Raw genomic sequence first — 55,711 nt, 5'->3', positions numbered from 1 at the left:
CTCCTGGGTCGTCAGGTTGTAGGCTGGGGCGAGGGTCCGACACAGTGACCGAAGTCGAGTATTGCTATTTTATCAAGATCGAAACTCGAAGTGGAAATAGCCGAGCTGTTTTACAATTTGAAAGGGGTGTGAGACTACGTTTCAGGCCGCGTTAAATAGGCGCACACATGATGTTTATTCATTTACCGGTGTCGACAGCTGTGGAGCGTAGGTAACCTATGCAGACTTGTAACAAGCGTTATCTATCATAATGAATTCTGCAGCTGAGTCCATTGGTGAGTCCAAGGGAAGACTAGAAAAGCGAAGGAAAAGGGTACTAAATTGAGTAGGATGGATATGTTTTCCATTGAGTTTTTATGCTTGAACCACAGAATGAAAGTATACTGTGAACCAACTACGGACCAGGAATAGTCTACCAGGATTGGAAATTGGCGCAAGGGAAAGCTGGTTCCAATAAAGTGACATGATTGCCTTGACATGGCCATTCGGACTTGCTATTGACGCTGCCAATGCCAGTATCTACAGTCTAGCTGCATTTGGTAGTGCGGCATAGATCTTATAGGGCTATCTGTGGCTGTACAATTGTTAAACTGGAAAACTATTAGATGTCTAGAATTTTCTGCGTCGTCATATGAAGCAGATAGCTTCTCTCACTTTCTTCTGATAACATTCCAAATCGATCATGCCATGATGCTACCTACCGTATGCTAGTCTGGTAGAGCCGAGACCAGAAAGCGTAGGCCGCTGTATGATGATTGCTACAGAAGGGTGGGGGTCATGGATCGATTGAAGACTCTTTGTAGTTCGTGAAGGAGGCTCAGGCGTCAAGATAACGATTGCTGTCGATTGGAGTCTGACGAAGAATAAAGGGGTCGTCTGGTTGGAAAGACATGGTTTTTTATAGAATCGTACATGCCGCTGGTTCAAGTCTGATACAAGGTGCCAGCTACTCTAACCCAATAGAGCTGGAATGAAAATAATCCCTCTGTTATATGAACGCAGAGCCGAAGAGGATTTCTGCAGACTTTAATTTGCGTCTCACGTAGAGAAAATCTGGCTGCTCTGTCGAGCGAACTTAAAGCTTCAGATGCAATACGGAAGCTGTCTTTTGACGAGCTTTATCTTCTAGTGGGTTGGTCATAGAAGTTCTCAAAACACCTCTTGTACCGTGCTGAGCTGTGGGGTCGAGTATGGTCAGCACTGGCATTTGAGATTTGAGAAACGAGGGAAAGCTTCCGAGACGCATCTTTGAAGACGCAAGGCGTGCAGGTATTTCTCAAGCTCGAGGGATGATGCGTGTTATCAATACCCTCCAATTTGAACCGAAAAGCTAGAGTCATCTTCATAGAAAGGCATGAGTAGGCTGAGTGATAGCAGGGTAGTGAAGGTAATCTTGAAAACGCTTCATTTTCTTCCCGAAAGTTTGAGAGCATGAGGATGGAGTATACTAAAGAGCTTGAAATGAGGCAGCCTATTATTCTTGAAGTGAGATTGGTCATATTAATCAACACCTTGATATATGTATACAGTATACAGGATCGCGTTTAGTTTTTTTCTGCCTTGGAAGCACGTAGGTAATTATAGGGTTCCTATTCGAAGCATAACGATTGACACTTGACGCTTGATGCTTAATGCTTGAAAATGAACCTGTTTGCTATTTGGTAAAACTAGATAGCGCGATTTACAACATACTAACCGCTGCTAGATAGATCGAAAGCAACATGAAAGAAAGCTTAATTAACGACTGATATAGCAGTCCTACAAACGTGAGTTCCTTAAAGAACCCCCAAAACACCCACATTAACCCAGCCTTACAGATGACCCCAAAGCCGTGCTCAAAAGTCGAAATCTATAATGAATTTGAGAGGCCGCGAATGTTCGAGGAGGATGTCCCCTGCGCGAATTTATGGGTAGGAGCGGGAATTTTGAATAAGGATTTGCCGATCAAAAGCAAGGGTAGATCAAGCGCCCCTCTTTGAAAGTAAACAAACACCAAGCCAACGGAAGAACGTGAGTTGGTAAGAAGAAGAAAGCAGCACACAACATGAAGAAGTACGCAAGAACTACAGATAAATATGCAATTCAGTGTATGTGAACTCTTACATTTCGGTATCTCCCCCAGCTCAATCCCATGTCGCTGACCTCCGTCCTAAACGCCAGCGCCCTATGCCACTCGCGCCTCCTCTATCATTCAAGAAAAAAACTTCAACGACTGAACCTAAATCACTTATTGCTCAAACTCCAGCACCTTCGAGGCGGTGCTCACGGTGCTTACACTCCTTGATCGCCCGGCATCGCCACCAGCTGGACTCAAAGAAGCTTTCTTAACCTCGCTCACGCCTTCCTGGCCACGAATACTCGCTGCTTCGGCATCTGCTCCTTCGAGCAAATCACGGTCTTCGGAGCGAACGCTGCGGCGTTCAGCATCACCGCTGTAGGCGCCGGAAGTACGTGCATCGTAGCCCTCATCTTCATCCTCGTCTTCTTCGTGAGGTCTATGCACAGCGTTTTTCTCCATTTCCTTTTGTGCCTCGTCCATGCGTCTGCGGACTTCTGCTGCCACGCGCATACCATCTGTGACGATGTTGTCTAGGACCCCACGCAGCCCCTTACCAGGTGGTACAGCGCCAGCTGAGCTGTTACCTCCAACTCCGCCAAGAGCACTTTGACCTGCTGTGGCAGATCGGCCGAAACCAATGTTGGAAAATGTCGTGAGGCTTGACGAAGAAGACGCCGAGCCAGTAGCGACGTGTTTGTCTGAGATGCGAAAGGAAGCTGGGAACGAAGACTCAAAGAACTGCTCGAGCAGCTCGTCCGCTAAGACTACCATGCGGAAGGTAGGTAAAGTTATATGCAAGGGCTTCGAGGGGTTGAGTGCTGCGTTTGCTGCCTCTGCGTTGGCTCTGGAGGCGCGACGTTGGTCTTGAGATGAGTTAGCAGCAGAGGTGGGTTGTCTAGGAGGCCCTGGTGAGTTCTTGGTCGGTTTGAGGGCCTTCTCAGTGCCAAGGTCAAGGAGATCTTCCTCTTCGTCGCTGTCATCCCCTATCTCGAAGCTGTCTGGGTCATCTACCTTTGAGTCATCATTTTCCTTGTCCTCCATATTTTGGGGATGATCGGGATCAGCATATTCAAAGCAGCGTCTGATGAATGCACTGACGCTGCTCAAGAAACGCTCTTGTGTTGTTCCATGCGGGACTTCAAGGCTGTTGCTACTAGCTTCATATTCGCTGAGACCAACCATCGATCTGGAAGGCGTCAAAGATCCGGCTAGGCCACGCCGTGAGAGGAACAACAATGCTTCAGATATTCGGAGAATTCCTTCCCTGTCAACCTTTCCGTCTCCATCATCATCGTAGAGCTCGAAGAAGTATGTAATGCTACCCATGATGTCTCCTTTGCCCTTGATGTGCGCAATACCAGTCACAACATCCTGCAGCGTCAACGCCGAGTTCATGCCAACATCCCATCGTTGGAATAAGCGTCTCATGAACTCGTGGTCAGCTGGTTCCGGGTTTCCAACACCCCACGGCGAAAGAGAAATATCCCGCCGGCGGGCGCTGTGACCAAAGTATGAATGCTTCTCTTGGCCAGATGCAGGATCATTTTCCGGGGGCGAAGGAGAATCCGTGACGGCCCATTTCGCGATACCAGCAAGAAATTCTCGGAAGCCATCATAATCCATCAGAGTAGGACTGGGTCCCATGCCCACTCGTCCCTTTTCAATGCTTTGGGTCTCGGCCAATCCGGTCACGACTTCCGGAGCTCTAGCTTTGCTAGCCTTCTCTCGCCTGTCGAGTTCGTCCTGAATCATCTGGCTTCGTTGTTGCCGCTCATACAATATCCCATAAAATCTATCATACAAGGCTCCCAGATCTTCAACGCTGAGTCGTTTACTATCTGGTCCCAGATTGCGTATCGAGGTTCGTTTCGCAAAGCTCTCAATATTGTTTAACACAGCGTTCTTGTGCTTCATACGTTGTTCCGAGATGCTATTTTGGGTAATCCCCGAGAACTCTTTGAAAGCAACGACCATCAGCTCTTGAAAGCGGGTTACAGCTCGTAATTTGGCGTTTTCTGACTTTGGATGCGCGGACTCGTCCAATTTCGAGAAGTAACTCTTCAAGACCGAAATGAAGGCACCGTCATCCGTGGCATCTAAAAGTTCTTCCCCGTTGATTCGCAAGATAGCGAGTCCGACCTGGAAAAGCACCTTTGGACCCTCCAAAAAGAAAACGTCGAGAACGCGGAATGCGAACACAAGCGGCATGGAATTGATGTACAAGGAAAGAAACCAAGGAAGAGACACGACAGAAAGCTGTACGTCCGACTTGACAAGATGGTCCCAGAGGATGGGCATGGTCTTTTCTACCAGAGATTCAAAAACCCGCTGATCCAATAGAGTGCCATACATCGTCGTTGAGTAATAACCGGGTAGCAAGCGGTCGCAAAGGGTGCGAAGCAAGAAAAATGCCTGGGTTTCAGACATGTAAATGAGGAGGGCAGCTACAACAATGTTCATAGCTTGGCAGTACCCAACTTCCTCGTCAATCCAACTGTATGCTGTGAGGACCCTCCTAAGACGCACAATTCCCTCTTCGCTTTGAAAACCAGGGTATTCCGGCAGACTTCGATTTAGATCCTTCTCGATTTCGTCAATCGCAAGAGATTCTCGTCCTTCGTTCTTTGCCAATGTGTCCACAAATAGTGTAGGTTCCTCTAGACGCAGGAACAGGGCCCCTGATGTCTGTTCCCATATTTCTCCACGCAGACGATTCGGCAATCCCACTCGGATGAGCTTGTGGAAAGTAGGCTGTCGTATGAGGGTAACATTCCGTCCGTTTTCTCGAAGGTATTCCCCCCATAACCTCATCTTGCTCCTATCGCGCAGCTTCCTCGCGTCGCCTGGGTATCGAAATATCATGCCAAGTCCGGCGTCTGGAAGATCCGCAGTCTTCTTTTCGCCCGAGAGGAGATGCTCTGAGTAGCATTGTGAGACTACGCTCTTCAGCTTTCCCACATCTGCCACGCCATTCTTTAGGCCCCTCTTCAGCCCGTCGCAGAACCTCTCGCAAGCCTGCCGGGTACCCGCAAGCTGTATAGTGATCCTCTGCTGATTGACGGGGGGTTTCGGTCCTTCGGTCGCGCTGGAGCTGCCCACGCCATTCCATGTTGTGATGGCTAGAGCAAACTGGACACATTGTCAGTTTCTGCGGGCAGATGCAGGGCTGAGACAAGTACTTGGAAGCTTTGGCTATGCAGCCGCTCTACACGCCGGATGGCACATAATGGAAGGGTAAAACCATTCCCTCCGGGCCCAGCCCCATGTGTCTGGCCCGTAAAGCCCGAGGATGTGCTAGTGCTGGCGGTCTGCAGGAAGCTGGTGGGTTGCGTTGAAAAACAAAGGTAACTCTCGCTCAAGTGCAGCTTTCCTGCATAGTGATAGCCTCGGTCCCTGTCCCTGTCCTTCTCCCCTTGTGTAGCATTCGGAGAATAGGTCGCCGGTGGAGAAATGGTGAGCTCTGCGGTGATCTCTTGCAGTGGTGTCTGGGAATCGGGCAAGCGGAACTGATGGCGGAAGAGGGTGGATTTCGCTGGGTTCCGGTCGGATGCAGAGATATTAAGGGCTTGGGTTGGGTCAATGAGGGATTGAGCCTTCTGCACAAGGCTGCTGAGGTTGAACATTGTTCATGATTCTGCTGTGAGCATAGGCAGAAGTCTGGTTGTGATGTTAATGTTGGAGATTCGACGTTCAACTCTCGGCTGCTTGTCGATACGGTAATCCTGCCCTGGATGCCCGCACGAGCGCTAGCCAGCCACGGCAATACAGATACGGTACCTTAATTGATATCGACCAAGTTCATTTATTCAAGTACGGTACCGATTGCTATCTTTACACAGATCTGTTCAAAATGCCATTGTTTATTCGAGACTCTCAGAGTTTTTTTTCTACCCAACGATCAATGACAGGAACCGAGTTCTGAGGTTCTTTCGCTATTATTGAAACGGCATCAGTCAGTGCCCAGCCATCAATCTACTCCGCACTCTACCCCAGACACTTCTACTGCAACAAGTAAAAGTTTGATGGACGCGGAAAGACAGGAATTTTCGATGCATTGCAAATTTCCTCATCTATAAGCAATGCCGATATCAAGAAGTGAACTTTTCAGGTGGATACATAAATCACCAAGTGAACCCCTTTGAACAAGCCTCGCTGCCAACCAATTCGTACTGCTTAAGTGCAACCAGACACACATACCGGTACCCATTCCCTCATTCAAGCCGAGATCCCAAGCCGACCCAGAGCCATTTCCAATCATGGATATCTTCAGGATCAGGTACTGTAAAGCGCATTCGCCTCGGCTAACAGATCATCACAGTCGGCTTTGTCCTGCTCTCCTTTGGCCTTGTACCAATCTGAAGTCGCCTTGATCAACGAGTCCGGGTAGTTGTCTTGGATGGCAGTCAACGAAGAGATGGTGGACTGGGCCACCCCGAGTGCTGCAATGCTCGTGACATACTGCTTCTTGGCTTTTATCGCTCCGAGTAATGTGAACGAATCTGCCCTTAGAATCCTGACAAAGGCCTCGAGATTCTCAGACTCCTGGTCGGTGATCTAGGCCGAGTCACGCAGTCGCAGAGTTTAGGCCGGAGGTAAGGCTTTGTTCAGACGAGAGGACGAGAGGATGGTATAGCCCTTAACATTCCTAGACCATCGGAAGAAGTCACCGTATCAAGATTAGCAATGTGTTTGGTCACATCCCAGAATTTGGGCTAGCGTCCAAGAATCTTCGGCTGAGCTGGTATGGCTTCTCAATATTGGCCATATCATTTTCGATGGTGACGGAGTCTCGTCTAGATATGAAAAGAGCGGTCTTAACTGGGATGAAGAAAAGCAGTGTCTTGATGACTGGTATTCGTTATGTGTTGAGCTGCCGAGAAGAGAAGAGCCACTCGAGGGAAGGAAGATCGCTTACATACCTACAACACTACACTCGTCGCTATTGTAGACGCTGGTCTTGGGAGTTGCGAGTGTGAAGTAATACAACTGCAATGCCATGATCGGCGTCAGCATTTTCGCATACACCGAACGTGTAGCTATCAGCTTCACCGCGAAACCATCGACTGAAGGCTTGGTTGAAGCTTTCCTTACCGGCAGAATAACGTGGAGCAGCAGTAGCAGTTACCAAGATGATAGATCAGCGAGAAGTCTCACAGCTCAAGGTCACCAGAAGCGCCTCGGTACATCGAAAGTACGCCTAGCATCACTTGTTTGGTTCTTTCAATTCATAACCCTCGCTACCCCACTAGTATCTCATACTCAAATCTCGCGCTCGTATGTTTCTGATGGATCTTCGTAGGACATGATATATTCTCTTAATATTGGAGCTAATTGTTAGCAGCCTGTAAGCGCTTGTTATGACAATTCTTGTATCTTAGAAGTCCTTGCGACGTCTATTCGGTTGTGTATCTAAATAACAAATTGAACACTCGATCGATCGATAACTTCGGCATACTTGAGCTCAGTAGCAGTTCCCCTGAGCTTGCCCTTGCAATAAGTAACATGAGTAAACAAATGAGCACGTGCAAACGCGGGGTTTGGACGACGCATGAAGTAGGTACAGTACCTAGGTCGTCTTGTAGCACTCACCTACCAAATTTAGGCATGGCAAGGAGGCATGTCCCAAACCTCTTTACAATCCCTTTATTGAAAAATATACTGATAATATACAGATCTTCTACCTGTTCAAGAGCCAGCCTCGGTCAAAAAGTATCCCCAGCGACAACCTTCACCTCCTTGGGGTCCAAAGGAGGATATGGACTTAGGGCTGCAACGAATATGCAATCAGTCACGCACCAGCTCACAAAGTCTCCAAAGATCGCAGACCGAAAGTACCGGACTCGAAGCCACCGTCTAAACCCGCAGAGCTTCGGATTGTTGCCCTACCAAGGCGTCCTGTTCCCCTTTTTTTGAGAAACCAGGCATCCAGAGGTATTGCTTTGGAACATTGGACATTGTGGCCCTGTGCCGACATGAGCCGTCCGTACAAGAAAGATGGAACATATATATTTGTGAGTAAAGACCACGACACCAACTACTTCGCCGACGGACTTATCGACGACTTCCTGTTAGTGCGCTGTATCTCCCGAGCGGCACTACCAGAATCGGGGCTTCCTAGGACCGATTTTAACGATGCACATGATGGGTTCTGCATGTTGCTAAAAGGCGCAAGACACTTCGCCTTAGACCTCTGGACCTGGCTGGCGGAGACTGTCAAAGGCGACTGTTCATGGATGTCGCTACTATGCGTTGCGTCTAATGAAGACCTGACGATCGTTATCAGCCCTCTCTTTCCTAATGGCGAGCCAAATCCACTGGCCAAGCATACACCGAGGATGAAGCAGATCACACCCGGGACAAATCGGGTCGAGACAGTTGACCTGATGTTACGCTATATTAAAGACAACCCAGACTACGCGGAGGATGCAAAGGCCCCAGATTCTTCGGATACGCAGATATTCAGTAATGGCTAGCAGGCGAGTGAGGAGCCTATAGGGAATATATGCCTAATCTCAAAGCTCAGCAGTCATTCATGGACCCGATGATCAGGAGGACGATGGGAATGGAGACAAGGACGAAGTTTATCTAGAGATAGTCCGAAGTCAGTGCCGGTATCATAGACTCAGAGCGACCTTAGAGAGTATGAGTTTCGAGCAGCATACTCTGCGGAAACAGACGAAAGGCCATGGGATCGCTTTCCCGGACTTCACAATCTTCTTGAAGGGATGGACTCGCTTCGAGTAGGCGGACTTTTCTTGGTCTATCACTGTGCTACCATGAGCCGAGGACTGGATATAATTTTGTTCAAGGCGCTGGAATTACCGATATATACATTATAGAGTGTTGAAAACACCTCCCCCTCTTCCTCTTGCATCCCTTCCTCCCTCTTCTTGCTTCCTTTGCTGCCTCCTCGGCCTGTTTTGCCTTTTCTGCTCCTTTTCTGCCTTCTTTGCTTCCTTCCTCCCCCCCTTCTCTCCCTCTTCTCCCTCTTCTCCCTTTTCTTTTCCTTCTTTTCTCTTCTCTCTCCTTTTCCCCTCTTCTTTTTCCTCCTCTTCGTTCGGGATCTCTCTTTAGACCTCTTGTACGCTCAGCTTAGGAGCTCGGTGAGGAATCAGGATGGTAAGGTCGGTGATGTCAACAAGGTTGGTAATATCGGTGATATCGACAAGGTTTAAAAAAATTCGAGAAAGAACGAAGGTCGAAAAGTAACGAGTTCTACAGCACTCTCCTCCATGAATACATGTCGAAAGTATAATTTTGCAAGGGACCTTACCAGGTCTTAAACCGATCAACTTACGTCGTATAAGGATTTATTCAGCCCTGAAGAGTATCTTCGAGCCAGTATTGAGTCTGTGCAATGGAGTTGACAGGGCTTGAAGCCATTTAGAAATCACCGCTGTACGATTTATAGAGCTGAACTGGGTCCGACAATTATTCATGGGGGGATAGTAATAGTTACGTCGTAGCAGTTGTGTACAGTAGTAGATTGAGTCTCAAATCGCTGAGCTGCAGCAAGGTCCGCCGCGCCAAGGTTGAACTTCTGACGGCTCTTTCCGAATAAAAAGTAATCAGTACTCCAGCCGAGCCGTGTACGGAGTATGGTAAGCACTCTACAGTTTTCACTCACCCAACGAAAAGTCTCATCCTGTGTTTCTGATGGCTAAAGCTTAGAAGGCAGAGCCGACCAAGAGACCTCGGACAGCCGTTCGTGCCGGTACACCGCGTACTCGTAAGCATCTCCGTGATCGATACTGGCGCACTGGACAACATCTCATAAGCGACCATGTGAGCACTCTTCTCTGGATCACGATTCAGGCACTGGTGTTCTGGTCTGGTCCACGAAAGGAGCATTCGGGCAAAACCGAGGGCACAAGTTCCCCCACACTCCCCGCGTTTTATTTCTTACGTATTTTCACGGCATGTCCATCTCAAGGAGCGCAGCGATCCGGTCTAGCCGGAGCCAAAACACGGAGCCCTTCTGATGACGTGCTCGAAGCCAGAAACCCTTTCTCACATCCCATCAGGCTTCGAGACTTTATTCTCGAATCCTGTATGGCAAGCGCGACGTTCAGTCCGTGATTGAAGCGGCCAGACTGTAACTTCAGATTCATTCTGTGCGTGTTTTCTTTAGCACTTTACATAACTTGCATTGCTTGTTTTGGAGTGGCGACCTCTGAATTTGAGGACATATCTTCTGTATGCTAGTATACGATGTGTCGATGATCCTGATCGGCTCTCGCCGAACAAAATAAATTTGATGTTCCCGTCGTGTCAACTTCCCGTAGACAATCTCCGCAAGACCCTTAGCCCTTGCAGATCCCCCGCATTCCCCCCCCTTTTGAGTCTCGATGGCATATCCAAACTCTATATCGCCTTGTAGAGTCGCTTTTCTCGAAGAGGAAGTCGACCTAAACTCCACCCTTCGCTTTTCCCCGGCAGATTGCACACCTTTGCAAGTTTTGTTCCAGGCACCGGATAATGATCGGGGTCCAGCGATTCGACAGGTCAGTTCAATATCCTGAAACTTTTCCACCATGTCAATTTCAATCACCTTGGGCTTGTCGGCTCTTGCGGGCCTAGCCTCAGCACAAACTGAAGTGCCACAATGGGTAAAGGGGCCAAAACAGCTCCTTCCGGATTGCGTTAAGGGACCGGAGTTTCAAACTCTACCAGCTGCTGTCTACAGTATCACTGATGTGCCTCTATAGCTTGCCAGGAATTCGGTTTGTGATGCAACGTTTACTCCCTAGGAGAGAGCAGTGGCTGTAAATACTTGCTACCTTCATTGTTGACACGTTTTCCGCTAGCTCCCGTTCGAATGAGTATGTGTCCTTGGGAGGTACATATACGTTACCAATCTGACGGGCTGGGCAGCCTGTCAATGGTCGCAACTTGCAACCAGAGGGGTCCCGTCTATCAGATTCCACCACATTTACGAACCTGGGGAAGCTTCGAAGCTAGAAGCTGATGGCATTCCTCGAGGACGCAGTAGGGCCGAAGGGCCACGGCAAGCGCACCAATTGACGTATGGAAATTAGGAGTGGCGATGGTCTCGTGTTCGTCCTTCCTGGGACGTACAAGAAGACAAGCTTCCGGCGGGTAGAGGCTTGGAAGGCTTACCAAGGCCTGGAAGAAGCCAGCTCCGATCGCCTCGTCTCGTGGTCCACTGTGTACGACGTATTCCTGTGTATAACAGAGTTGAAAAAGGTAAGGAAAGAGATATACAATCCACGGGTTGATTTGTCGATCTTTCCTGCTCGTTGTTTACTGTTTATATTTTCAAGGGCAGCAAAACAATCAAGCGATGCGCGGCTCGGGGCCAAAGAGCCCGCTAGCTGTATACAGAAATGACCGACCCCGACCCCGACCCCAACCCCGACCCCGAGCTGCTCTACCCCGCATTACCCCATTCCCCCCATTCCCCCCATTCCCCCCATGCCATCCCATCCCATCCCATCCCATGCGACTCTACCCCCTGCTTACACTCCTTATGGGGACAAAGACGCGGAATGACCTGCATCCTGAAAGAGAGCTAACAAGCTCTCGCGCACCAATCACGACCGACTGACCCGACTTGACTGACCCTATGCAGCAGCAGCCGCAGGTCAGATTCTCCAATGGAAGGTGGGACAAGCAGAGCCAGGCTGCCCTACGTGTAAACATCGAATCTCATATAAGGTCGGGCCCGTCCTCTTGACTGTCGATCCCCCATCTCATCCGCTTGTTCAAGCCTCAAGCCTCAAGCCTCAAGCCTCAAGCCTCAAGCCTCAAGCCTCAAGCCTTACTTAAGCCATAAGCCATAAGCTATAAGCTATCAGCTATAAGCCTCCTCCTCCTGCTCCCCTACGCTGTCCAGCCAGGAATCACAACACCGCCAGCATGAGCTCCAGTCCGCCAAAACCTGTGGTCGATTCCAAGAACGAGTCGTATGTCGGTGGCCCAGAGGTCGAGATGGCCATCTCCCAGGTCGAGCACGCCGACGATCTGGACGAGAAGGCACGCATCGCCGACTACAAGGCGGAGGCCGTCGAGGCGGAGAATGCGGAGCACAATATGGGAGTGCTCGAGGCCGTTCGGGAATATCCGATGGCTTCCTTCTGGGCATTCGTCATGTCCTTCACTATCGTAGGTTGCCCGACCCTCCTCTCATGACATTTGTTTATGGCATGCTTCGCTTCGCTTCACTTCGCTAAGCGACAGCGACGGCGAACCTCTTTCTCATCACTTGCCAAACGCGCCGCAACGCAATGCCATGGGCGTCTCTAGCTAATACCTTCCAAGATCATGGAGTCCTACGACGTGTTTCTCATGGGCAATTTCGTGGCTCTTCCACGGTTTAGGAAAGAATACGGCATCCAACACTTGAACTCCGACGGAATGCTCGACTGGGTCATCGAGACGAAGTGGCAGCAGGCCCTGCAGGTTTCGGGGCAGCTGGGCGCGCTGATCGGGGTGTTCGTAGCTGGTCCGCTCACCAGCCGCATCGGCTACCGCTACTCCACCCTGACCGGCCTCATGCTCCTGAACGCTTTCATCTTCGTCTTCTACTTTGCCAAGTCGCTCCCCGTCATGTTCGCAGCTCAGATCCTCGAGGGCATTCCGTGGGGTATCTTCATTGCCAACGCACCCGCGTACTGCTCGGAGGTCGTACCCATCAAGCTCAGAGCACCTGCTACGCAGATGCTTCAGATGTTCTGGGCCATAGGCAGTATCATCGTCGGAGGAGTCACTTACCGCTACAACGGGATCGACCACGACGACGCATACAGGTATACCGGACCTCGGTTGCGCGACTGTGAGTACCTACCTCGCTAACGAAGTCAACACAGGATCCCCATTGCGCTCCAGTGGATATTCCCCACCCCACTCGCCATCCTCATCTTCTTCGCGCCGGAATCTCCCTGGTGGCTCGTGCGGAAAGGCCGCCTCGAAGACGCCGCGCACGCAGTCGAACGTCTCGGCAGACGCTCCACGACAAAGGCCAGCGAGACGGTAGCAATGATGAGGCGAGTCATCCAGATGGAGCTGTCCGAAAAGACACCCGGCTACCTGGAGCTCTTCAAGGGCGTCGACCTCTACCGAACGGCCATCGTCTGCGGCGTCTACGCCGCACAGAACCTGACCGGGAACCTGATTGCCAACCAGGCCGTCTACTTCTTTGAGCGTAAGTGCCCCTCCCCCCCCACCCCCTATCTTCCCTGAACGTACAAGTATCGCTACTCGTGTCCCTCGATAATACATGTGGCACAACGAAAAGAAAAAAAAGTGCTCATTCGCATACAGAGGCCGGCGTCTCGACCAACACCGCTTTCGCCCTCGGCCTGATCACCTCCGCCCTGCAGATGATCTTCGTGATGCTCTCCTGGATCCTGACCACCTACTTCGGCCGGCGCAGCATCTACCTCTGGGGCTCCGCCGGCAACACCATCCTCCTGATCGCGCTCGGCGTCGCGGCCTCGGTCGGCGGGAACCGCGACGCCGCGTCCCTCGCGCAAGCCTCCCTCGGCCTCATCGTCTCCGTGCTCTTCACCCTCGGCCCGGCGCCCGCCTCGTGGGTCATCATCGGCGAGACGTCCGCCATCCGGCTCCGGCCCCTCACCACGGGCGTCGGGCGGGCGGCCTACTACATCGTCGAGATCCCCTGCATCTTCCTGGCCAGCTACATGCTGAACCCGACCGGCGGCAACCTCGGCGGCAAGTGCGGCTACGTGTGGGGCGCCACGGGCTTCCTCTGCCTGGTCACGGCCTACTTCTTCCTGCCCGAGATGAAGGGCCGCTCGTACCGCGAGATCGACATCCTGTTCCGGCGCAAGGTTTCCGCCCGCAAGTGGACCGAGGCCGTCGTCCACGAGCAGGACGACGAGTAGAATGGAGGCTCGGCAGATGCGTGGTTTCGCCATGCGTTGGCTGGCTTGAGCAATGCAGCATGTATATAAGATCGGGTATTCCCCGACTGGCGCACCACGAGTACTACAGCTACTACAGCTACTATAACTACTACAGCTACTGCAGGTAGTAAGTAGTAAGTAAGTAGTAAGCAGTATCCTCAACCCAGCCAAAAAATCAACCCAACCCAATGCAAATAAATAAATTCCTCACTTCGCTACGCTACGCTACGCTTCACACCTCACACCTCACACACGCTCCTCTCCTTCCTCTCCTCTCAGATCAGACAGCGCACATGAGAGGCGAAGAAGAAAATATCGTATCGTATCGACTCTGAACACTTTTATTTTTATTTTGGCCTGTGGGGGGGTTGGCGGGGAGGGGAGGGGGGTTGAGAGGAGGGTGAGGGGGGCTGAGAGGAGGGTGAGAAGGGGGTGAGAAGGGGGTGAGAAGGGGTTGAGAGGAGGGGGGGGTGAGGGGGGTGAGAAGGGCAGGGCATGATATATACTAGCAAGTCATTCATTCATTCATTCATTCTTTCATAGATACAGTAGATACGGTAGATACTAAGTAGATAATATATAAAAAAAAAAAAGAATAGGTATCTAAATTTTTTTTAAAAAAGGGAGAGTGGGGGAGAAGGCCACACTCAGAAGATGCTAAAATCAATCAACAACAAAACAAGCCAAGAGAAGAGAATCACGAGGCACGTTATTTTTTTTTTTTTTTTTTTTTTTTAATTTTCTTCTTCCTTTTTTTCTTCTTCTTTTTTCTTTTCCCGCCAAAAAAGATAAGGACACGCTTTTCTTTCCACTATGTATGTAGCTCGCTCGCTCGCTCGCTCGCTCTATCCATCCCGTTCCTCTGCCAAACTTTTTTTTTTCTTTTTTCTTCTCTCTCGCGCTGATTTGCTAAGGAGTGGCATTCATTCATCCATCCACCCTTTTTTCCTTGCCCTGCCCTGCCTTTGGGGAAAAAAAAGAAAAAAAAAAGAAAATAGGGCTCGTACCACCCAAGATCTTTGTCCGCCCGTTTTCTGATGAAACCTTCTTCAGCCATGCGCCACTCATTGATTCCTTTCTCGCAGCACACGATAGCTAGAAGAAGACTCCGACTCGGACTCGGACTCGGACTCAGGCTCAGGCTCAGCAGTAAGCGAGTGCCAACGAATGTAATGTAAGGTAAGGTAATGTAACGTAGCAAGACCGACGACATAGCTAGTTAACCACCCGGTCGCTCACAAAAGTGAAAGACACACACAACACGATTATCCCTCCGCCCCCTGTTGTCTGGGTCAGGGTCTCCACACATGCCTCGCTTCCTTCAAAGGCTGGTCGAAGACGCCGCAGTCGCAGACGAGAACGCGCTCGCCGATTCGGATAATGATGATGGCTCATCCTCTCGATCTGGAGGCGTCCAGCTCGCGAAGAGGAACGACGCACTGGCGAGGAAAGCCCACGTGATGAAACAAAACAAGCCGATGGCAAAATCCCCGCAGGCCGAGACGGACTCCGTCAGTCGGGCAAGGTGGGGTTTCAGGTAGAAATAGATTTTGATGTGAGGCCAGAAGAGAACTCGGTAGACTCGGAACCAGAGGGGATCCTGGGCGCTCCAATCCATGTATTGCATGAGTGGTTGGGGGGCTGGGTCGTTCGCAGGACCGTCGTCCGCGGTACCATCGCCCTGCCCAGCGCCACCACCCCCCGCCGAGCCGTCGTTGTTTCCCTCATCCTCCGCCCTATCTTGCCGCCTCTCCGCCATCTCATAATCGTTGGGGCCTCCCCCAAGACGAGGGTCAGCGGGGTTGACAGCCGCTGGTGTCGACGCTTGCATCGAAGAGGACATGGTGATTCCGGGTCGCGGATATGTATTCGATACAGCGAGCGGTTGGCGATTGAGGATTTGGTGAGAGGAATATTGATACGATGGATGATGTGATTGATATGAGTTGAGAAGAAGCTTGCAGGAAAGACGTCGAATTTTAGTAACCTGGCCGCGCAAGCACGTACGATCCCTCAATTTCTGCAGAAGCAGGAGCGGACACATGGTGGTCGAGGAAGTCGCCATGGGCTGCGGCAGGCGAGAAGGCAAGTATCGCGAAAATGCTGTTCTTTTGCTGCGACATTTGCGAGGCGAGATGCTTCATGATCACTGTAATTTTTATCAGTATCTTAATATCATTTATCTTGATTGCGTCTTTGCACTAGAAAACACCCCGAATAGTAAGAATAGAAGGTCTGACGAAGGGGTATTCCCATGATATATTCTACAAGATACAAAATTATGCAGTCATCCATCTGCCATTGATCTGCTTCTTCCGTACCTGGTACACGATTAGCATTGTCGGACAGAACCAGGCATGGACAGACTTACCATGGGCGCCACCACGAAAACGCCTACCCACAAAGCAAGAACCGTGCCCACCAGGCTCAGCTTATTGAAGCCTCTCCCCAGGATATCAAACGCCATACTGGGTGCCACTCTCGTACCGAAAACATCGATACCATACGCAAAGACTAAGCTAGTACTCTCCAGGATTGCTGGAGATGTAATCACATCCTTGACCCCAATGACCTCCCGCTGATGGCTGAGCACGATCTTAGGATCGAAATCAATGACGGGGGTGTATCTGAATAGACCCTCTTCTGCTTCCAAGGGAGTAGGATCCCGACCAACCGGTCTGCGCGGGTCGAGGACGGCTCGCGGGATGCCGACTATAGCATTCGAACCAGCAACAGTGCATAGAAGCTGGCGAGTGGTGATTCCCTGGCCAGTTTGAGTGACTGCCATGTGACTGATCGCTTCCGGAATGAGGAAAGATTGAGTGATGACGTGAGGCAGTGCTGGCTCTGCGTTGGGGATTCCGGAAGGTTCCAAGCTCGAGGAATTGCCCTCGGCGCCCATTGGCCCACGGTCGTTTGCAACCGCGGACTCGTAGAGGTCCGAAACAACAATCTGATACCCCTTCGAGGCGGGGAGTTCCGTAGTAGATGAGGCGAGATCGCTCCAGAGGGAGTAGGCGAACCAGTTCTCGGTGAGAGCAGATGCGATCGGCTGCTTGGTATCGACCCCCTCGTGGCTTGCTGAGTAAAGGACATCGCCAGAAACAGAATCTAGCAAGTAGAATGAGGCTGTAGAAGACTCGTCTGAAACGGCAGTGACAAGAACAATGTTTGGGTTCAGGTACTTGTATAGAACAGTTCGGTCGCCAAGGACTCGTCCGATAGAGGCTACCGGGTCATGAGCAGGTCTCGAAACGACCTTGACAACCTTTTGTCCAGATCCAGGCTGGAATGTCCACGCCACGACGGGAACTCCGTTACTTCCATTTTCTTCAAATCTGAGGCCCTTGACCTCACCGTTGTTTCCTTGCACCACAAGGTTCGCAGTGGGTACCCAGGCAATTGGAATATCGCCTGGGTTACCATCCACACCGATTGGTAGCAGCCAAGGGCCAGAGGGGCTATCAACCACGGCAGTACTCTGCACTGGAGGCCAAGATCCAGGCATCATTGCTTCTATATTCTTGCCAGAGGTTGTCTCCAAAACGACATACTCACCATCAGCACCCCGGATGGTAACGTAACCTCGTGTTTGCTCGACCCAGATACCCTTTACATCCCACTTACTGCCTGTGGGAATGTCAAACGCTTTCGAGTTCCATGCTATAGCTCCTTGGTTCCCGGCATCAATACCATACACACGACCACGTCTAGTGGCAACGAGAATAAGCTTGTTGAAGCCAAAACTGTCCCGAGTCAAGACCCCAGATTTAGGAGCAGCTGCGTCACCAGAAAAAATACTGCTGAGTAGCCGGGTTGGTAGTTTTTGCAGGTAGTCTGGTAGATATTGTAGGTCGTTCACATGGCGCTTGACGCGATGGATGTATGCAGACAGTGGATTGCTATGAGCTTCTGCTTCCAACGTCTTTGCCAAACTCTCGGACTGTGGGATCTCAGCCCATTGAGCGGCGACACCACCCGAAAGACCTTCAGGTCTGCTCCAGTCGATTACTCCATTGCGGATAAGGACCCAGTCTTCGTTACTCGATAGCACTGCGCAACGGACCGAGTAAGTGTCCGGGGTGCGCTGAACGACTTCTGAGGCACCATGGACGTAAGTTCTGGAGTCTGAAGAGGCTTTCATCGGCCAGCTTCCAAGAATTCCATGAGAAACCGACGATACAATGATCACTTCATCTTCCGTAACTCGTGTGAAGTAGACATTTCCTTCCTGCGAACTGACAGAGATTGCCCCTTTCCCACGAAGCTTTGGCAGCTCGTACTCCTTTTTGATGGCCCAGGTCTTGAGGTCAATGTGATAGACGTCGGCTCGGTTGGAGGTTGCAGAATGGCTATGCACCAGGAAATGCGGGAGTGACTGAACCAGATTTGGAGCATGAATGGAGACCTTGATAATCTCTCCGTCAGACTCCTTCAACGGGAGACTCTGAAGACTGGATGCTTTGCCCAATACATTGACCTTGAGGTTCTTGAACGCCTTATCGGTCCAAGCAATTATCGGCAAGGCAGAATTTGCGCCAACAATAAGGACATCCTCAGCGGTGTGAACATCTCCCTTGGTATTAAGGATGTAGTCGGTGATCTTTTTCCCAGTTACTGGATCCAACGTCGTAACCTTCAGATTGTATGCCCCTACCGATCCATGGAGAGAAATCACAAAGACATTCAGCACATCCGTGCTCACTTGCAGCGGGATGCCATCGCTATGGTCTTGATACTCCCATGCCACATCCCCATTCCGCCCCTTCAATTTCCGTAGCAGTCCTTTGCCGTCCTCCTCAAATAGAGCCAGGATGTCCTTGGGCTTGTTATCGCGGGCAGCGGATTCCATAACCTCCAAGTCCTTTACTGTTCCAGGAAAGATATTTCCCCAGCTTTCTCTGCCACTCATCGCATCCCAGGCATCAACTCTCTGCCCTGTTGCAGAAACCACGAGATTCTCGCCCTCCACCGGCCTCAAGAGTCCATTGTCTCCGCCCACGACCTGCCTCCATACCACCTTCCCCGTCCCAGGATGTACCGCTCCAAGAACTCCCAGATCGCTCAAAGTGTATAAAAGTGTCGCTTTCTCGTCTATTCTCGGGCGATGGAAGAACGTGTTGTGAGCTTGGGGGAGACCGATTAATTCGTAGTGGTAATCAACGACGTACGCTTCGTCAGCGAACACAGCGAACGTGCCAGGCAGGATTGATAGCGTCAAGCTCAGTAGATTAAGTGGAAGCCGCATATTTTCAGGATGAATCGAGGCTGAACACCTCGCTGACGGCCTCGAACTTGCTATCTGGAGCTTTGGCGGTTGATAGTCCGGTTGATAGTCGCGAGTACGGTGCGCTGCGGCAACCAGACACGTCATATTGATCACGTGCTGCAAGTTTTATCTCATCTTTTTTTCTTTCTCTTTTTTCTTTCTCTTTCTTTTCTTCTTCAATGGATACAATTTCAGATACTCTGAACTGACTAGTCCTCGTCCCCAGAATCTCAATTGGAGCCACCTAGAGGAGCTGTGGTGCATGATGCATCTATCACAGAAAGGTATTCAAGCTCCATCGTGGCTTCTAAGTCGACTCATTGCCACTAGTTTAGAGCCAGATAATTAATGCATAGCTCATTTGCATGTTAGAAAAGACTTATCGTAACATAATGGAAGTCTAGAGCGAATCACATTTCCTGATAGGTACTCTCCAAACAGGTTCTCACCACACAGTATTGTCGTTAGTAAGCGAGTCCCTGCATGACGGGCCTTGAGTGTTAGGACCCGTAGACAAATTTGAGTGAAAGTAGGAGTATAGATGTTACTGAGCTCACTTCTCATGTATTGGAATTGGGAGGGACATACTGGGCTAGGCGTACGTGAGAACATGGGGCAATCGATTCGGGAGAAGATGTGTTTTGCAGAAAAGGATGTACTTGTACGGCACTAGCTAAATAAATGGTCTTTGCATCGACCAGCCACGAGCTGTATAGGTTTCGCAACTTGCATAGTATCATCAACCATCTCTACACAGCTGCTAGACTTACTGGCCCGTTGTGTAGCAACGCCACGCTGTTGATCTCCACCCAGAAAGCACTCTTCATCCACCAGCCAAAATCATCGTACAAGTTAAAAGAGCAAGTAAGACCATGTGACCCAATTTGGGATTCGGTTATTGTCCACACAGGTATGGTAAAGGTAAAATAGGACGCCAAATTCCGTGCTCTGCTGATTACCTCTTCACGAAAAGGCACCGGCAGCATTCTGCAAAGTCGTACGAGGTACTGCTTTGGAAGGATCTGAACATCTAGGTCTTTTTAGAGGTCGTGCGGCTACGGGTACGTCGGCCTTTGGAAGTGGAAGATCTGAGATTTGAGATTATCCCGTTAGCATTTCCTGTATTCAAATCTGACATTGCAGGTTGTCTTACGGATCTTTGACCTTATCGGCGGCATCACTAGAACTCGTCAGCAGGCGCTCTCAGAAGATTGGTGTATCCATTACCCAGATCTTTCACCATTCCTAGCGATGGCGACTGCAGAGAGATCCTCCTCGGTAGCTTCGGCTTCACCTTGCTCCGGGATGTGAGTCTTCATAGAAGAACCTTCAGTCATACCAGGCTTTGATTCGTGAGCCAAAGCTGGTTCTTCCATAGGCTCATTCTTGACCGCCTTATTTCCACTCTTTTTTGACGCTGGCTTGACTTTTGCAGATTTCACAACAGGATCGATACCGGCGTTCTGGTCGGCTGGCTCGGCCTTCACAGCCTTCTTTGAAGACGCGCCTTTCTTGGGGGCGGATACGACAGCAGGAGCGTCGGCATCCTCTTCGTCCTTGATCCGTTGATCAACGGCTCCGGAGATTTCTGTATCCTCTCCCTTCTTCGCACCCTTCTTAGCCCGGGGTTTCTTTGCTGGCGGTGGCTTGACCTCAGCAGCCTCATCGCTGTCCTCTTCCTTCTTGACTCCCTTCTTGGCTCGAGGCTTCGATGCTACCTTCGCCGGCTTCACATCTTCATCGTCTTCCGGGTCCGCCTTCAAGTTCTTCTTTGTTGCTCGCTTTTTCTTCGCTGGAGTGGCCTCATCTTCATCGTCTTCCGGGTCCGCCTTCAAGTTCTTCTTTGTTGCTCGCTTTTTCTTCGCTGGAGTGGCCTCATCTTCATCGGCTTCATCCTTGACCCGCTTCTTGCCAGTCGATGAGCCCCCAGCCAACTGTTCATTGAGGTCAGCTCTCGCAGTCGTACTAGCAGCTTCTCGCTTCGGGACGGTTGCTCCGTTGGCGCGTAGCATGGCTACCTCATCTTGCAGAGCGGCTATTTGAGCTCTCATTTCTTCGAACTCGTGGGTACGTGCCTTTTGATCATCTTTGATTTTCTTCTTACCCTCCTTCGTGCGAAGCCCAACGGCACCCAGGACGTTCATCTCAGGGTCCTACATTCCATAGTTGTTAGTTGAAGAGTGCTGAGGCTCCGGGCGACGACCATTAGCAAATAAATGACTTACTCCATTGAAGTCCTCTGCATCAATGAAACCCTGGGTGATGCATCTTCGGACTTTTTCTTGGAGATCGGGATGCTTTTCCAGGCTGTTCTTCTCGACACCCTCGCTGTCGTAGCCGTCAAGCGCGTCCCATCGGTATGTTCCAGGTGCATCTGGATCGGCAAGAAAGGTGCGTATTCCCTCGAGAACTTTGCCAGTCACGCATCCCCAGTGACGCCACTTCCACGATTCATGATCTTTAAATGACACCCACTATAGCAACTAGATCAGCGCTCGTCCTATATCAGATTTTAGCGTCCAACTTGCCACGCCCAGACGGAGCTCATCCTTGTCAATCTTGATGTTAGCAGCCTTACACTCAGTAGAGGTACAGCCGGCGCGACCGGTCGAAGCCGTTTCTGGTGGAAACAATTAGTCGTGGACATTCCATTCTTTAGAATTTAGAGTATTCCAAGATCACAATACTCAGGAGTCGTTTTACGACGCGTATGATAATCACGTGCCATCATAACAGGTGGTGGAATCCAGCATAGCAGAAGGAAGTCAGTCGGACGTGAGGGTATCAACTCACCAACTCTGTACGACATCTTGCTTCCTGGAAGCCGTGGCTGGTTCTTGCGTCAAACGCGGTTGATAGAGGACAGGGTAATTTAACCTGCGCGCGCGCGACTGGGAGTTTGCTCCGTAGTATGTTGTTACGTACACGTACCGGTAGTACCGGGCGATCTGTGGATACCAGATAAATGTCAGGTCACGTGAGAAGCTAGCAGGGTGAGAAAATGAACAGCGCTGATTGAGTGCAGCCGTCAGAGCTTAGGCCGTGGAGGAATAGCAAAATCTTGACGAATAGCTTACGGTAATCATCTCATGGAAGTCATAATAAATTCTTAATAAATAATAGAAAGGGAGAGTCTGGTTGCAACACAATGCTGAGCTTCGTACGGCCCCGGTTTCCTCGGCTGACTTTCATAACGAGGTCAAAGTCTAAGGCTTAGAGTGGCTATTGGCCGGTCTTTGCTGTCCGGCTCTAAGCCGTTTGCAATATCGTCTTGTACAACGAAGCTACGATCGTAGGAAGCGTGATTACCGTGTTTGATTGACCCAGAGAGATATGCTCGACGCCGATGATGCTCCTGTCTGGATAACTTTGAATCTAGGGAGGGCGCGAAAACAAACGACAGGGCCATTAGCAGCCTCTTTGGTCCAGAAACTGCCGTCTCTGTTGAGGAAGCATGTGTTGTCTTTGGCACCCGTGGAAGCGAAGCAGAAGCAGCCTCGAACGAGTCGACTTGGTATTCTTTAACCTGGTATGCTTAGCCGACTTCACGCTTGATAATTTCGGATTCCTCTTGCATCTTGAACTTGCAGAAGTGGTTTCATACTCGTCCTTGTCATCCTCCTAATACAACACGGCTGTCTTAGCGGCTTTCGATCTGGCGTCTGGACTTCTTGGGCCTGGAGGACATCACTGGGTTTGGATTCACAGTCTGAACACTAAAAAGAAATAACGAAATCGGTAACAAGATCTGTTACGACTTTTGCCTCCATGGTGATCGCTAGTACATACAGCTTGCATCTCCTTGATCTTGTTCTTGCCCTGATTGTGTTTACGGGCAAATATGCTGCTAAAAAGCCACCCGCCACTCCAAATCCACCGGCCATACCAATGGCACCAGCCAGAACTTTCCATGGACCAGATGAAGGTGTCAGCTGTGACGGCTGAAAATGTCTTCCTTGCGATAGCATCAGCAGCAACGCCTCTGGTTGCAACCTTTTGTACAGCCATGAAAGCCACGTCGTCTATCATAGACGCTTCAACAGTTAATCCGGCAATTTTAAGTGCTCCTATTGCAACTCCTATTCCTGCGAGAATTTTCAGAAGTCCTGCCACTGCAGCGATTTCGAGCCAATTATGGTACTTCAGCCCTCGGTTACTGGGCAATCGAACAATCAACAATCGCGGTCTTCGAGTGTCGAACACAAGGTGGTATCTCTCTATAAACTTGAAACATGAGGGAGAGGAAACGACAACGAGCTCAAAAGCCTGCTAGTCCTTATTTTGCATCGAGCAACACCGCGTCTCACGTCCGGGATTCCTTCCTGTAGCACTCCCACCACCACCACCAAGCAGATTCCCGAAGAAGCGATAGACCCACTATGGATCTGCTATGCAGGCATGCAGCCACTATGACACAACTACAACGTACTTCTCTACGAGTCTACAAATTCAAAAATAGTCACTTAATCAATCAAACAAAATCTCAGATAAATCGCTGTTTCGCCTCCTCCGCATCCTAATCAATTATCTAATATCCTCGTCTTCTTATCCTCCATTTTCCATTCTACAAAAGCCTCCATGACCGCTCTTTACTCCGCACTCAAAAAGTGAAACCTCGTCTTTCAGAGCTCCGATGAGTCCTGAGCAACATCTGCCTCTCGGTGTCCGAAAACATTCTCGTGCAAGTATTTCCAAAAGATCATATCAAACGCCTAGCTGTGCCTCGCAGCATATCGAGCCAGAAGCGGCCCGTCCGTTTCCCAGCTCTTACGCATGCACGTGGACAAGACTAAAGGCACAGTTTCAGAGCCAATTTCGTTCTTTTCTTTTCGGCGGTCTCTAGCGCCGACAGCCAGATCTGCAACCACAGGTCGTAGACCTGGGTCCAGTCGTCGATGTCCGGTTTCCACATCTCTGGAACTTCAATGACTAGCCACCAAGGACAATCAAGGATGAACTGCGTAGGTCCTGCCTAGGCAAGTTCTCAGTCTATCACTGCGGCTATGTCGTCAGAGTCGTTAACGAGGATGTTGCCAGTACGAGGATCTCGGTGTGTTTCCTTCTCGTAGAGTCTTCTCGCATGACAACTGAGCCCAATCGGGGCACGGAAGCCGAACATACACATCTGGAGTCAGTCCCTCAACCTGGATCCGGTACAAGATGTTGTATCCGCTGATGAGCAAAGGGGGCTCGAATCTTGCTTTCCTCCCGAACTTCTGCGCCGCAAGGGACGCTGCAAGTTCGCTGGTGCCCGTCCTTCGAAGGCGTTTCTGGGATATTTCCGATGCCTCGTCGCTCTTGTCCCAGGCCAGATTGTCTTCTGAGCTGTGCTCTCGCATCGCGGTTCACTGTGTATAAATCCAAGACTCGATTGAGTAAGCCGATCCTTCTTTATCGATATATCAGTTGCGGATCGCTCGATTATCAAAGTTCGCTTAGAGACAACAAGGAAAACTGGATGTCCCATCTAAAAATAGCCACACCGGTGAAGACGAACTTACCTGACTACGGACTTTAAAACTTTGGGCTCAAGAACTCCAGTCCGTCAGATTACTTCTCTCCTTCTTCTTTTTTTCCCGTAGAGCTGCTCCTCAAGACGCTACAATACGGAGTAATAGAAACATGCCGAGCACCGTCGCCAAGCCCGCCTAGTCATCCCGCCGCTAAGAAAAACCCGACTTTCCCAACACCAAGCCCGTTATTCCATACTCAGCCATCCCGCTCAAACTCTCGTTTCTCGTCTACAGAATCTCCGATTCTAGAACGCAGGAATCAGGAAGTGTACGCAAGCAAAATGCAAAGTCGAGATCGCTTCGTCAGCAGCCGCTACGCCCAGAATTTTCCAGCGTGGAGGGTAAACAGAAATAAGCGAGAGATGCAAGGATACCGGCATTCTTTTGCTTTGTACTTTTTACTTTGCTTTTTACTTTTGCTTTCTGCTTTTTCTCTTGCTCTTGCTCAGCCTACTTCGTATTTAGTTTTACTTACCGCTCTTGTCCGTCTGTTGTCTTGGCTTGATTTAGTATCTCCATACAGCGAGAAAGAATTATATTTGAAGGGATTCCTTCAAGGTGTTGTATATTCCTATTCCCAAATCTCCGATCTCCAGTCTCCAATCTCTTTCCATCCAGCGCATCGGCTTTTCCAAGCTTAACCTATCCATCGATTTCATTAGAGAAACAAACAAACAAACAGCCAAGCGAAACAAGCGAGACCTCAATTACCATACCCAGGCTCTTGTCCATCCATCTCCTATCACACCCACCACCTCACCTTACCACTTACAAACATCTACCAACATATCCCGACCACATTTCAAAGAGCAGCCACACCAACACACCAGCAAACACAGCAGCAACACCAACCCCCTCCGCGAAAAAGGACCCAAAATCCAACACCACACACCACACAACACCCACCATCAATCCACCCATCCAAAACCATGTCCAGCACCTCTCTAAACTACCACCTAATCTACTGCCCCCTCATAATCCTAGCCTCAGCCTACCGCTCCGCCCACAAGACACTATCGCGTACCCCATCCTCCTCCTCCTCCCCATCCTCTCCATCTTCCCCATCTCCAAACCCCCACACCCAACCTCCAACCCAACCGCAATCCCCCGAACGCCGCCTCCGCAGCCAACGCCAAAAACGCCTCCGATCATCCGGCCCGCAGCAGCTGTAGGCAGGCAGGCAAGCAGGCAGGCACCATGCTCTACGGACCATGCCCCATGTACCCATGTACCCACCTCCCTCTCTGATGGACAGCGCACGAGGCGATAAGGAGATGAGGGTCTTTTTTACGCTTTGCTTTACTTGCTATGCTGGCTTTACTATGCTGCCATCATCAATCTTTTCAAAGTGACAGAACGAGAACGAGAACGAGAACGAGAACGAGAACGAGAAGAGGGATGGGGGAAAAAAAAGGAGGGGCAAAGCTCAAGCAAAGCGTCGGAAAGCAAGCAAGCAAGCAAGCAAGCAAGCAGAATGAATCCCCCTCCCTCATCCTCCCAAAGATTCCGAACGCTATCGCTAATGCCAACGCCAACGGCATGACATGCCACGCTATGAAACACCCACACTAACAGCGGCACCGACAGAAAGAAAGGCCTGTCATTATCTGTCATTTGGAATAGGTACATGGGGGGGAAGCGAGAATCAGTCAGCTAGTCAGTTAGTCAGCCAGTCAGTCTTCAAGCACATGAGCAGGACAAGCAAGCAAGCAGCGACGAAAAGCGGCAGGCGCAGAAAGGAAAGAAGAAAGTAGAGAGATATGTATCACAACGATAGCAAAACCCGACAACAGAGCGAGGACGAAGGAGAGAGAGAAAGGAGAGAGAAACGAGAGTAGAATTGCTTTCATCGCCGCCTCTTCGTTCCTATGCATATGCCAAGACTGTTGTTATCCATTATGAATTACCTACTCTCTTCTCCAGACCTCCTCCATTTCCGTTCCAGCCCCGGAATTTTGCCGCTTGAACCCCGCCCCCATACCGCCCAACCTTCCCAGCCGTACAAAAAAGAAGAGATCAACCAGATTTTGTTCTTTGAATCGAGAAAGCCCTTTTCTCTTTTCTCCTTCCTCCTTCCCCTATTCCTCTCCTCCAAATACCCATGATTTTTACAAGAGAACCACCAAGAGGTACAACAATGAAGGAGAGAGAGAAATCCAAGGAAATGAAAAAATCAGGTATCGTCTGGAGTTCTTCCGCTCATGTATAACCTCCCATCCCATCCCATCCCATCCCATCCCATCCCACCCATCCTGCCAGAGCCACCGAACCAACCAAACTGAACCAACCAAACCAAACCAAACCAAATCAGACCAAACCAGACCAAACCAGACCAAACCAAACCAAACCAAACCAAACCAAACCAAACCAAACCAAACCAAACTAGCAATTATCACCTCCCCGCCTACTATTGGAAACCGACCCGAGAAGCCCCAAAGCCAGACCAATGACTAAAACTTCAAGGGAGGAAAGGCACTCCTCCAAAAGCTGACAGAGGGAAGGCTCCACCAGTCCTGCCTTTTGAGCAGAGGCAAGCAAGCTCCCATGAAAACCTATCCGTCCAACCTGAACATCCGCCTCAGCGCCCCAAACTTCTTCTTCCTTCTCGCCCCCCCCTGTAGCCTAACAGCACTGATATCCACCTCGCTCAGCCCCGTCGCCGTATACCGGCGCGTCCCGACGCCAGGTCTGTCGCTGCCGTTGGGACTGAGATTCAGATCGGCCAATTTGTCACCAACGCGCACGATGCCATTGCCGCCGTCAGAGGTGGATGGCCGGCCGCCGTCCACGGTTTTCATCGGCTGATTTTCTGTGGGTAGTGGCCAGGCGCCGCTGTTCTCGCGACTGAGTGGATTGCGCTTCTGCAATCTGGGAGACGAGACCTGCGATTCCTTTTCAGGGACGCGGAGGGCTTGCAAATCGGATTTTTTGCGCTCTAATGGGGTTTCTTGTCGAGCAGAGCTTTCTGCGTTTGACTTCTGCACGCGAGAGGCAGCGTCTGGTTTCTTACGGCGAAGGATATTAGAAACGAAACTGCTTCTTTGTCGCGAATTTGATTTTGTGGGCGGAAAGTCTGTGGCGGCGGGGAGAGAAATAGTGCCGCGGCCTGAGCCTGATCTCTGTATCGTGCCTTGGCTAGGAGCTGCACCATTGCTATTGCCGTTTTGTTTCGGGGTAATTTTGGACTTCTCATCGTCGCTGTCAGGCAAGTCACTAGAATCCCGGTTCTCAATGCCAGAGCCCTTTGAAATTCCGCGCACCGGGGCGCTGTGGCGCACTCTACCGCCTACAAAAGAAGCAGGAGCGGGGGCGTCCTCGTCGGAGTCGTCGGAGTCGTCAAAGCGGCTTTTGAAGACGGGTCGGTCATCTTCTTCGTCGCTGGAGTCTGCGAAACGGCTGGCGAGGCGACGGGTTGGCTTTTGCTGGGTTTTTGCTGGTGCCGAACGGCCGAAACCACCCTTGCTCGAGGCTGGCTTATTTCTCATCGATGGGGTCGTATCGTAGGAGCTGCGCATAGAATTGCGCATATGTGTTTGCGGAAGATTGGCTTGTGGAGCGGGATTGAACGAGCGGCGGAAAGTGGAGCCTGTCGGAGATAGGGAACGAATGCTGAATCGACTCGATCGTGTAGGTGAGCCTGGTCGTCGAGCTGACGAGTTATCAGCTGATCCTCGCATGGAGCTCCTGAAACTTGGAATATCGTTACTCCTGTTGCCGGGTCGCTTGAAGCTGCTGTCACTATCTGCTGAGCCGCTCCTGGGGCGAATCGGCTTTGGTGTCATATCCCGCGTCGCGGCATCTTGAGCAGCTGCTGCGCTTGCAGCCGAAAGGGTTCTAAGGTGACCATTCCCAGTTCGTCTGCCTTCGACGGCAGATGATGACATGGGCCGGACCCTCTTTTGCAAATCTTCTTTGTGCTCCGTCTCGGCACGTAGCGAAGCCCGCATTGACCCAGGTCCACGCATCGACTTTCGAATGTGAGGATCCTCGGCAGAGCTGGAAGGTTCGGCACGCATGGAGGATCTAAGTGGAACATGTCCACCTGGGCCAGCCTTCGCACCAGGTGTGATCATGTAAGTCCTTCCGTTGCCGATTGACCTTTGACTTTCTAATTCTACTGGCACAGGTTGGACAGTAACCCTTTTCTTTTTCTTCAAAATCGAAGCTGGGACTGGTTTCGCGTCGGTCTCAGTATCGGATCCTTCTGCTTCTTCGCGAGCTTCGTCTTCCAATTGACGCTTTTTCTCGGCGGAAAGAGTGCTCCAGTATGCCTGTACCTTCTCCCATCCTTGATCCATGCCTGGCTCACTTGATTTTCTTGACAACTGTGACCTTTGGTAAGCCTTTTCCTTAGTTTGTTTCGTTGTAGGGCTATCGGGAGGTGTCGAGATGGCCAGACCAGGTATCGTCGTCGTCTTGGGAGCAGGACTGTCCGCTACAGCATTCAAAGACATGAACCCGTTGTCGTCGGCGTCTGAGAAATCTTCAGCCGCATCGGAGTACACGTCGGCATCTGATTCTTCGGGCTCCTCTAGAATGACAGGATGTGCAGCATAAGCAGCCAACTCCCCCAATACAGGCGATCCAGCACGTGGCGTCTCCAAGTCTGGCTCCGCAATTCCCACCTCAGCAGGCGTTGGTTCGGTAGGGTGGTGCTCGATGATTGCGTGATAGTTATCGTCTGGCCCCCCTTGACTGCCAGAGTAGGAATTTGATCTGTCCCAAGCACCAGGCATATCTAGCCACTCTCGGTTCGCCTCTGTAGTTTCCAAGGTTGGTGTTGCCGAAAGTATAGCGATTCGTGGAATTTCAGACTCAGCCATAGCCTCAAATTCCCCCTTGTCAGTGGAAGTTTGACTTTCGGGTTCGTGTGGGATGGGGGAAGCAAGTGCTCTGTAAGTATCCGCATCCCCATCTTCCGGTCCACGCCTGACACTGTTGCCGCGAGTGAGGCCGACATTCCCATTCTCTACGCTATACAGACTGCTATCGCTGCCTGAGTGGTAGCCGTTGCCGTCCGCCGAAGGGACCTTGGCAGGCAAAGGCTCGCGGGACTTTGAAATGTTTGCAGTGTTCTTCGATGCCGCATCTTGGAAAATTACAGCTCCTACATTGTGATCATCAGATTGTCCGAGCTGGGTTTGAATGACCTCGCCAGTGGGCGGAGTAAAAAGTGATGGAGAACCCGGAGGCGGAGCTTCGGAGGCTGGCTTCATCAGGGGTCGCTCTTCCACCTCTCTCGCATGGATCTTTTTCTCTCGGACACTTCCGAAAGACGGCAGAGCAGGTCGCGGCTTCATGATCTCGCTATCGTCGTCGTCGACCTCCGCAGTCTCCTGTTTCTTGCTGCGCCCAATGCTAAACCATTGGCGCTTTGTCTGAGGACCGAGAACAACTGGCGAGTTCGTAGTGACTGATGTAGCTGCTTGCCCAACATCCACGTTCGTCTCATCGAAACTGACTCGATTGGTCCTCTTTCGACTGGGCGCAAGGACTTCGGACTGTGCGCCCGAGTCATTTGATGCTTGCTCATCGATACCCGAGCTTCCTTCGTTGGGAGATGGTCCCCGAGGGGAGCTGGAGTGCTTCAATGCAGATTTACGAGGTGAGGAGGACCTCTCGGGAGGGTCGTGTTTTACCATCAAGCTCTCTTGTGTGGTTGCAAAATGCGCTGTCCGCATTAGGCTCACCGATGCCACCCGACCTCCTCTGACGCTGCCTCGTGAAGTCAATCCAGTGTCACCCATACCGGGTGATGGTGGGCTCGGAGCTGGCTGGCTATGAGATCTTGCTTGCGGTCTCTCTTGTACCAAGGCACCCGATGCCGATGCCTGTCCTCGCCCTCTTCCGGCCATCGATCGAGGCGGCGGCGAAGGCGACATGTCCCACGGCTCGGAACCAGTGTTCAGCCTTGCAAGGTTACTTGTGGCTTGCCTGGGTTTGTCATCCTCTTCCTCCTCTCGCTCCTTGTCCTCTCTTACCATTGATGGCCTTTTAACCAGCATCGCTCCCGCCCTGGTATTGTATTGTTGCGCACCAGAGTCGCTTTCATTGTCGGAATTCGGAACGTAAGTCCCTGCATCACTCTCAGAGTCGCTCACAACAACCCTTTTCTTTTTCTTGTTCTTGGGCGGAGCTGCTGCCGCTATCTCGGGCGCGGGGGCTGGTATGGGTGCAGGTACCGGTGCTGGCGCTGCAATAGGGGTCGCTGGTACCACATGTTTTGACTGCTCCGCGGCTTCCAATGCATCAATGAATGTCCCCCTCGGTCTTCCTGTTGCCGTTGCCAGCCCCTCAGCTAGATGCGTCCCAGCTGTCTGCGGAGGCCTCTTCTTCTTCTTGACTGGTTGCTGTGCCACACTCTGTATGTTCTGTTCAATTGCGAGTACCTGAGCTTCCGGCAGAAAACTACGCGTATTGGGGTCATAGACCAGATTCTGGTTAGTAGGAGAGACAATGCGTGCAATATTTGCCCTTTGAGGTGACGGAGATGTTAGCCTTCTCTGTGTCATGGGTGACGCCGACCTAGAACCTGTAGGCAATGAGAAATTGACGGACCCTCTGCTTGCTGGACCACTCATTTCTGACAAACTGGACATGTTGGACAACCTCCGCTGGCCGGCTTTCCTGGGAGGGGTCGTCGTGGCTCCAGGTCCCAGGCTGGATCTGCGACCATTACCCGGGTTTGAAGGGGGGGACAATGCTCTCATGGCAGGCGCTTCCACACTTGCTGCTCGCCTGTGCGATACAACAGGTGCAGATGGCGGCAGCTGCTGGACATTGCTCGGGATAGCTGGGACGGGCGGCGCATCGATTGCGCTCGGCACGGGCGCTGAAGGCGACGGTTCCCGAAACGTTCGCTCTGTCATGGAACCGGAGCTTCCCCGTCGTTCGAGTCGCGGCCGGGACTGACTCCTCGTAGATCCGGTGAGCGAGCTTCCTACCGACGATACCGATCCGCTCCTTCGAAGGGTCCGCTTCGTCTGCACATCCGCGACGCTTGTCGGAGTTGTTGGGCGTGATCGTAGGGCCGCGGCGGCTGCAGCACTCGAGAGGGAGGCATTCGAAGCCTGATTCTTCAGGAAGGCCTGGGCTGCAGCGGTCGTCGCAGAGGCATTGGCGGTGGTTCCATTGAGGGGCTGTATGGAGATAGACGTGTCAGCGCGTGTTATGCTGCTACAGTATCATTGCGAGGAGCAAGTTCTCGCGGGGGGGCAAAAAAGCGCAATGCTGGAGGGCCAACGCGGAGAGTTGCCCGGAGTCGAAACACGCCCGGAGCTTCAGGGGACAAGAGGTGATGGAAGGGAAACATGTCAGTCAGAACATACCGGATTCGAGGAGCCTCTTTTCCTTCTGCTGTTCTTGGATCCAAACATATCGTTGTCGCCGACGGCACTGCCTGTCTGTGCTGCTGCTGCCTTTGCCTCTGCCAACTGGGGGCTGATGAGGATAGGTACTATGGCATGGAGAGAGAACAGAATTGGGAGGGCGATGCAAATTCAATGCGAAGAGATGACGACGGGCGGGGCAGGCAGCGAGCTTCGATGGGAGTGGCTGACTGGACTGGGATGAGCGGGCATGGGGGATTGGGAGTTGACTGGGATGGCGGTTTCTTGGCTGGTCTGGAAGTACCGGTACGGACGGCGGACGGCGGACGGCGGACGGAGGACGGAGTACCTACAGCTCAGCAATCAGAGCTGGTCGGGTGTGACGAGAGGGTGAAGAGTGAGATTGTCAGGAAAGAAAGAGGCAGAGGACTTGGGAGATGGGAGATGGGAGATGGGAGATGGGTGAGGAATGTTTGGTGAGGGAGGCTTGTTGATGTCGTCGCCGGGTGCAGCCAGTCAGTCATTAGTTCGGGGGGGGTCTCTCATATGAATCATGAGTTGCAGAATCGGTACCTTGCCTTGTTATCTCTCGGCTGAGCACCGGTACGACCCATGAGTGTTTTTGGGAATATATATCTATATCTATCTATGGATCGATCTATACATATAGATATATACATATGGAGAGAGATATAAAAATATGGCATTCACAGGAATACTAGCAAGACGAACATCAACAAACAGCAAGAGCAAGAGCTACCGGTAGATACGTCGCGGTAACAAACCGAAGCGACCAGAGCGACGGGACCAGAGTCGAGTCAAGTCGAGGCGAGTCAGGGCGGTTGTGATGTAAGATGAGTTGGATGCAAACTGATGAGATAGGGTCAGCCACAGCCTCAGCCACAGCTTTAGCCACAGTCAGCTCCACTCAGCCACAGACAGCCACATCCACAGCCACAGTTAGCCGAGAGTGATGTACGTCATCGGTATCTAATCATAACGCCAATTCATGGCATGACCCACCTGTTGTTCTTTCATTTCCCACCGGCGACACGGATCGCGAGACTGGGAATAGCTTCATCTTTCACGCAGCCGCGACGGTAGACCCGATTGATGAACACATTTCACATGTCCGTCTACTTTTACCCAATGATTCAATTGCCGCCAGCCTTTGCTTCTATCGCGTACCATTGCTATACATCTCACAATAAAACTAACCATCATTAATATCAAGCAATATCACAGCAACATGGCTTCCCAACCCCAATATGCCTCCCTCCCTCTCCCTCCAGGAATCACGCAATCCTACCTCCCTTCCCACGACCTGACCTACCACCTCCTCTCCGCCGGCAAGCCATCCCAACCACTCAGTAAGTCGATCATCCAAATCCAACCCCCAACTCTGAATTACACTCCCACATACTACATACAATAAATCATACACTAAAATCCATCTCCTAGTCCTTCTCCTCCACGGCTTCCCCGAGCTCGCCTTCTCGTGGCGCAAAATCATGCCTGCCCTGGCCGCAGAAGGCTACCACGTCGTGGCCTACGACCAACGTGGCTATGGCCGCACGACAGGCTGGGACACCCGTCCCTTCTCCTCTGTCGACCTCAACACCTTCACATTCACGCGTCTAGTCCGCGACGCCCTGATCTTCGTCTCCGCCCTCGGGTACCGAGACGTAGCCTGTGTGATCGGCCATGATTTCGGGGCCGTGGCCGCAAGCATGTGTGCGTTGATGCGCCCAGATGTGTTCAAATCGTAAACCTCCCTGCGTTTCCCTCTCCTGGGATATCGTTGTTTTCGTTGTCGTTGTCGTTGTCGTTGTATTTGAATTGATTCACGTCTGGCAGGTTGCAGGCGATAGTAACTTTGAGAGGATGGCTGATGTACGGCTCTGATACAGAGTAATAACCATGTCCCATCCCTTCAAAGGGCCCCCCTCTCTCCCCTTCAACACCGTTTCCAACCCCTTGGGCACAGATCCAAATACAGGCACTTCCGAGGGCAAGCCCGATATCCACCAAGCCCTCGCACAACTCCCCGAACCGCGCAAGCACTACAAATGGTACTACTCAACTCCGCTCGCCGCCTCTGAAATGAACACCCCCCAAAGCACCCTCCACGCTTTCCTACGCGGCTACTTCCATCTTAAATCCGCCGACTGGGCCCGCAACACCCCATCTCCCATGCAAGCCTGGGAAGCAAGCGAGCTATCCAAACTCCCATACTACTACATCATGCCCCTCGACGCCGGCATGCGCCAGTCCGTCCACCTCGCCATGCAGGGCTCTGATCCCGCCGAAGTCCAGCGACTGGGTGCGCGGTGGCTGGACGACGCTGAGCTCGCCGTGTACGCGGACGAATGGAGCCGCAACGGCTTCCAGGGCGGATTGAACTGGTACCGCGTTGCCACGGACCCGGTTCATATGGTGGACGTCGAGCTCTTCGCCGGCCGGACCATTGATGTCCCGGCGCTGTTTGTGAGTGGGAGGCAGGATTGGGGCATGTATCAGGAGCCGGGGGTGGTGGAGCGGTTAAGCGAGACGTGCACGCGAAGTAGGGGGGTGGCGGTTGTGGAGGGGGCAGGACACTGGGTGCAGCAGGAGCAGCCTGAAAAGGTTGTTGAACTGGTTTTGAAATTTCTAAAGGATGTCGAGCTTGATAAGATATCTCACTGAATAGCTACCCTCAAGAATCAATTCAATATAACCGTCAAATGGTATGCAGAGAAAGGAAGAAAGACGCATCACCCCGCACATTGTATCCCGCCGAAACTCGACTCATGAGCTGGACACCTACGTACCGCGCCTTCCAGTCAAGTCCAGTCAAGAATTCCTATCTACGGTACCTACATACGCATGGCTTTCTTTCGTACCCATACAGTACTGTCCGGGGCTTACTCACTCACATCCGTGTTTTAATTTTTTAACACCACGTCCTTCCTTGAGTGCCTTGTTTTTTTTTAAGTTTCAAAGCAAGCATACCCTAGGTAAGGTAGGTAGGTACTTTTATCGGCATAGATCTACCTAGGTACCTACTACGATCCTGTACATATATACGGAATATGTACATACGAAGTCCATTTATCAGTTTGATCCGGGCATAGGGAGGTAGGTAGGTGGGTAGGTAGGGACGCCCTATATCTAGATTTCATTTCGAGATATAGACAAGTTACGAATGGCTGAGCTGGGTTAAGCAAGCCGTTAGTGAGATCTTGATTGTATTGCTTTTTTTTTTTTAGGGATGTGCTTTATTTGGGTAAATCAGGGGTTGGATGGATGGATGGATGGATATAAACTTCGATATTGTAGATGAGGTGAAGTGGTGGCTGGCTGGCTGGCTGTGAACTGGCTGACAGACCGACTCGGCAATCCGGTCGATGGCACATCCGGCGCGGCACAGATGTGGGTGTGGTTCCCGGATGTTGATGTTCCCTCGCACTGATCCTACACGTGACCGCGTATGCTGCGCGTCCAGGCCAAGGCGTACAGGGATGGGCGTTAAGGGTGGTACCGTACCGTCTGCCTAGGTACGCACAGCACAAGGGATGAGACTGATCTCCTGAAATTGGAACGGGAAATTTTGTCATACTATCAATAGCTAGCTAAGCTTAAAACAAACTCGGATCGACTCGGTGTGCGTGGATCGGTCAAGAGGCGCCGCACGCTTATTTATTTATAGCCGCCGTAAGTGGCAGATACGGTTGCCTAAATTTAGTAAGATGAATATGAGGCATAGAATCGGGCAGTCAAAGGAGAGATCCGGTATAAGAAGAGATAGGTCTTTTATCGCATCGCCTTCCTGACTTTTGCCTTCGTTACCATCCCTTTCCTCACCATCACCTTCTCTATGATCATCTTCCGTCCCACCTCTCTCTTTTGCAGGCTTAATTTTTTTTTTCCTCAGCTCGCATGACCGAAGAACTCATGAGCCTTTAACCCTTTTTCGGTCTCTCCAAAATGATATTATTACCGCACTCTATTTGGTCGATCTTGCTAGCCTTAAGCTTTCTCTTCAATAGAGCTTGTGGAGAAAGAGAGGTTATCGCTTATCGGACTGTTTCCGAGGTACGTTTCGCTTGATCTACCGGTATACACAATCTAAGCTTATATTAATTACGGGGGTTGCAGGAAGAAGCCGCGTATATCAATCGCCATAATAAGCCTTACAGAGATAAAAAACACGACAGATTCTCTCGCTGGAATCAATTAGCAAGTGGATTCTATACGAGTAAGTGGATTTCCATGCACGGGTCGGGTACGGCTCGTGACTTGTTACGCGGGGTTTAATCATCCTAATAGCAAACGAACCTGCTGGCTGGCGGGGTTACACCGGCGACGAGTATTGTGTCATCAAAGCGGACAGTGACAAGTTTGAAAGTGCGCGCAAAGTATGGATCCCAAAAACCACTGGGGATGAGGCATCGCCAACGCTATTGTGGAGCGGAAACGAGGAGCGGATTCTGGATTACATCAGGTCGCTCGGCGTGCCAGAGCCGGAGAATGCATTGCGCTTTTCACATATTTCGCTTCACCCGGGGAAGCTGCAGATGGTTATTCCAACTGACATGATCAACAACGACGACCTGGATCTCTGGGCTGAGTGCTGGAAATCACCGAAGGATCTATTGAATCACGCGAGCGAGACCGTGGACTGGTCGCGGTGGGCTATTGCGGGACATCCTGGACCGGGCGAAGCGCTCGGATCGAGCAAAACCGTCCCGGTCAATTGGAAGCCGTCGATTTGGGAACCTGGAGCGAGCGCAGGAGCTTTTGCAAAGAGCAAAACCCTGCGGATGAGTTTGAAACCGTCGACTTCTCGGAACAAGGGGAAGGCCAGCGTGGCTGCAGCGCGTGTAGGAGCTCTTGCAAAGAGCCAGACCCTTCGGATAGGTTGGAGCCCGTCGATTTGGAAAGCGTCGGCTTCTGTCAAGAAAAAGGGGAAGGCCAGCGATCTTGAGATGAGCGACGGAGATCCTGGAACGAGCGCGAGAGCTTATAGAAAGAGCAAAACGCTGCGGATGAGTTGGAAACCGTCGGTCCCTGACAGGAAAAAGGGGAAGGCCAGCGATCCTGGAACGAGCCGAGGAGATCCTGGAACGAGAGGAGGAGCTCTTGGAAAGAGCAAAACCTTTCGGATCAGTTGGAGACCGTTGACTTGGAAACCGTCGGTTTCTGGCAAGAAAAAGGGGAAGGCCAGCGATCCTGGAACGAGCGGAGGAGTTCTTGCAAAGAGCCAAACCCTTGGGATGAGTTGGAAACCGTCGACTTCGAAATCGTTGATTTCTGTCAAAAAGGAGAAGGCGCCGAAACGGCATCGGTGGTGGTCGAAATGGTGGCGATTGACCCCTTGGGCATGACCAGCAGCGAAGAGTCGGAGGAAATGAGAGTTGAGAAGGGATGGAAAGAGATTGGTGGGTCAAAGGTTATTAATAAGCGAGGAAGCTAAGTAGGATCGAAAGTGAAAACTAACCCCCACCCTTTTTGGACGTATTTACTCTCGTCTTTTAGGTTCCTCGCTTACTCGTCGGATGCCTGAGTATAACTGAAAAAATTTGCCGACGTGCCTCAGCAAGTCGGGACCAGCAACTGGATTACCGGTTTGATCACTATTGGTTTTGGGAGGTGTATATATGTCAGGATGGTCGTGAATATGTCAGATTGAGCCCCCAACTACTGCATCACCACCAACTGGCAAAATCACGACATTCCAGGCCCGAGTCTCACCATCTGCTAATGATGCCTCTGGCCTCCAAAATCTCGCCCATCGCCGCCTACCGCTTTCCCTCGGGTTGGACCCTTGAGATGCGGATTCGCAATTCGCGGCCTTTACTTTGAGATGCCACGGACGGGATTTCTCATTGAATTTTACCCTTATCCTCTTTGCGGTACCGGTGTACTGTGTGATTTGGGCTTGATGCCGGGGTTTTAAAATAAAGACGAACGAGACTTGCCTGTGAATCAAAAAAAGGGGAAGCTGATAATAAATAATATGAATCCTGTTTCTTTGAATCCGTCTCAGCTCTGATGATCAATCGAAGCTGTCCAGAAACCATAGCTAAACACCTCAAGAGCTCAGGGGCCGGAGAGCAGAACCTCGAGTCCGAAATGGCGAATCCCAAATCGAACTCGGCCCTGGATGAGAAAGTCAATCTCGAAGTTCCGCAACAGAACAGCAGCGCCCACTCTCGGTCGTCCGGAGAAGCTTTCGCGAAGTCGACGGGTATCAATGAGAAAGCCCTGGTTCGAAAACTGGACCTGAAGCTGCTCCCACCGTTGACCCTGCTGCATTCACTATCCTTCTTGGATCGCGGTAACAGTAAATACATATCCATTGTTCCACCGGCTTCACGGAGAAATTCTTCCCCCCGACCATCATCAAGCAGCTCGGCTACAACCTCCGCCGAAGCCCAGCTCCTCTCCGTGCCGCTCTATGCCGCGGCCTTCGTCCTCACCATCACCACCGCCGTGCTGAGCGAGAAGACGCGCCGGCGCTCCCCCTTCACCATTGGCTCCGCGACCCTCGCCATCGTCGGCTACATCACCCTGCTCACGGCCCCCATCAACAAACCCGGCGTCTCCTACGCAGACACCATCCTGGCCGCGGCGGGCATCTACCCATCGACCGCCATCGTGCTGTCCTGGGCCGCGGCCAACGTGTCCGGACACAGCAAGCGAGCCACGGCCACGGCCATGACGATCACCATCGCCAATCTCGGCGCCGTGCTGGGCACGCAGCTGTATCGACCGAATACCAGCCCGAGGCGGTACCTGGGCCACGGCTTCGCGTTGGGCTTACCTGGTCGGCAACCTCGTGGTCACCGGACTGTGCTCTGGGCACTCTTGACGAGGGAGAACCGGCACCAAGTGGCGAGGCAGCAGGCTCGGGAGGGTGTGATTACGAGTGACGAGGACGTGAGGTGGTTGTTCCAGACATGGATGTTTGGAGATTGCTTATCAGGGATTCTGGAGATCATGGAGTGCAAGCAGGCTGGGGTGCGGAGAGCAGAAGAAAAAGAAGAAGCGTTTGAGGAAGACAAAAAAAAAAAAAAAAAAAAAAAGAGAGAGAGAGAGAGAGACGCTCGCGGCTCGCACCTTGAAGGGTTTAAAAAGGTTAGCCAAGTATACTTAATAGTCAGTGCACTGACTTTGTAACCTGCGGGCTCTCGGTAACAGCCAGGACAAGCAAGTGTCCCATTTCACGTATTCCTAATTGGAAAAAGCTATATGTTATAATATTAGTTGCATTTAATAACAGTTGTATATATAAAAATCCGATAATCAAATAAAGCTCGATTACTATACGTCGTGCATCTATTTTTTTTTAATATTATTATTCGTTGCGTTATTGATTTATTCGAGTGGCAAATCGCTTCAATTCTAGCTGTTAGATATTCGATGTTCCGAAGCTCATAATCGATAAGCTGCAAGCTTGCTACGAGTTTTTATTATCAAAAAGCTAATCTCATTATCGCTTGTTGCGATGTAAAGTTATTCACGATATGAACCGTGATTTCCGATGATTTTTTTAATGATTTTCAACTCGATCGATTTTGCATACTATTTGAGATGGGACACTTGCATGCCCTGACTGTGACCGAGAGCCCGCAGGTTACAAAGTCAGTGAGTGAGTGCACCGACTATTACTACCCAACATTATTTTTCCCCAAGTCAGCAAATATTCCAGAGAACACACTCCTTGTGTGGATTTCCAGCCCACCTCGTGTCCACACATTTCATAGACCGCATCCACCCACCCACCCTATCTACCCTCCGCCCTAGATCCATCCCCCTTCCACTCTCCCGATCCCTCATCCCCTATCCCTCTCAAGCAGCAGCTCTAGAACCTAGCTCCAAGTCCAAAGAGCCCATCTATCCAGTTCCGAGTCGTATATATATATATATATATATATACATATGTACTTTGCCTCTCGCCTTTATCATCCGAGTCAGCATACCGGGTCCGTCACCGCAACCCTCCTATTGCACACACACACACACACACACACACCAGCTAGCTCACTCACAAACACCAGTACCGCACCGCTTCTTCCTCCACAGATCCAAAACAACAACATCGCCAATAAAGATCAAGCGAGAATTGGAAAGAGAGAGGGGAGGTAAGGAAAGGTAGGTAGGTAGGTACTTGTGAGAAAGACCTACCTACCTACCTACCCATCTATCTTATTATGAATAGTCAGCCATCACGGCCAAAAAAAAAACAAAAAAACAAAAAAAACAAAAAAACAAAAAAACAAAAAAACAAATTCTTTATGCTTGCTGTATGTATGTTTGCCAATGTAAATATACATACATATATATATCCATATCTATATTATATAATATAATACATATCACGTCATATACTGAATTCCGCCCACTCACTCCCTCCCCAGACGACCAGGAAGAAAGAAAGAGAGGTCTTTCTTTCCACGTTCCTCCTTCCTCTCGACCGGACACGACGTGCTCACCTGGGAAAGTATCCGGAGAGTATCAAACTCCCGTATGCATGGAGATAGATCATTTGGAAGTTCTTGGAAGTTCTTGGAAGTTGTAAAGTGTTGTTGTTGTTGTTGTTGTTGTTGTTGTTGTTGGGCTAGAAAGCTTCGGCAGTAAGCTTGGGGGCAGGAGCTCGGTTCAAGGGTGTTGTGGGATGGGGGCTTGTTGCGCCCGACTTCGATCACAGCAGCCAGCTATACGGAGGCGAGATGCTGTTGAAGCCGGCCAGCTTGAAAGACGGAGGGCAAGACAGCGAGCGGTTACACCCCTTCACACACACACAAACACCCAAGACCGATCGATACCATTCACATTAATGCAACCAATACAGTATACAAAATATGCACCAGTCATTCCAGCCTTCCCTAGCCCAGGCAGGAGGCTCAATACACAAACGCCACCGACCAATATGGTATCTATCATAAACAAACAAGCCTCCCTTCCCCCATCCCAATCAACATAACCCTCATGCTCATTTCCATTAATCACCTCGCCCGTCTCTACAAAAAACCCTTGCTCAAACTCAGCTGCCTCGAAACACTACTCTTCCGCTGCGGCACATCGATCATCTCCTCGCCTGAGCTGCCCCAAACCGCACCACTTCCCCGTCTCGAAGCACCCCCGACCCCATTCAGCACCTTCAATCCAGCCCCCTTCAACCCCTCCAACTCCCTCTCCAGTCGCAAGGCCTTCTCCCGTTCCTCGTTCAGCGCGCGCTCTGCCCGGCGTGCAGCAAGCTGCCCATCACTTTCCGAGCTCTGCAGTTCATCGATAGTTTTGAGCAATTTCTCAATCTTATCCCTCGATCGCGCAATGTCGTCTTGCATGCCCAAATTAGCTTTCTCTTTGCGTTCAATCTGCAGCTGGAGGTCTTTGACTGTGCGGTCAACATTGCGCACTGAGCGTTGGTTCTTGTTGCGTTCCGTTTCTTGGGCCTCGAGTTGGGCCTCCAGCTATTCAGAGTTAGTGAGTGATACGCAGGCTAGGTGATTTGAGGAGGGGGAGAAGGTAGCGAACCTCTTGAACACGACCATGAAGAAATCTGACATCTTGGCTGGAGCTCGAATACCCCTTCGTCTCCAAGTCCACAAGTCGCACCTGCAGTTCCTTGAGCGATTTCTCCAGCGCAGCTTTCTCCGCATGAAGTTGTGCAGTAGTTTCGCGCTCGGCCACAATGTCCTTTTGCATTTCGGAACACAGAGCATCAGCTCGTCGCATTTTACCAATAGCTGCTGCTGCTATATCCTCCTGCTGGGCAAGGTTCGATTTCAAATCCAGAAGTTCGCGGTCCAGACTTGCTGCGTTGCGCAAAGAAGGGCTGTCGCCGCGAGCGAGGTCATCGAGACCGGCCTTTGCTTCCAGCAGTCGAGCCTCCAGACCGCGCTTCTCTCGTTGCAGCATGTCACGCTCTGCACCCACGTTGTCCATGGTGGTTCTCAAGGTGCGGAGTTGGGACATTAGGTTGACAACCTTATCCTGAGCGTCGGTATGGGCTTTGATGGCCTCATCTCTGGAAGCAGAAAGATCTGAAAGTGTTGATTCGAGGCGAGCCTTCTCCTTGGACCAGGTAGAGCTGTTCAGAACTTCGTCATCCCATTTGGAACGGAGTTCCTCAAGCTCTTCTCGGAGTCTGGTGTTCTCGCTCTGTTTGAAAAGCTTTTCTTCCCGCGCGATGTCCAGCTCGTTAGTCAGGGTTGCAAATTCGGCCTGGTACTTTTTCCGAGTCTGTTCCATGCTTGTCTCCTTGTCTTCTAGATCCATAGCCCTCTGGCTGCGGTAATCTTCCAGCTCATGCTGCAAGCGTTTGCGAGCTTGCAAGGCAGCCTCAAGATCGACAGAGAGGTCCTCGAGTCGCTCTTCGTAGCTTTGATTTTGTCGTTGGAGGTCTTCTATGGTGGCGTCCATTTGCTTGCGCTCGGACATGATCTCCGCACAGGTTTCCTCAGCCTCTTTACCTTGAGCTTTCGCAAATTGCTCAGCTCTGGTAGCCTTCATCACCGCAATCTCGGCTTGCTCCAACTTGCTGAAATACTCATCGGCGCGGCTCTTGTACAGAGCGAGGCTTGAAGTAACATCAACTAGCTTCGATGACTCCGCATCAAGTCGGATCTGGAGATCAGCGTATTCTTGCAGCAGCTGAGCTCGATCTGCTGCATCCTGTTCCCTTTGTTGTGTTGTTTCTTCGAGGTCCGACTTGGCGTCTCTAAGCTCCACCTCGAGAGTTGCACGAGTACGCTTGAGATCTTCAAAATGCTTCTTGACATCACTTAGCTCTGCAACTGTGCCGGTGTGAATGTGCAATAATGATCGGCGGGAGTCTTCCTGACAGTTGATAAGATCGAACAGTTCCTCGTGAGATTTGGCTTGTACGTCACGAAGAGAAAGATCTCCGGTCTGGATGCTCTTTTCGAGGGCGGATACCTTCTTTGCAGAGTCGTCAAGCATATCGTGGAGTCTGTTGTTGGCCTGCTCCAGTTTCTGGACCCGGCGAATCGACGGGCTGTCATCGGGCCATAGTTCCCTCGCAGGGTTTCCTCGCTCGAGCTGGCTCTGAAGGTGTCGGTTTTGCATTTGACTCATTTGGAGCTGTGTCTGTAGCTCTTCGAGGTCAGCCTTAAGATCCATACGATTATTGAAACTTAGGATGTCCGCGGTTCGATCAGAACGGCCAGAGTCTTGCAGGTCGGCGTTGTTACTTGGGAATCGGCGCGTGGGGGTGGAGACATTCGAGCGTGGTCTTGCATTAAGCTTATTCCGGAGATGGTTAGGTGATGGGTTGAAGGCACCTTGGTTCAGACTGATCTCCTCCAGTTTGGGTCTGGTAGGAGAATTTCGCTCCGGAGACTCGCCAAACTCGTCTTCAAACCTCTTACGCAACTCAACAACCCGTGCCTCTGCATTAGCCCGGCCGGCTGCCTGGACTCGAAGATCCTGGTACAGTTCCTCGACCTTCTGGACGAGAGCTGGCACCGGATTTGGAGTCTTTGCCGCACTCTTTTCACTGCCGCCATCGAGTTGAGGCACGGGGTGCGTCATTTCTGGGTCAAGCTTCTTGAGCAACTGGAGCACATCCTGGTCGCGACTTTCCACCATAACTTTGAGTTGACGATTAGAATCTCTCGATTGGCTGTGAAGATGTCTTTCGGATTCGAGATTTCGAATTGCCTCGGCAAGTTGACTGTTCGTTGTAGAAGATGACTTTTCAGCATTGCGCGTCGTCTTGTGCTCTCGAGCAACTTCGTGGGCACGGTCTTCCAAATCCAACTCAAGCTTCTCGTTCCGTTTCCGAAGCTTCGCCATGTCGTCCTGAAGAGCCTCCATTTGCTTGGCCAGGATCCGGTTGGCTTCCTCAGCCTTCACCTTGTCCCGCTGCAAGGATCGAACCTCGCCCTGGCTCTTCTGATGGACTACCGAGTTTGAACGAGAAATCTCAAGACTCTTTTGTTGGATCTTAGTCAACAATGCTTTGTTATCTCGTTCCGATGCAATCAGTCGGCTCTTCGCTGCGTTGAGCTCTCGTTGCAGACGGTCCTTTTCCTGATCAACCTGGAGACCAAATTTTCCAGAATCAATGATCGTCTTCTCCAACTCATTGACTCGCTTTCCCAACTCTGCGCACTGCTCCTCGTAGAATTTTGCTCGGCTTTGCTCCTCGTCTAGATCTTTGCGTAGACTGGCTTCTCGTTCGCGAGCTACTCGCAGGGCACTTCGATCGTTGTTAAGTTCGGCCTGCATTCTTGCCTCTTCAGCAGCAGCTTTAGCTTCCCTCAATCTCCGAATCTCATTTCGAGCCTCGTTGCGCTCTTTCTCGGCCGTGACTCTGGCCTCCATCGCTCGTCTGAGCGTGTCTTGTTGTACGTAGAGTTCCTTCTCGATGGTGATCTTTGCTTCGTTGACCTCGTGGTATTTATCGTTGAGCTCTTTGTACTTGTGTTCCGCAAGGAGTTGGACATCGTCTCGTGATTGTTGCTCTTTGCTGAGATCCCTCTGGACATCATCCAGCTGCTTTTTGAGGTCCGAAATCTGACCTTCGAGCATTATGCGATTTTGACCTGCCTGTGCGTCTTCATTCAGACGTGCGTCGAGAAGCTTCTTGGTATCCGCAACTTCCTTTTCTAGATTGGCCTTCTGCGACTTCATAGCAAACATCTCGGCTTGAACTTCTCGGAGTCGATTGACCACATTCTCCTTCTCTGTTACCATTGCTGCTTTCTGGTCTTCGAAGGTCTGCCGCTCACTCTCATACTTGTGGTTGTCTGCTCGGAGAACCGCAAGCTCGCTTTCCTTCCGACGGACAAGGTCTTCGTATCCTGTCGAGGTGGCGGTCAATTCGGAAAGTTGTTGCTTGACACGACGGTTCTCGTTCAGCAGATCCTGCTCTCTATGACGAGTCGCTTGTAAGTCTTTGGTGGTATTCGCGAATTTGACATCGAGGTCGTGATCCACCTTGAGGAGTTTGCCCTCCAAATCTGAAATCTTCCTCTCTTTCAAGCTTAGTTGACTCTGCATCATATTGACCTCCTTTGTCAAGCGAGACTCTTCTGCGCTCCGCTGAGATTGCAGGCTGGAGAGTTCTTGTAGCTCGCCGTTGATGTGTTCTATCTTCTCGGCCAGTTCCTTCTTTTCAGCCTCCAGCTTGAAAATGATTTGACCTGCTTGCTCCGACTGCGTTCGCCATTCGTTCCTCTCCTGCTCTGCTTTTTTATGGTTCTTCAGGATGACATCAATCTGGCCCTCGAGCTGGATGTTTTCTTGCTCGGCATCCTCAAGGCCTTGCTTGGCAATGTCCAGGGCATCTTCGAGCTCGCTTTCTTTCAGCTGAAGTCTCCTCATGACCTCTTGATCGTCCAGTGCTGTGGCTCTCTCGCCGTCCAGGGTGCGTTGCATTGCTTGTAATTCAAACTGGGCCTTGCGCCGTTCTTCTTCGAGATGCTTACGGTCGACATGCTCTTGTTCCATCTGCTGCTGTAACCTTTTTATCTCTTCCTCCTTTTTCTTGACCTCGCTTGATGTGCGGCTGGCACCCAGGAGTGGTTTCATCCTTACCAGCAATCGCCACCAAGGATTCTCACATAGATCTAAGTAGACCTGGAAGTTTTTTTGAATGATGCGAGTTGCCTCCGCTCGGTAGAGCCTCTTATTCGCGATGCGTCGCTGCGTGAAGCCTCTCGCAACGGATTGAAATCGCTTGACAATCTCTCCTATCACCGCTTCCCGTTGTTGCTCGAGGTCAGCCAGAACGCCGGCTCTGAAAAAAACCTTGGTAATTCCAACTCGGAAGAAGGATTTATCCAACGCGAGCTTTTCAAGCATTGTGGTCGCTATAGTCCGCCCGTCTAGATAGCCCCTGGGCATATCTCGGCAGAGTACTTCGTACCGCGATCTGAACTCGGAAAAGGGAATGCGGTTAGGGAATCCCGTTCTAGCAATTCTGATACCCTCTAGAACACCGTTGCATCGGAGTTGGTCTAAGACAAGTGGGGCACTCAGCTGCTTCGAACGCTTCTTGTGATTGGGGATGATACACCTAACGAAGTGGGGATGCGTGGAATGGAGCTGGGCCATCAGAGTGGAAAGTTGCTCTTTATGTCTTTGCGCCACCGTTCGAAACAGCCCTTTTTTGACACGGCTCCGCGGAGCCGTTAAGTCACCATCGGTATCAGCACAGTCAGCGAACAGCGAAGCTACATGTTTATCCGTCGATGCAGCGAGGAGCCTCGTGATGTTGTCGTTTAACGGGTCCTTGTTCTTCTCAAGCCAGCCTTCCGTCGAGTATTCAACCTCAGCGGCATAGTGAGTAAGCATGAAACCTTGCCCAAGTCGTGAAGGACGGTATTTGAGCGTCTTTTTGTCCCAGAGAGAGTGCAGCTTTTCCGTGAAAGATTTGTCTGTGGCTTTTGGCATCACACAGTCCTCATCCAAGCATGAAAAGATACCGATAGGATTCGGTAATTCGATAAGGTCGATTGTGGGTTGCAGGTCGTGCCCGAAATCAATGAATTTCCATTCGATCTTCTCTCGAGCGTACTCTTCCTGTTCCAAGACGAACATGTGGTGGTTAAAGAATTGTTGGAGCTTTTCGTTCGTGTAGTTGATGCATAGTTGCTCGAAGCTATTCTCCTCGAAAATTTCAAACCCTGCAATGTCGAGCACGCCGATGAAATGTGAATCGTCCAGTCCCATACCAGTCCGGTCCAGCTGCCTATTGATCTGAGTTACCAGGTCGCCAAAGCTACGCTCATAGATACCCTTAGACAAAGCATCTATACCAAATCTGACTTGCTCCGGTGTTTGCACTTTCTCGACCCATTCCCGACCGGCTTTGACTCGAGGATGGAGCAGTGCTTGAAGAAAAGGTTCGGTTGGTATACCAAGAAGTTTGCAGACCTTGTTGGCATGCACCTTAGCATCGGTAGCCAGGCGCGCTTGATCCGCCGCTCTGCTTTCCTTCACCACGGTGATGTTGCCCAGATGGAGAACAGCAGCTATAGTTCTGAGGATTGAGAGCTGCCCCTCCATTGAGAATCCCATTATCGCAAATGCTTCCACCAAGGAGCTCCATTCGTCTTGGTCCGAAACACCGGTGATTATGTCATGCCCATCTCGTGTGTAAGCGAAATCCTCCACGTCCAGGCCGTCCAGCATGAATTCTTGCTTGATTCTTCGGTCTGCGCCTTTCAAGAGTTGATAGAATACGTGATAATTGCGCTCATGGGCGTTTAGCCGCACCACACGAGACTTTTCTAGCAGGTACCAGTCGATGAAAGCTCCAGCGATAGTTCCAGACCTTGTGAATTCGATTCGGATAAACTTCCCAAACCGGGATGAGTTGTTGTTTCGGACCGTTTGGGCGTTACCGAATGCCTCGAGAATTGGATTGGCTCGAAGGATTTGTTGCGACAGATTGGAATGCTGTGCCTTGTTCTTGATGGGCGATTCCGAGTGCGCGACCGCAGCAAGATACTGAATGACTTTCTTGGTGTTCTCAGTCTTTCCGGCGCCAGATTCTCCAGTGACCAGAATGCTCTGGTTCTCGCCCTCGTCCACCAAATTACGGAAAGCCTCGTCGGCCATGGCGTAAATGTGCGGCTTCGTTTCCTCCCTGGACCGCCCCTTGTACATGTTGATGTACTCGTTGGTATATATGGGTAACGAACAGTACGGGTTGATTGCAACCAGGAACAAGCCGGAGTAGGTGTAGATTAAATCCGCTTGGTACCGCATGTGCAGATTGTGAACAACGGACGCCTCGTTTAGATGTGTGAGTTCGGCCATATCATCTGCCTTGTCGAACCTTGCCGGATTGACCTTGTCGACGCTATCTGCGTGAACTTCTCGTTGCTGCTCGTTTGTCAGCACCACGCAACTCTTACGCCGGAAGTCAACATACGCTCCCATCATCGCACTGGACGAGAATATGGTTCCCGACCAGCTCATCCACAATCCAGCCTTTCACAAATGCATTTTGGGGGTCCTTCAGCCAGACATATCTCTTCCCGGAGAAATCATTCTCTCCTTCGATGCCCTTGACTATCTCTGGCCCACGTTGCATCTCCTCCGATTGTATGAACGATGGGGCGAATGTATTAGAAGAGGAAGAGAGGTGCTTCGAGTTTGACCGATTCCGAATCATGACATCGTAGTTGGGAGAGACAACTCCTGCCAGCGAGGAGTACGATCGATTGTGCCCAACGGGGCTCGTCGTTCCTGAAGTCGGCGTGGACGCCAACAAGGACTTGGGCCTGCCATTTGGGACCGTTGGGCCAGGAGATGCCGAGCCTGATCTCGAGAATGGGTTACCGCGCTTCTGCGGCGCATTCGACACCATGGCTACGAAGTCAGGGCGCCCAAATCAGCATAAGTTCGGAAGTTTGGAGAGAAAAACAAGAGCGATCCCGGACGCGCATTGAGTGAGTGCAGCGGCAGATCTGGCCAGGTCCGAGCCCGGGTCCTTCAAGGGAGAATTTGGAGAAGAAGAAAGGAATTAGGAGAGCAAATCCAGATTGCGCGGGAAAATGGATAATGGCGAATGCGATGGTGGTGCAGATGGTGGTGCAGATGGTGGTGGTGCAGAAGGTTTGTTGTTTTGGTAAGTGGTAAGTAAACACGCTGCAGAGCAACGAGAATGGGGCCGGTAGAGGATCCGATGCCAAGACCCCAAGTCAGATTGAAGACTGGTAATAATCGAACCCCTGGTCGGAAGACAAGTCAGGCAGCATTGCTCTTTTTGTGATTTTTCTTTCACACGCGATTAATCAACAACACTACAACTAAGTTTAGTACTAAGACGTATGATATACTCGCTAGTGCTACTGTCTTTAGTAAATCTCATCCTTAAATTACAACGAGTATAATTGCTGCTAAATTCGTCGTCTTTCTTCGTTGATATCCCGCGAGTTTCCAAGGCCGAAAGTCATAAATCACAAAAGAGGGCTCAAACAAGCATTATCGTGTCTACAAAGCGTAGACTTACGTAATTATATATAATCTTTGATATATATCGGCTACTAAGTAATAGAATCCAGTATATGTTGTTGTTATTGTTGTTGTTGTTGTTGTTATTATTGTTGTATTTATTGACGTCAGGCGGGTATCCAAAACGCAATGCTTGCACCCTGGGGACCTCCTATGGGGTACGGCGACGTGCTAAGTAGAGGAATTATGTACAAAGTACTATCCAATCGAGAGTAAAAACCACGTTGGGGAAAAGCTCTCGTCAAATAGCTGAACACCATGTAAACCCCCTAGAATCCAGTATATAGATTATGATAAGCTGCCTATTCAAATGAAGATGCGGGGCTTTCAAACTGATCGATGCACTTGAAAAATAGCAAATTTATCATAACTAATCGATTTATTATTATGATAAGCCATTGAAACAGAACGGAATGTAAAACCGAAGCTAGGGATTTCGGCTCTTCTCTTCAAAAGGTTACATCTAATTTTTCGTGATTGCTACGATATTTAATTACTTCTTATATGGAAAGTTATTTAAACGGTGCCGACGAGATTCGAATACTGAAATAATTGCTTTCTGAAATTCTATTACTTCGTACTTCTCTTATCGAAATATTTCTGATATTGAAGAATAGTATAATATTTTAATATTCATTCTTTCATTAAAAAGTACGTTGCAAATCTATGTTGCAGTTAAAAAGGTCAAAAAGTTGACCGTATTGCTGAAGAGTACTTACTACTCCGTGGGAAGGGCAATCCTCTGACTTTTATCCCGACCAAGGGGCACGATTAGTCAGTGAGTGCGCTCGCTGCCTTATAACCTGCGGGCTCTCGGTTTCCGCACTGACTAGGTATTACAACGATCGTACCCAATTTAAGATCCTGAGGCAAAGCATTTTCAAATAGAAGAGATCCTAGGCAAATATGCATCGCCATCCTCAATTTCAATTCCATCCCATTTCATTTCTCATGTAGCGATAGCGAGTGCCTTATGAGTAACCAAGAGGTTCTTGCAAAGGCCTTCCTTTCGAGAAAGTCCCGAATATACGACGCCAGGTTAACACGCGGTGGAGTTCGTTTAGCTAGCTACCCATTAATCGTCGGCTCGCTTAGGTGGGCCCCCTTATATCCTTTCAGTCTTAGTCGGCGTAAGCGATTGCGGATCGGAAGCGAATGCGGATTTCTCTTTTACTGCTAGTAATCGTCGGTTACTGATAGAATCAGGAGTGCAAAAGGTATAGTAGATTCAGTATGAGAGTACTGAGAGCTAAGTACAGGTGTTCTTAAGGTAACAGCCAAGAGCTAAGAGGCTAGTCTACGCAAAGGAATATAAGCGGCAGTCCAATATTCTAATATCTTTTTTGCTCTATGACTCTTAATATAATAACGATTGCAACTGAATTTAAATTGCAGCTTGCAAATTGATTTGATTTTTCGTTTCGAAGTTATACCGAACTTTTATAATAAAGTTCCAAGTGATGTTCCACCTTATAATAATAAGCAGGCCTTATTAACTCTTATAATACGCTTCGAGCGTATAGCACTTACATCTCCTTTATAGGAAGTTCAGTCGCTCCGTAACTCGAGAGCTTACGTTATAATATAAAAGTATCTTTTGGTCCGGCCTTTTACGCTTTAATAGGTTTGATCTTATTCCTTTTTATAGTTCTTTTTAATTATGGTATTCGTTTAAGAAGGCCTATCTGGCTTTTATAGCGTTCGAAAAAGGTGCTTGGTAAAGCTTTTATAAGAGCGTCTATTATATTATTATCGCCGGGAACGTGTTTTATAATCATTTTTCCTTAATTGATTATATCGTCTCGAGTATAAAAGTGACGAATATCGATATATTTAGACATAATTGTAAATCGAAGTTCTTAAGCTAATGATTTAGCTCTTTTATTATTAAGACACAAGATAAAAAATCGTTTTAAGTTTATTTTAAGATTAACGAATAGCTTTAATATTTAAGCTACTTCTTTTAATCCGTCGCTTGCAGCTATTATTTCAATTGCTAAGCTGCTTAAAGCCGTAGATTTTTGTTTATTGCACGCTTAGCTTATAATTGCTCCGTAGTACTCGCAAAGCTAAGACTAAAAGGATTTTCGATCCTTTTTAATACCTTAAGTAGCGTCCGAGTAGCAAATGAATTTGTTGCTTAAAGCTCCTTTTTTCTTGTATATAATGTGACGACCTTAAGCGATTACCTGAAAGAATTCACGAGAGCGCGAAGGTTTATATAAAAGCTTAAGAAAATCTTAAAGTAATGACTTAGAATCAACAATTACCGAGTGTAAAGGTCGAAAGTAATTAAAGTCTATATACACGAAAGTAAAAGCGCTAAAGACTTGTAAATTATAGTTTATAAGTCAAAAGCGAAGAATAAAAGAATACGAAAAATGCGAAAAAAAAAAAAAAAAGAAATAGCTTAGCGTATATGAAGTGCGTTTAAAAGACTTAGCGTATCGTTATACTATTTTCTTATTCGAAAAAAGCTCGTCCTCGAGCGTCTATCTATTGCTTTATCATTGCTTAAGTGATCGTAATCGTTAATACCGTCCGAATAAGCTTTGATCTATTCGAAGAGCTTCGCGAAAGAGCCGGAAAGCTTTTTGTGTTTTAAATAGAAGTTACGTACTTTAAAAAGAGCGTATATAAAGTCGGAAGCGAAGTATTAAATAAAGTCAATATCGCGGTCGAGCTAAGAAGCGCGGTATTTAAAGTGCTTTTTAGTTTAACGCACAGCTAAGATGTTTTTTATTTTATACTTAAGTTCGCCGGTAATATTAATTAAATCAAGTTTAAAAATAATTTGCTCGAAAGTAAAGTTATTAAAAGCTTTTCGTAATCGTCCGAAATAAAAAATTAAATAAACTTTTATTAACTCGAAGAGCTTAAGTTTAAAGCTGCTATAAACGTTGTCGATAATCTCGAACGGTTTATTCGTAAAGTTATCGAGTTTTTTAAACGGTCGAAAAGTAAAGAACGAGCGTATATTTAATTAAACTTTATTATTAACATCGAAGTCAATCAAGCGCTTTAATTTATTAGCTTGTTTTGCTATGCGGTTTTAAGCGCGCTAAAGATGCTTTTTAGCGAGGCTTTAAGCTCCGAAGTAGCGATTAGCGTAAGCGCGAGCTTCGTCTTAATTAAGCTTGCGAAAAAGGATTTAGTCGTCAAGTCGTTTTAAGCTTTAATTTTAAGTGGTCCGAAGAGCGTAGCTATAAATCATTTTTTTAAAAAAAAAGCTATCGAAAAAGTCGTAAAAGAGCGTTAATTAAGCGAAGTTTATGATTAAAAAGAACTCGCTTTAATCGTCTTAATAGTAGCTTACGAAAAGACGAAAGCGCTTTTGCAAGTATTAATTATAAATCTCGGTTTAACCGTCGGTTTTAAAGTGAGCGGCGGTATTAAAAGTTAATTTAATACCGAGTATTTTATTAAATTCTTTTTAAAATTCGAACTAGTATTAAAGTCTTTTATTAAAAGTCAATATTGTAAAAGCACCCAAAAAGATGTGCTGTATAGAAGCCTGGCTCTGAGGCTGGACCTTATGGTCTTATAAAAAAGAAGTGCTAAAAGATAGGTAGAAAGCTCGTTGATTGTTCTAGCTAAAAGATATGTGCCTTTTTATAAAAGATAGGTCCGTCTAGTGTAGCTTTAGTAGCTATAACAAGTACTTTATCAAGCAGAGTGTTTACATCCGTCCTTTTATAAAATAAGTAAGCGCTCCCGCTTACTATTAAGCAAAAAGAAAAAAAAAAAAGTTGTAAAAAAAAAAGAAAAAAAATCTAGTATATAAAAAAAAAGAAAAGTATCTTGTTTTTAAACTCTAAACGTTTAAACTACTTTTCGGCAGCTTCTTTATGATCTCTTTCCGTGCTTACGTCTTTAACTTTTTCGTTTTCCTTAAGTTAAAAAGGTTTTCTTCTTTTAGCAAGTCTAGTTTTAAATAACGACGTGCTAATAGCAGCATCTTTAAAAGTAAAAGAGCGCGTATCGTTTTTGCGCTTATTGCTCGTAGAATCGTTGATAAGTGTGAACTTAATTAACGGAAGATTAACGAAGTTAAAATAAAGTTTAAAGCTATTAATTAAGTCGTTTTCGTCTTCGAGCAAATCATTTAAAGCTTTTTATAGCTTTATCGAATGCGCGGTCTAAAGATTTCGGTTAAAAAGATAATGCTTTAAGATTGCTGATTTAGCTCGTGAATCGTAGTTTACAAATAGATTTCGCACTTTTTAAGTTGATCTTTACACTTGAATTAAAATCGTTAAAAGACAATTTAATCGATCGTATGCTTTCTTTAAAATCCTTTAACTTATCGGCGTTTACGAAGTCGTTAGCTCGACGACTCTTGCTTTTAAAAAAGGACGTAGCTCCGTAAGTTTTAATTTTAGCATTTAAAATAATAGCAAATCTTTTTTTAAATGTTAAAAACAACTTTTTTTTATATTTAATAAAGTGTTTTTAAAACTAAGTCCGAGATATAATAAAGATAGCGGTCAATTCTTTTATTACTCGAGGTTCGTTTTAATTTATTTTTTCGATCAAAGCTTTCGATACGTAATTAACGTAATTTAATTAAATTATAACGGCGAAAGGTTAGCTTAATTTATTAATAATTCTTTATCGAAAAGTTAGCGATATACGTTTTAAAACGATCGTATAAGCGTGCTTTATAAAGTTAACTTTATTTTTTAAAGTGCTATCGTTTAGCAAAGCGATAGAATTGTTAAAAAAGATTACTTATTCGTAAAGCGAATTTTAAAAAGCGTTTATATTTAAAAAAACACTTTGTTTCGTAATAATCGATATAAAAGTAGCAACATCATTGATTATAACGAACGGCTAGCGTAACGCAATATTTTTAAAAGCATTTAAAGTCTTCGACTTAAGTTTAAAAGCTTTTTATTTAGCGGTCTTTTTAAAAGTAATATCGTAAGTATAGCTCTTAAGTTAAACAATTAAGCTTTTAATTTAATTATTTAAGTCGTAAAATATTAAATAATAATTTAAAACTTTGTTTTTTACTCGTAAACTACGGTTTACGAGTCGTTTAGTATTAGCGTCGTGCTTAATCGCAATTACTCGAGCATTATTATTGCATTTAAAAAGCTAAAAAAGTTTTGAATAAGCAATAAGCTTATAGTTTCCGTTTCGGCGATTAAGTAAAGCGGCAAAGTATAGCTTATAATAGCTTCGGAAGACTTGCTAAATCAAAGAGTGTATTATATTAAAAAGTGTATTAATCGAAGCTCTTTTTGAATCACTAGTCCGAAAGTAATGCAAGTATATTTAAATTTTTTTATTTATAATAATAAAAAAGGTTTAGTTGTTATGCTTATCGTTTAAAAAAGAAGCTCTTAATATAAGCTAAACTTTCGTATAGCTATTCGCATTTATAATATTAAGAAAGCTGTTTTTTTAAGCGGTGCTTATCGAACTAGTGCTTTAGTTCAGCTTATTAAAAGACATTAGCTTAGCTTTAAACTTAAAAAAGCTTAAACTAAATATTCTTTTAATTAAAGTATTGCTTTTAATTTTAATAGCGAACATCGATTAATTGCTCGAGTAAAGTATGAAGTTATTAAAAGCGTTAGTTCGATAAACTTCGATAAATCGATATAAATTAAAACGGATAATTACTATTATAAAGCCTTTCGTAACTAGCTTAAAGTATTTAACGTATTCGAAAGTATAGATTTCGCAAAAGACTTTATTTAATAATTCGATAGCGGACGGAAAGACTTTGCGATTAAAACAAAGCTTTATTTAAACATTTAAGTTAAAAAGTTTTTTAAATTTATTTTTAAATTTTAATACGTTATTTACTTTTTAAGAGATCTTTATACAATTGCAATCGTCGTTATTAAAGCTTAAATTAAAGATTTCGGATAGCAAAAAGTAATTTATTACTTTGCTCTTTTCTTTATTTACTTTTATTTAATTACGACGGTCGAAAAGTCGTAAGATCGCGTTATTAAAAAATTCGTCTTTTAAAAGCTTGCGGATCTAATTAATAGCTTTTTTAATCGACTTCGCGGCAATTTAAAAAGCATTATCGATATTTTCGTTTAAGTTTAAGCGATCGAAAGCTAATTAATAAAAGTTTTAACAAAAGTTGATAAAAGTTACGTTTATACTTATAAAGTCTTTAATTTTAACGAATCTAAAGCAGCAATTCGATATAGCTTTAGCTAGTTCGTACTCGAAGCTATCTTTTTTTTTAATAAGTAATACTAATAGCAGCTAGTTTTCGAGAAAGTCGCGTTGCACTTTAAGTGTAAAAGTTAAAAAAGAGCTTACGTCGATAAACTTGCGTAAAGTAAATATAATCGAAGCAATCAAGTTAGCGTTCGAAAGCTTATTAGTAAAAGATAATATCGATTTTTAAAATAAAGCTAATAATAATAAAAAGCGCGCAATAAGTAATTTAAACAAAAAGGTTTTAAGAGCAAAAGGTTAACTTGGTCTTGTTTTAATTGCTAAGTTATTTAACACTCGTAAATTATAATTCACGAGTAGAATTTTAAATTCGAGTTCTTTTTATAAAACGAAATTCTAAGTCTAATTCTCGTCGGTAAACTCTATACGTTCTTTAAGCTCGTCGTATTCGCTTTTAATATTATCGAAAGCCAAAATCAACAAGCTATATAATAAAACCTTTAGTCTTAGCTTTTTTAAGAATC

At 48.7% G+C, this 55,711-nt stretch overlaps 13 protein-coding genes across 13 annotated transcripts; 5 read left to right on the top strand and 8 right to left on the bottom strand.

Annotated features, from left to right (window-relative positions):
* Positions 1 to 2,227: 2,227 nt before the first annotated feature.
* Positions 2,228 to 5,682, bottom strand: L3040_008231 (uncharacterized protein; the record flags this gene model as incomplete). The annotated part of the gene is made up of 2 exons (XM_007295465.2): positions 2,228 to 5,188; positions 5,239 to 5,682. The coding sequence occupies 2 exons, from the start codon at positions 5,680 to 5,682 to the stop codon at positions 2,228 to 2,230; spliced, it is 3,405 nt and encodes a 1,134-aa protein (XP_007295527.2).
* Positions 5,683 to 6,331: 649 nt separating this feature from the next.
* Positions 6,332 to 7,072, bottom strand: L3040_008230 (uncharacterized protein; the record flags this gene model as incomplete). Its single annotated transcript, XM_066153943.1, has 3 exons — positions 6,332 to 6,613; positions 6,670 to 6,704; positions 6,979 to 7,072. The coding sequence occupies 3 exons, from the start codon at positions 7,070 to 7,072 to the stop codon at positions 6,332 to 6,334; spliced, it is 411 nt and encodes a 136-aa protein (XP_066010491.1).
* A 959-nt stretch (positions 7,073 to 8,031) lies between these two features.
* Positions 8,032 to 8,803, top strand: L3040_008229 (uncharacterized protein; the record flags this gene model as incomplete). The annotated part of the gene is made up of 2 exons (XM_066153942.1): positions 8,032 to 8,521; positions 8,583 to 8,803. 2 exons carry the CDS (start codon positions 8,032 to 8,034, stop codon positions 8,801 to 8,803), a joined length of 711 nt encoding a protein of 236 aa, XP_066010490.1.
* A 3,135-nt stretch (positions 8,804 to 11,938) lies between these two features.
* Positions 11,939 to 13,926, top strand: L3040_008228 (uncharacterized protein; the record flags this gene model as incomplete). Its single annotated transcript, XM_007295467.1, has 4 exons — positions 11,939 to 12,184; positions 12,341 to 12,828; positions 12,889 to 13,223; positions 13,343 to 13,926. The coding sequence occupies 4 exons, from the start codon at positions 11,939 to 11,941 to the stop codon at positions 13,924 to 13,926; spliced, it is 1,653 nt and encodes a 550-aa protein (XP_007295529.1).
* A 1,342-nt stretch (positions 13,927 to 15,268) lies between these two features.
* On the bottom strand, positions 15,269 to 15,790 carry L3040_008227 (uncharacterized protein; the record flags this gene model as incomplete). Its single annotated transcript, XM_007295468.1, has 1 exon — positions 15,269 to 15,790. One exon carries the CDS (start codon positions 15,788 to 15,790, stop codon positions 15,269 to 15,271), a length of 522 nt encoding a protein of 173 aa, XP_007295530.1.
* A 436-nt stretch (positions 15,791 to 16,226) lies between these two features.
* Positions 16,227 to 19,195, bottom strand: L3040_008226 (uncharacterized protein; the record flags this gene model as incomplete). The annotated part of the gene is made up of 2 exons (XM_007295469.2): positions 16,227 to 16,268; positions 16,319 to 19,195. 2 exons carry the CDS (start codon positions 19,193 to 19,195, stop codon positions 16,227 to 16,229), a joined length of 2,919 nt encoding a protein of 972 aa, XP_007295531.2.
* A 1,051-nt stretch (positions 19,196 to 20,246) lies between these two features.
* On the bottom strand, positions 20,247 to 22,025 carry L3040_008225 (uncharacterized protein; the record flags this gene model as incomplete). Its single annotated transcript, XM_066153941.1, has 7 exons — positions 20,247 to 20,304; positions 20,370 to 20,396; positions 20,444 to 21,150; positions 21,292 to 21,369; positions 21,442 to 21,690; positions 21,745 to 21,836; positions 22,010 to 22,025. The coding sequence occupies 7 exons, from the start codon at positions 22,023 to 22,025 to the stop codon at positions 20,247 to 20,249; spliced, it is 1,227 nt and encodes a 408-aa protein (XP_066010489.1).
* A 1,980-nt stretch (positions 22,026 to 24,005) lies between these two features.
* Positions 24,006 to 24,555, bottom strand: L3040_008224 (uncharacterized protein; the record flags this gene model as incomplete). The annotated part of the gene is made up of 2 exons (XM_066153940.1): positions 24,006 to 24,184; positions 24,240 to 24,555. 2 exons carry the CDS (start codon positions 24,553 to 24,555, stop codon positions 24,006 to 24,008), a joined length of 495 nt encoding a protein of 164 aa, XP_066010488.1.
* A 2,726-nt stretch (positions 24,556 to 27,281) lies between these two features.
* L3040_008223 (uncharacterized protein) lies at positions 27,282 to 32,105 on the bottom strand (the record flags this gene model as incomplete). The annotated part of the gene is made up of 3 exons (XM_066153939.1): positions 27,282 to 31,203; positions 31,288 to 31,868; positions 32,058 to 32,105. The coding sequence occupies 3 exons, from the start codon at positions 32,103 to 32,105 to the stop codon at positions 27,282 to 27,284; spliced, it is 4,551 nt and encodes a 1,516-aa protein (XP_066010487.1).
* A 1,201-nt stretch (positions 32,106 to 33,306) lies between these two features.
* On the top strand, positions 33,307 to 34,742 carry L3040_008222 (uncharacterized protein; the record flags this gene model as incomplete). The annotated part of the gene is made up of 3 exons (XM_066153938.1): positions 33,307 to 33,427; positions 33,519 to 33,822; positions 33,968 to 34,742. The coding sequence occupies 3 exons, from the start codon at positions 33,307 to 33,309 to the stop codon at positions 34,740 to 34,742; spliced, it is 1,200 nt and encodes a 399-aa protein (XP_066010486.1).
* Positions 34,743 to 36,023: 1,281 nt separating this feature from the next.
* L3040_008221 (uncharacterized protein) lies at positions 36,024 to 37,423 on the top strand (the record flags this gene model as incomplete). Its single annotated transcript, XM_007295474.1, has 3 exons — positions 36,024 to 36,131; positions 36,195 to 36,294; positions 36,366 to 37,423. The coding sequence occupies 3 exons, from the start codon at positions 36,024 to 36,026 to the stop codon at positions 37,421 to 37,423; spliced, it is 1,266 nt and encodes a 421-aa protein (XP_007295536.1).
* Positions 37,424 to 38,171: 748 nt separating this feature from the next.
* Positions 38,172 to 39,276, top strand: L3040_008220 (uncharacterized protein; the record flags this gene model as incomplete). The annotated part of the gene is made up of 2 exons (XM_007295475.2): positions 38,172 to 38,978; positions 39,244 to 39,276. 2 exons carry the CDS (start codon positions 38,172 to 38,174, stop codon positions 39,274 to 39,276), a joined length of 840 nt encoding a protein of 279 aa, XP_007295537.2.
* A 1,786-nt stretch (positions 39,277 to 41,062) lies between these two features.
* On the bottom strand, positions 41,063 to 48,390 carry L3040_008219 (uncharacterized protein; the record flags this gene model as incomplete). Its single annotated transcript, XM_007295476.2, has 3 exons — positions 41,063 to 41,515; positions 41,580 to 47,903; positions 47,953 to 48,390. 3 exons carry the CDS (start codon positions 48,388 to 48,390, stop codon positions 41,063 to 41,065), a joined length of 7,215 nt encoding a protein of 2,404 aa, XP_007295538.2.
* Between the last annotated feature and the right edge of the window lie 7,321 nt (positions 48,391 to 55,711).

The sequence above is a fragment of the Drepanopeziza brunnea genome (assembly GCF_022702325.1).
Source record: "Drepanopeziza brunnea f. sp. 'multigermtubi' strain 214-2 chromosome Unknown ctg15, whole genome shotgun sequence".
Taxonomy (NCBI): domain Eukaryota; kingdom Fungi; phylum Ascomycota; class Leotiomycetes; order Helotiales; family Drepanopezizaceae; genus Drepanopeziza; species Drepanopeziza brunnea.
The sequence above is the reverse complement of the archived record's forward strand: the minus strand, read 5'-3'. Positions and strand labels throughout refer to the sequence as shown.